The sequence below is a fragment of the Tiliqua scincoides genome, chromosome 3 (genome assembly GCF_035046505.1).
Source record: "Tiliqua scincoides isolate rTilSci1 chromosome 3, rTilSci1.hap2, whole genome shotgun sequence".
Classification (NCBI taxonomy): domain Eukaryota; kingdom Metazoa; phylum Chordata; class Lepidosauria; order Squamata; family Scincidae; genus Tiliqua; species Tiliqua scincoides.
The window spans coordinates 8,579,591-8,651,447 of record NC_089823.1 but is presented as its reverse complement, the minus strand read 5'-3'; the positions used below and the strand labels follow the sequence as shown (position 1 = coordinate 8,651,447).

The window sequence follows — 71,857 nt, the reverse complement described above, 5'->3', positions numbered from 1 at the left end:
CAAACTGGAACACATTCATGAACTTTCCTCCTCTGTCTTCAAAGGAGATACTTGATGCTTTTGGGAGGTCAGACACTCTCTGGAGAGAAATGGATGAAGAAGGAGTGAGAAAGCACTTGACCTCCTTAAGAATATGACCTCTTCTAACTCTTTGAATATGAAAATAAAAATCTGCATGCCATCAGGATGCATCCCAGCCTCATAAACACAGGTTAAGAGGCACCCTGTTTAAAAATTAAAATACATTTTCCATGCAAATCTTTTATTGTTCATATTTTAATAATAACCTGAATAATTGAACAGTGTGTGGGCTGGATAAAAAAAAATGAAACTGCAAAATCCCCTTTATGACTTGTACTCCTCCTTTACCCTCAGAGATGCTCTCTATGCACAAACGTCTCCGTGCATGAATCAGGGATGGGCCTACTGGGACTCGGCTGTGTATAATTCAAAGCACGCGGCGTGTTGCGTCTGAAGGACCAGAGGCAATGGCTTCCAGGCAGCTTTGCTGCACGACGGATATTCTGTGTGATTGTGCCAAGGGCAGTGGCACGAGGTTGAGGATGCGGGTCAGCCGCAGCAACCTTGCTGAGAGGCAAACGCATAACCTCCCATGAATGAGTGGGGCAGAAGGTGGTGTTACAATGAAGTGTTCCATTTCCTCCATAAACCGCTTATCAACCCTCTCTAGAAAGTTGTCTCATTGTGCCAGGTTTCGCACTTCATGGCACAGCTGTTTCATTCTGGGGCAAAACTCTTGTTGCCGTAGTGCCAGTGGCATAACTAAGGCATCCGGCAGCCAGGGGTACACAGAATTCCACCTCCCACACATCCACCCTCCCCTATTCCCCTCCTTCCCCCTCCCCTTCACACCTGCATGCCAGCTTACCTGCGCTTCCATGAGTAGCTGACTATGGCCAAAAACCACCAACACAATTTGTGGCAGGGGCACCAAAATAGCTACAATGGCATGCTGCACACACTGCTGTATGGCCATTCGCAACAACAGAGCTTCTGTTCCACTGTCGGGGACATTCATTAGGAGTAGACTGTAAGTAAATCACCTTCTGTGGTCATGCTGAAATGTCGCCAACCCCTTCCTTAACTTCTCTAGCAATGGATATACACTTTTGAAGTGGCAAAGCTGGCTCAGTTCCTTTCGGTGCTCCCAAAGGACAATGGGCCCAAAGGACTTTTCTTCTACATAAGAACAGCCCCACTGGATCAGACCATAGGCCCATCTAGTCCAGCTTCCTGCATCTCACAGCGGCCCACCAAAATGTCCCATGGAGCACACCAGATAACAAGAGACCTGCATCCTGGTGCCTTCCCTTGCACCTGGCATTCTGACATAGCCCATTTCTAAAATCAGGAGGTTGCGCATATACATCATGGCTTGTAACCCGTAATGGATTTTTCCTCCAGAAACTTGTCCAATCCCCTTTTAAAGGCATCCAGGCCAGAAGCCGTCATCACATCCTCCGGCAAGGAGTTCCACAGACCAACCACATGCTAAGTAAAGAAATATTTTCTTTGGTCTGTCCTAACCCTCCTAACACTCAATTTTAGTGGATGTCCCCTGGTTCTGGTGTTACGTGAGTGTAAAGAGCATCTCTCTATCCACTTTATCCTTCCCATGCATAATTTTGTATGTCTTAATCATGTCCCCCCTCAGGCGTCTCTTTCTAGGCTGAAGAGGCCCAAACACCGTAGCCTTTCCTCATAAGGAAGGTTCCTCAGCCCCGTAATAATCTTAGTCGCTTTCTTTTACATCTTTTCTTTTTCCACTATGTCCTTTTTGAGATGCGGCGACCAGAACTGGACACAATACTTCAAGTGTGGCCTTACTATCGTTTTGTACAACAGCATTATAATATTAGCCGTTTTGTTCTCAATACCTTTTCTAATGATCCCAAGCATAGAATTGACCTTCTTCACTGCTGCCACACACTGGGTCGACAGTTTCATCGACCTGTCCACCACTACCCCAAGATTTCTCTCCTGATCTGTCACAGACAGCTCAGAACCCATCAGCCTATATGTGAAATTTTGATTTTTTGCCCCAATGTGCATGACTTTACACTTACTGACACTGAAACACATCTGCCATTTTGCTGCCCATTCTGCCAGTTTGGAGAGATTCTTCCGGAGCGCCTCACAATCAAGTCCAGTTGCTCCCTGCCGCAGGGTGTGCCCCCATGCAAGCGTGGGGCCCAATCGGGCAAAATTGCCCAATAGCATTAAACCAGCCCTGAGCAAAAGACTACCTGATGCAATACAGAACATCCCCTATATTCACAGTGGCTGTTGCCAATGAGAAAGTCAGGGGGCATTTGGGCTCTATCAAGAAGAAAGGCAATAAAATTATTAAGTCAATATGAAATAAAAAAAATTGTTATAGTAGAGATGAAGCAAACAGTATTACTGTAAGCTTTAATCTCATTTACGTATTTATTTATTTACCTACCTACCTCTTGGGTTATACACAGGGCGTTGGATGAAATACTGCCTTCTGTATACATCCCTGAGAGTTATTAAAATTCCTTTGGTTAATCTTCTGATATTTTCTTATATTAAGTCTCCTGGGCTGAAGAAAACACAGGTCATGGTTCAGGATGTGGACTCACCTCCCTGCATTACAATCTCTGCACATGAACTGGAGGTTGTCCATGACTTTGTGTACCTTGGCTCAACGATCTCCGACACTCTTTCTCTAGATACCGAGCTAAACAAAGGCATCGGTAAAGCAGCTACCACATTTTCCAGACTCACAAAGAGTCTGGTCCAACAAGAAGCTGACGGAACATACCAAGATCCAGGTCTACAGAGCTTGCGTCCTGAATACACTTCTGTACTGCAGCGATCACAACAGGAGAGGAAACTCAACGCTTTCCACATGTGCTGCCTCTGACGCATTCTCGGCATCACCTGGCAGGACAAAGTTCCAAACAACACAGTCCTGGAACATGCTGGAATCCCTAGCATGTATGCACTGCTGAAACAGAGACGCCTGCGTTGGCTCGGTCATGTCGTGAGAATGGATGATGGCCGGATCCCAAAGGATCTCCTCTATGGAGAACTCGTGCAAGGAAAGTGCTCTACAGGTAGACCACAGCTGCGATACAAGGACATCTGCAAGAGGGATCTGAAGGCCTTAGGAGTGGACCTCAACAAGTGGGAAACCCTGGCATCTGAGCGGCCCGCTTGGAGGCAGGCTGTGCAGCATGGCCTTTCCCAGTTTGAAGAGACACTTGGCCAACAGTCTGAGGCAAAGAGGCAAAGAAGGAAGGCCCATAGCCAGGGAGACAGACCAGGGACAGACTGCACTTGCTCCCGCTGTGGAAGGGATTGTCACTCCCGGATTGGCCTTTTCAGCCACACTAGATGCTGTTCCAGAACCACCATTCAGAGCGCGATACCATAGTCTTTCGAGACTGAAGGTTGCCAACACCTAACAACACCTGATCATCAAAAAATGGCAGTGCAAGGTGAGAAGAACTTTTGTAAAGAGCAGGAAGCCAGTCTGGGCTTGGACAGAATAATTTTTTCTTTTTCTCACACAGCCTGTTGAGTGGTAAGAATGCAAGTGTTTGTGGTTCCCACAGATGGATTGGATCAGTTAAGACCATCCATGCTGCTCATGGCTCAGAGGCTGCTTGACTGTCCTCTAGTAACATAGCCAGAGGAGGGGCGATGCGGTAAGTACTGCATGTGCCGCAACCTGCCATGTAAGTGTCCCCTCCCACTAGCCATCAGAGCCATTCCAGGCAGCAAAGGCCCTGCGTGTTGCCATTGCCCCTGAAATGTCTCCAATGGTGAGTGGGAAGGGCTTCTTACATAGTGCATTGTGGTACCTCTAGTACTTACCGTACTGTCCCCCCTTTGGCTATGCTACTGCCCTCCTCCCCATTTTAGCTAACCCAGAGTCCAATCCTTTCTTCTAACTCTGCCGATGCAGCATCATCAAAAAGACGCACACTGCATCCAGAGCTGGGGAGGGGGTGACATGACCCAAGTGCTAATAGGAGGTAAGTTAATGTTATTTAGCAGCAACTGTTACGCTACACATGCCCGATCTCGTCTGATCTCGGAAGCTAAGCAGGGTCAGGCCTGGTTAGTACTTGGATGGGAGACCGCCTGGGAATACCGGGTGCTGTAGGCTTATACCATAGTCTTTCGAGACTGAAGGTTGCCAACCAAAAGTTATTTCTACTTACCCCTGAGTCAGCCCAGGGGACACGTATGGGTCTCCTATGACATATGCCACCACTTTTGGTGGAGTCTGCCTGAGTAGAGAAAAGGGATGAGGAGGTTTTGGAAAGAGGGATAGGATCTGGCATGAACCACTTTGGCTGGGTCCACCCACACCTACTGCCTCCTCACCTCCTGTTTCTCCCTCTCCCCACCCAGTTTCACCCCCCCGTTCCACCCTCCCCCAAACGTGAATGATGCTACTTTGCCCTGCCCCTCTGCTGCTTCAGTCATCAGTAAGATGCCGGCCTTGTCCCCTGCCTTGTGTGGGATGCAGACTAGGCAAAGAATGCCCTTGCCCACAGACAAGGGTTGTGCGGGAGCGACATCCCAGCAACATGCGCGCGCAATGAATTACTGACACATAAAATTACCATCTGTAGCAGCTGCAGACAAAATGCTTGCAAATTTATTTTGTACGTGGATGATTCTTCCACGCAGGAAATTCCACCCACGGAATTCTGATGCCCCCGCAGAGCCACAAAGCAGACCCCTGTATGCCTCAACCCTCTTCAATCCATTATAGAGAAGGAGTGGAACTGATGGAAGTAAATTCAATACACACATAACCTTCGGGCAATAACAGTGATTACATGAACAGAGAAGCATCTCCTGTGGCGATTATCATAGGGTACGGACCTTGCGCTTGGATCTGTCTGAGGACAGGTCTATTACAAACCTAATTTAAAAATTGTGCGCAGAGCAATACCAGGATTCTTTGTTTGTCTCTCCCCCCCCCCCCAGGCTTGTCAAAGTGACATCCATCTCTTATTATTTTGGCGCAGGCTCTTCAAAACAACACTCTAGGAGGGGTCCACCAAAGCAAATAATTCAGCAGCTTCTGGGTGGATAATGAACCAATCACCCAATTTGTTTCACAGAGAGTTCTGCTGCAACCTACAAAGCATCGCGAGGTGCTCCATCTGGCGCACGAGGCTGGAAAGGGCTCTTGCTGTGTGCACCGTCTTGATGGGGGGGGAAGCGATTTGCAGGAAGAAAACACAGCTCTGAAGATGCAAGCAGAAAAGTTTCACTCTGTGAGGACAGAGCTCCAGGGCCTGAGGCAAAACAAAGAGGACATTGCTTTAAGTTCAGCAGCTGAAACTCCTGACTGGCCTGTTTAATCTGTTTGGGGGGGGGGGTGTCAAACCTAAATAAGGGCAGGTCTGGCCTTGGGAGCTGCAGGGCCCGATGCGAGACCATTTTTCACAGGGGCTCCACACCCACGCCCCCCCTACTCACTGGGATGAGTGGCAAGTGCACTCGGGGCTGATGGCACCTGCTGCGAACGCGGCATATGGAAGTAGGTGGCGTTGACATGATGATGTCACCCAGTAGTATAGCTAGAGGTGGTGCAAAGCACTAAGTTTTGCTGGCGCCTGAATGCGCCATGCAAGGGCCCCTCTCCCTCCCCTTCAGAGCCATTCCCAGTGGTGACCGCTCTCGCCACCGGGAATGGCTCTGAAGGAGAGGGGGCCACTTGCGCAGTGCATTCAGGCACCTGCAAAACTTTACACCCCCCTTTAGCTATGCTACTGAAGTCACTGCCAACTGCTTACAGGGGGCCCATTTTGGGCCAAACAGACACAGGGGTAGGTGGGAGGGCCAACAAGCGGATGCACTCAACTCGCTGTGCCAGTCTTGCAAACATCAGCTGATGAGCAAGGTGCTGGCTGTGACAGTGGACGAACCGCTCACCACCCTTGTGCAGGCACCCGCATATGTGGGAGCCCAGGGCTGGTCCTGAATAAGGGCATTGTGTGTTTGGAGCTTTTGAAGTTTTTCAAAACTTCAGTCTGGATGGTGAGGGAGGGAAAGGGGAGATAAAAGGAGACTTAGAGATGGCAGAGAAATTAAATGAGTTCTTTGCATCTGTCTTCACGGCAAAAGACCTCGGGCAGATACCGCTGCCCGAACGGCCCCTCCTAACCGAGGAGTTAAGTCAGATAGAGGTTAAAAGAGAAGATGTTTCAGACCTCATTGATAGATAAATAAGTCACCGGGCCCTGATGGCATCCACCCAAGAGTTATTAAGGAATTGAAGAATGAAGTTGCAGATCTCTTGACTAAGGTATGCAACTTGTCCCTCAAAATGGCCACGGTGCCAGAAGATTGGAGGATAGCAAATGTCATGCCTATTTTTAAAAAGGGAAAGAGGGGGGACCCGGGAAACTATAGGCCGGTCAGCCTAACATCCATACCGGGTAAGATGGTGGAATGCCTCATCAAAGATAGGGTCTCAAAATACATAGACGAACAGGCCTTGCATCAGAATTAGCATGGCTTCTGTAAGGGTAAGTCTTGCCTCACGAACCTTATAGAATTCTTTGAAAAGGTCAACAGGCATGTGGATGTGGGAGAACCCATGGACATTATATATCTGGACTTTCAGAAGGCATTCGACACGGTCCCTCACCAAAGGCTACTGAAAAAACTCCACAGTCAGGGAATTAGAGGACAGGTCCTCTCATGGATTGAGAACTGGTTGGAGGCCAGGAAGCAGAGAGTGGGTGTCAATGGGCAATTTTCACAATGGAGAGTGGTGAAAAGCGGTGTGCCCCAAGGATCTGTCCTGGTACCGGTGCTTTTCAACCTCTTCATAAATGACCTGGAGACAGGGATGAGCAGTGAGGTTGCAAAGTTTGCGGACGAAACCAAACTTTTCTGAGTGGTGAAGACCAGAAGTGATTGTGAGGAGCTCCAGAAGGATCTCTCCAGACTGGCAGAATGGGCAGCAAAATGGCAGATGCGCTTCAATGTCAGTAAGTGTAAAGTCATGCACATTGGGGCAAAAAATCAAAACTTTAGATATAGGCTGATGGGTTCTGAGCTGTCTGTGACAGATCAGGATAGAGATCTTGGGGTGGTGGTGGATAGGTCGATGAAAGTGTCGACCCAATGTGCGGCGGCAGTGAAGAAGGCCAATTCTATGCTTGGGATCATTAGAAAAGGTACTGAGAACAAAACAACTAATATTATAATGCCGTTGTACAAATCTATGGTAAGGCCACACCTGGAGTATTGTGTCCAGTTCTGGTTGCCGCATCTCAAAAAAGACATAGTGGAAATGGAAAAGGTGCAAAAGAGAGCAACTAAGATGATTACGGGGCTGGGGCACCTTCCTTATGAGGAAAGGCTTTGGCATTTGGGCCTCTTCAGTCTAGAAAAGAGGCAGCTAAGGGGGGGACATGATTGAGACTTATAAAATTATGCATGGGAAGGATAGAGTGGATAGGGAGATGCTCTTTACACTCTCACATAACACCAGAACCAGGGAACATCCACTAAAATTGAGTGTTGGGAGAGTTAGAACAGACAAAAGAAAATATTTCTTTACTCAGCGTGTGGTCGGTCTGTGGAACTCTTTGCCACAGGATGTGGTGACGGCGTCTAGCCTAGACGCCTTTAAAAGGGAATTGGACAAGTTTCTAGAGGAAAAAATCCATTACGGGGTACAAGCCATGATGTGTATGTGCAACCTCCTGATTTTAGAAATGGGCTATGTCAGAATGCCAGATGCAAGGGAGGGCACCAGGATGAGGTCTCTTGTTATCTGGTGTGCTCCCTGGGGCGTTTGGTGGGCCGCTGTGAGATACAGGAAGCTGGACTAGATGGGCCTATGGCCTGATCCAGTGGGGCTGTTCTTATGTTCTTTCTCAAAAAGCAGCCACAGGGAGGGGGATGTGGATTCCGATTATGGCACAGGGAACATGCTGGCTGGCTACACATCTTGGCCATCTGGGTGTCCAGCACTTGTCTCCAAAGGCAATGTACAGGAGTGTCTTCAAGCAGTTTCAGACTCTGGATAGCTGGTGTGGCAGTGTGGGATGTGCAGCTAGCCAGCACCATTCTACTTACCTCCAGCATCCCTAACAGAATTAATGTGTGCGTACATGTAATGTCACGTGCGAGGCCCTGTGCACATGCTTCACTGGATCCATTATAGGTATCCACACACATTCACTGTGTACACTTTGAACACCCTGCATCTGGCCTGGATGCCTTTAAAAGGGGATTGGACAAGTTTCTGGAGGAAAAATCCATTACGGGTTACAAGTCATGATGTGAATGTGCAACCTCCTGATTTCAGAAATGGGCTATGTATCAGAATGCCAGATGCAAGGGAGGGCACCAGGATGAGGTCTCTTGTTATCTGGTGTGCTCCCTGGGGCATTTGGTGGGCCGCTGTGAGATGCAGGAAGCCGGACTAGATGGGCCTATGGCCTGAGCCAGTGGGGCTGTTCTTATGTTCTTATGATGTTCTGGACTCTGGGTTCCAATCCAGCCAGGTTTCTGGATTCTTCTCTGGAGTTTGGGTTGGTAATACATTCTGGGTCTAGCAAAAAAAAAAAAAAAAAAAAAAAAAAAAATTTCCCAGAGTCACTTCCAAAGGCTCCATGCGAGAGAGTCCTAAAGAGCTCAGCTTCCCGCCCCAGCCAGCCTTAATCACATGCAGCCATCTTGAAGTCGGCGGAATAAAACTTGCTTACAAAGTGGAGGTGCAATTCATCTGGTTGTAAAACATGCCCATGGCTCCAGAACGGTCCCTCATTATGCCACAGGCCCAGTTTAATCAGTGGTTGGAAGGAGCAGAATAAAAAGCAAACGCACGAACCTCCTGTATTAATACTTTGGGTGTGTACACTTAATTATGGCGAGATAAACACTAACAACTCCTGGTTGAGATCGCTCCTTAGGCACTGAGTTTCAGAGGAGCACATTCAAATGATTGACCCACTCTGATCTTTTTTTTTTTTTTTTAAAGGCACATTATTGCAAACCCTTCAAGGATAGAGAGCTATTAAGATGAAAATCAACCCTCCTGGAGACACTCATCCAACAGGGCTCCTCCTCTAGCACTAGAATATCTTGTTTTCACCATCGCTGAGCAACCCCCTTGTCTCCTGTTGGCTGCAGAGCTGTTTGTTAAGCAAGACGGCTCTGTTTTTCTCTGTATATGATAATGAAAGAAGATTTGCAGAGAGGGGAAAAAAGAATATATTACACATACAGAAGAGGCGGGAAGTTTTTTTCAAGCTTGTGAGTTGGGTGAAAAAGCAAAGGCAGGAGGAGGAACTGTTTGGGAAAGGTCTTTCTGAAACAGCTTCTTTTGAGTCTTGCTTCAGTTGTCTGACAGCCAAGTTGAAGCACAGAGGACTGCAACTCATCGCTGGCTCTTGTGCCTGGCCAAAAACGGTCTCTTCGTCATTGGATCAGAGTGGCTCCTCTTGCATTATCAAATGATACTAGGCCTGCACAATTTATGACACTCAGAGGGGAATATAATCCCCTGGACAGGTGTTATGGCCTGTCAGGACATCCCATAATATCTTTGGGATCTCAGACAGGTGACAAAATGTGTGGTTGGCTGAGCCCATGCAGGGTTATCACACGGTTGGGGAACAGTACTTGGCCTAGTAGTTCACGTGCAGGGCCTAGGAGAGGGGGGGGTAAAGGGGGTAATTTGTACCCAGGCCCAGGGTCAGAAAGGGGGCCCAGGAGACAAAGGAGGGGGACCAGAAAGTTCCTGGGAACTTACATTTTTCTATCTCACCTGAACTCGCTGCCTGCACATGATGTTGGGGGCTAAACTGTGGGCATGCAGTGGTAACTGCTGCTGCAAGCTATGCACACTGGGCTCAGGAATGCAGCTCAGGGACACAGCTGCAGGGCTGCAGCTGCTGCAGAAGTTTGTTCTGGTGCACATAGTCCATTATGGTGTGACTAACTGAAATTCTGCTAATTTTCTGTAATGATTTGCTATACTCCAGAGATTTTAGAGAGACTTTAGTGTTTGGTTTTTTTGTTTGGTTTTCCATTTTACTTTATCTAGCTGCCAATCCCGCATGGCTGGGTAGACCTGGGCTCTGCATCAAGAAGTCGGGTAGACCTGGGGTTCAAAGACTATTATGGCTGTCAACACCCTCACCCTGCCTTATTTTCTCCCATTCTGTCTGCTCCCATTGCCCTCCTCCCCCTTTGGAAAGGGGCCCAAAAGAAACTTTGTACCCCCTGATAAAATTCCTCTCAGAAGCCCTGTTCATGTGCATAGGTCTGATTGAAGAGTACGTGTGATGATACATCTGCATGTCTGTTCTGAACAGAGAAGGACTGAAGGCACGCCAAAACTCCAGTTGTACACGTTCCCAGTCCTCACTATGAACAGGAGCAATTGTGGGGTCAAATGGGATGAGTAGCAGCTATATAGCCTGCTTCACCGTGGACTACTGAAACCACAAAAGAAGGTCCCTGTTTTTCCAAGGAAATGTGCCTTGGGTTTGACCTTTGTAGCCAAATCATCACATCCTTCTTAGCCCCAACTGTTTGGGAGAATTATCAGCCAGTAAATTATGGCAAGATAATACACACAAAATACACAATTTCGCAACAAGGTGCTGGAACTCAATTCCAGGTACTTCTGCATGATACTGTCGATCTGGAACCCTTTCAATCTGGCTTCCAATCCAGTTTGAAGACTAAGGAAGCTTTGGTTGCCCTACTGATTAAGCTAGTTGGTTGCTCTAGGACTAGATAGGGATAGTGTGTCATTCTTGGTTCTGTTGGACTCCTCAGTAGCTTTCAGTATTGTTCTTTTGGACTCCCTGTTTGGGGTTGAATTGGGGGGACATATAAGGCACTTACAGCAATGGTTCCCAAACTGGTGGATCATGACCCATCATGGGACCCATACACAGGGTACTACAGCAACCATGAAAGAGATCAGAGGGTGCTGTGAGCCTCTAGGATCCTGCAGGAGGCCAGTGTTGCCCCCCAAATAAGTAAAAAAAGTCCCTTGGAAGTGACAGCAGCACAATCCCTATGGCACCATTGCTGCTCCCCTCCCCACCCATGTAAACACTTAACTGGTTCCCAACTCCCCTGTAGGAGTTTGGGAACCATTGACTGAGAGAGAATGATGCGCCTAAAGCCACAAGCAGCCCAATGCTGTCTGGGGCTTAAGCTAACAGATTGTGTGATCTGTCAGGATAAGTCGTGGACAGATGGTGGGAAAGCTGCTCCACTGTTTGGAGCCGTGGCTACCAGACCAAACAGCTGGAGGCCACATACGGACAACAGGGGCCCACTGAGCATTCTCTGTCCCATGGCATTGCTGGTAAATTGGTGGCAGGGCAGTTTGGGGAAGGATTGTGGGCAGATAGGGGTGGAGAGCAGGCTGGGGGCATTTGGGGGGCAGGATGGTGTCTCAGGGGTAGCATTGCACACCAAAATTCTATCTCCCTCTACTAGCCTGGCACTCCTTGAATTGGCTGGGTTAGGTCTGAAGAGACCCACTGTAGAGCCATTGGCAGCGTACAGGAAGATAAGTAAAAATGATTTTTATTTACCTTTCCTGGACCATCCGGTCACTCTTTCCATAGCATGCAGTTCAAAATCCAATATGGAATACATGGGAGGAAGGGGAAAGACAGTAAGTATAGCAGCTGCAATTATTTCCTGAGACCATTTCCTGAGATCCCTGGACTACTGACACAAGGTTTGTTTTCCCCATGAACTTCATCAGGCCATCACTTGATCATTGACTCATAGTTCCATTCTGAAAGACGTCCTTTCTTCCATCGTGCCCTTCTGAAAGAGCAGCCAGTTGTGTTTGTAATTGTGGAATTTTATTATCATTGTGCACGGTTGCTGTGATGGGTGAGGAGGTTCCTAGTATAGAAAATGGGAGAGGAGTACTATATTCATTAAGATGACATTTGGACAACTGTTGAGTGTCCCTCTTTGTGGTTGTAAATTGTCATTTGAATGTCACCTCCCTTGTGCCGTCTTCACTTTGTGGCCATGTCTGTAATGGTCCGCCTTTGTTTTACAGCACTTAATATGTCACAAAAATTGTTGAACAGCATCATAAAATTGATGAAAATGGCTTTTGAGTATTAACGGGGATGAGTTTTCCCCCCTTTTGGGTTGCGTTTTTGTTTTCTGATGGTCTGAAATGCAGTGGCAGTTGCATCTATTGAAAAGATAGTTTGTCAAGCCCTATTCACAAGGCATTTGAGACACTAATGTCACAAATGAATGGTTTGAAAGTGGATACAACAGTCTACTGCGGACATGGGAATACTCTGGCTTTTAACAAGATGATGATAATGATTATAATTATTAAGAATATATATATATTTTCTTAATAATAATAATAATAATAATAATAATAATAATAATAATAATAATAATAATAATTTATTATTAAACATTTTTTGAACAAAAAAGTTCATCAAGCAGTTTACATAGAAGAATGAATGAATGAATGAATGAATGAATGCTTTCCTGTTCCAAAAGCCACTAGAAAAGACGGCATGCTCCCCTGCTAAACATAAGTAGAGCACCACTTTAAAAAGTGCAACATTTAAAGCTCCTGTGGTTCATGCTTAGAAGAGACTGTGAAGACATTCAGAAAGGTGTTAAGCACAACAGTTAATATGATAGAAAGACAGGCCCAGCTGGGCAGGAGGCAGAAACAAGGAATCCTTATAATCAGATAGTCAGATAATGAGGAGGAATCAATCACCTCCAGGCACTTGAGCTAAACTTCAGGTCTGGTTCTGTTCTTCAAGCTGAGCAACAGGTTGGTTTGGAAAGTCACTTGCCTGTCCTCAATTCTTGCCAGACGCAGCTCCCTGTCATCTATCCATTCACTTGCTTCTTCCCAGATGAAAACTCTTGGTTGATATCCTCAACTCTGCCTTGCAGAGACCATAACACTGAACACTGGAGGCATGGGATTCTGAGGACACAAATGGGGTGAGATCTGGATTGAGTTGCCAAATGGGAACCAAGAGAAAGAGACTGAGAAGTCCAGGGTCAAAAAGAGGATATAGTGGATCTGGAAAAGGCGTGGAAGAGAACCACCAAAATGATTAGTGGGCTGGGGCACTTCCCTTAACAGGAAAGGCTACAGCATTTGGGGCGTTCAGTCTAATAAGGTGCACGAGGGGGGACGTGATTAAGACTCACACAATTATGCATAGGATGGATAGAGGGGTTAAAGGAATGTTCTTTTCCCTCCACACAACACCAGAACCAGGGGACATCCATTAAAATTGTGTGTTGGAAGAGTTAGAACTGACAAAAGACATTATTTCTTTTCCCAGCAGGTAATTAATCTGCGGAACTCCTTGCCACAGGATGTGGTGATGGCGCCTGGCCTAGATGCCTTAAGAGGGCATTGGGCGGATTTCTGGAGGAAATGTCCAGCACAGGTTACCAGCCAAGATAGGTATGCACAACCTCTGGGTTTTAGAAGTAGCCTACCTCAGAATGGCAGGTGCAAGGGAGTGGCACCAGGATGCAGTTATCTTATTGTCTTGTGAGCTCCTTGAGGCATCTGGTGGGCCACTGTGAGATACAGGAAGTCGGAGGAAATGGGCCTTTGGCCTGATCCAGCGGGTCTCTGATGATCTGCAGAATGTCTATGTGTCCTGCATTGTTCTTATCTCTTCAAGAAATCTGCAATAGTTATTACCACTGCACATTCTTCATTGCGTTGCTTGTTACTTGTCTGTATAGGGGGACCCATCTCATTTCCCATCGCATTTTCCCATCATCTATCACTGCAGGCACATACAGCTGTACAAAACTAATAATTAAACTACAGGAAAAAAACAAAACAAAACATGCTCAGTAAACAGACACCACTCAAAGGAACTCACTGGTGTGTGGAGAAACCAAAGCAAAGCTGAGCTGGGAAGATGAAAAATACCATGGAAAAATGAAAGCTCTTTTTGTTTTCTATGCAGTTGGGCTAATGGAGCATTCATGAGATCAAACTCTAGTGGTGTGAATTAATTACACTGGAGCCTATGCAGCCTCCCTCAGCCTATTTACACAATCACTAACATGGATAAATCATGCCACACTTTACAGCTGCTGAATTAAGGTGGCAATTCCTAAGATCACGCGTGCAGATTCTAGCATGGGTGTGAGGAGACAAGCAAGAAACTGAGGTGGGTGCATCGGACTTTGTCTAGGTGGGGGAAAAAAAAGCCCAGAACAGTTGCACAGAACCAGTCCCTGTCCATTTCAAGATGAGTCTTTCTCGAAGGATGTTGCCCTAAACATTTCAGCAACACAGCTGAATCTGCGACTCTCTCCATGGTATTTTTGAGGTGGGGCTGAGTACCCCAACTGCTTTAACTTAGACACAGTGGCAGAGGAAGAATCTTATAAAGTGACATTATAATTGTTATAGTTGTATAATTTATAATCATGATACTGCTATATACACAAGTTTGCCTGTGTAAGTGCAGGCCTTGAAAACAATCAGTAAGTACAGGAAGCTGGACTAGATGGGCTTTTGGCCTGATCCAGCAGGGCTCTTCTCATGTTCTTATGTCATCTTGACTAGGCCAATGTTGCTTAAACTGTGGTCGGGACTTACCAGGTGGTCATGAGCCAATTTCAGGTGGGTCCCCATTCATTTCAATATTTTATTTTAAATATATTAGACTTGATGATTCCATGGAATGTGACTGTTACAGATCTGTCCTTTTAACAGACTACTCTGTATATGCTTTTAATAATGATAGTAAATGGGACTCCTGGGTAAGTGAGGGTAGGATTGGAGCCTAGGATTATTAAAATTTTCTGCTTGATGATGTCACTTTTGATCATGACATCACATCTGGTGGGTAATGACAGATTCTCATTCTAAAAAGTGGGTCCTGGTGCTAAACGTTTGAGAATCACAGATCAAGCCTATGCCACCACTTTCATGCATCCATTTTGCATCCATTCACAGTAGCCAAAAGAAGTCAGAGAGGCCTCAAGCAATTCTCATGATTTTTGTTGTTCTTAACAAGTGGCTTAACAAGTCTCCATGTGTTTGCAGTGGTTCTCGAGGGCTTAACAAGTGCTAACTAAGAGCCCAATCCTGAGCTCCCGTGGGTGCAGTGGCACAAAAAATGGCTGCTGCTGTATCCTGCGCTCCCACGGCAGCCACGGGCCACTTTCGTCCCCATCCCCCGGGTAAAGGGAGGAGCCCTGTAACGATGCTACTCGATTCACTTCCGACCAAAAGGTCGGGGGTGAAGTAAGAGCCGTCATGTTAGGCGCCAAGCCTTACCAGAAGGCTCGGATCTGATGGAGCGATGTTTCACCAGTCCCACCTCCCTCCCTCCCCCTGTCACACCTCCCCCGCCTCCCCGTCACGCCTCTCCTATCCTCTCCCTGCCCTCCACCTGCCTCCCAAGAAAACCTTCTCCCCGCCTCCGCTTTCCTCTCCGCAGCTTGGTGGTCCATGCGACGGCCGAGCAGCGGAGGCCGGGTGCCTGCCCTGTGCTAGTCCAGTTCTTGCCAGCGCTGGGCTTGCACGGGCGTTTGCCCGGCGTCAAAGCTCGGGCTGGGGCACCTTCCCTATTAGGAAAGGCTATAATGTTTGGCTATAATGTCACCTCCCTGCATTACAATCTCTGAGCATGAACTGGAGGTTGTCCATGACTTTGTGTACCTTGGCTCAACGATCTCCGACACTCTTTCTCTCGATACTGAGCTAAACAAACGCATCGGTAAAGCAGCTACCACGTTTTCCAGACTCACAAAGAGAGTCTGGTCCAACAAGAAGCTGACGGAACATACCAAGATCCAGGTCTACAGAGCTTGCGTCCTTAGTACACTTCTGTACTGCAGCGAGTCATGGACTCTTCGCTCACAACAGGAGAGGAAACTGAGCGCTTTCCACATGCGCTGCCTCCGATGCATCCTCGGCATCACCTGGCAGGACAAAGTTCCAAACAACACAGTCCTGGAACATGCTGGAATCCCTAGCATGTATGCACTGCTGAAACAGAGACACCTGCGTTGGCTCGGTCATGTTGTGAGAATGGATGATGGCCGGATCCCAAAGGATCTCCTCTATGGCGAACTCGTGCAAGGAGAGCGCCCTACAGGTAGACCACAGCTGCGATACAAGGACATCTGCAAGAGGGATCTGAAGGCCTTAGGAGTGGACCTCAACAAGTGGGAAACCCTGGCCTCTGAGCGGCCCGCTTGGAGGCAGGCTGTGCAGCATGGCCTTTCCCAGTTTGAAGAGACACTTTGCCAACAGTCTGAGGCTAAGAGGCAAAGAAGGAAGGCCCATAGCCAGGGAGACAGACCAGGGACAGACTGCACTTGCTCCCAGTGTGGAAGGGATTGTCACTCCCGAATTGGCCTTTTCAGCCACACTAGACGCTGTGCCAGAACCACCTTTCAGAGCGCGATACCATAGTCTTTCGAGACTGAAGGTTGCCAATACACTCTAATGTTTGGAACACTTCAGCCTAGAAAAGAGGTGTCTGAGGGGGGACATGATTGAGACATACAAAATTATACAGGGACTGGATAGAGACGCTCTTTTCCCTCTCACATAACACCAGAACCAGGGGACATCCACAAAAGTTGAGTGTTGGGAGAGTTAGGACAGACGGAAGAAAAAAATTTATTTACCCAGCATGTAGTCTGTGGAACTCCTTGCCACAGGAAGTAGTTATGGCATCTTGCCTAGATGCAGCAACTGTTACCCTGCACATGCCCGATCTCATCTGATCTCGGAAGCTAAGCAGGGTCAGGCCTGGTTAGTACTTGGATGGGAGACTGCCTGGAAATACCAGGTGCTGTAGGCTTATACCATGATCTCAGAAGCTAAGCAGGGTCAGGCCTGGTTAGTACTTGGATGGGAGACCGCCTGGGAATACCAGCTGCTGTAGGCTTATACCATAGTCTTTCGAGACTGAAGGTTGCCAACCATCTCCCTATACTGAACACTATCTCCTGATCTTGTCTGATCTTGGAAGCTAAGCAGGGTCAGGCCTGGTTAGTACTTGGATGGGAGACTGCCTGGGAATATCAGGTGCTGTAGGCTTATACCATAGTCTTTCGAGGCTGAAGGTTGCCAACCATTGTTGTAGATGCCTTTAAGAGGGGATTGGACAGATTTCTGGAAGAAACGTCCATCATGGGTTACAAATCATGGTAGGTATGTGCAAGGCAGAGGTAGGCTGCCTCTGATTGCCAGATACATGGGAGGGCACCAGGACACAGGTTGTGTCTGTTGTCTAGTGCGTTCCCTGAAGCAGTGGTTCTCACACATTTAGCACCGTGACCCACCGGGACAGAATGAGAATCTGTTGGGACCCACCAGAAGTTATGCAATAACCGGAAGTGACATCATCAAGCAGGAAATTTTTTGACAATCCTAGGCTGCAATCCTACACAAGATTAAGTCTCATTGACTATCATTGTTAAAAGAATAGACATAGTAGCCTGTTCAAAGTACAGGTCTGTAACATTTCCCCAAAGGCAGTCACGTACCATGTAGCATCAAGTCTAATATATTAAAAAAATATATTGAAATGAATGGCGACCCACCTGAAACTGGCTTGCGACCCACCTACTGGGTCCTGACCCACGGTTTGAGAAACACTGCCCTGAAGCATTTGCTAGGCCACTGTGAGATACCGGAAGCTGGACTAGATGGGCCTATGGCCTGTTCCAGCAGGGCTCTTCTTATGTTCTGAAACTACAATTCCCAGGAGGCCTTGCAGGTCTTCTTGTTGCCTGTTGTGCTCCCTGGGGCATTTGGTGGGCTGCTGTGAGATACCGGAAGCTGGACTAGATGGACCTATGGCCTGATCCAGTGGGGCTGTTCTTAACTACAATTCCCAGGAAGCCTTGCAGGTCTCTTGTTGTCTGGTGTGCTCCCTGGGGCATTTGGTGGGCCGCTGTGAGATACAGGAAGCTGGACTAGATGGGCCTATGGCCTGCACTAATTCTCCCATGGTTGCTGTGGTTTTGGACACCCCACTTTTGGAGAAAAAGGGATACCAAGGAGCAGCCAGAAACACCAGGAACAGGGCAAAGGGTCCCCAACAGTGAGATCAGCAGCTGACTTGGGCTTGCAGGATTCACTGGTGTCAGTTGATGCGGACTAAACTTGATCCACATCTTCCTCACTCATCCATACATCTTTTTGAACAGGCAACTATCCAAATCAGCAACTTTTTGGGGCAAAAAATCAAAACTTCACATATAGGCTGATGCGTTCTGAGCTGTCTGTGACAGATCAGGAGAGAGAACTTGGGGTGGTGGTGGACAGCTCGTTGAAAGTGTCAACCCAAAGTGCGGCGGCAGTAAAGAAGGCCAATTCTATGCTTGGGATCATTAGAAAAGGTACTGAGAACAAAACAACTAATATTATAATGCCGTTGTACAAATCGATGGTAAGGCCACACCTGGAGTATTGTGTCCAGTTCTGATCGCCACATCTCAAAAAAGACATTGTGGAAATGGAAAAGGTGCAAAAGAGAGTGACTAAGATGATTACTGGGCTGGGGCACCTTCCTTATGAAGAAAGCCTTTGGCATTTGGGCCTCTTCAGTCTAGAAAAGAGGCAGCTAAGGGGGGGACATGATTGAGACTTATAAAATTATGCATGGGAAGGATAGAGAGATGCTCTTTTCCCTCTCACATAACACCAGAACTAGGGGACATCCACTAAAATTGAGTGTTGGGAGAGTTAGGACAGATAAAAGAAAATATTTCTTTACTCAGCGTGTGGTTGTTCTGTGGAACTCCTTGCCGCAGGATGTGGTGACGGCATCTGGCCTGGATGCCTTTAAAAGGGGATTGGACAAGTTTCTGGAGGAAAAATCCATTATGGGTTACAAGCAGTGATGTGTATGTGCAATCTCCTGATTTTCGAAATGGGTTATGTCAGAATGCCAGATGCAAGGGAGGGCACCAGGATGCAGGTCTCTTGTTGTCTTGTGTGTTCCACGGGGCATTTGGTGGACCACTGTGAGATACAGGAAGCTGGACTAGATGGGCTTATGGCCTGATCCAGCAGGGCTCTTATGTTCTTATTACTCAACTTCCTACAGAGTTTGGCGTTATTTTGATTGTGAAAACAAAGCAAAATGGTAGGCAAGCAATTATTAGGGAAGTATTAGGATGGTATAAGTTTTCCTGATAAGGGGTAGTAGAGTGAACCCTCAATTTAATGAAATAATAGGAAGGGGTTCCGTTAATGCTGAAAGTCCTTTTAAATCCAAATGCACTGGAGACAATGGAAAAGCACATCTGCAAAATTCATACAACTAATTTAAGATTCAGTGGAGCAAGAAGTGTCCATTTCTGAAGTCTGCAATAAAGGGCTGTTAAAAGGATGGTTCACTGCATCAGAGGGATTGCTGCTGGAACCCAACCAGGACAATGACCAGTCCACAGACTCTAAATAAATAACAACATTCTGACAACCTTTATTTTTTTTTGAAAAACAAGAAGAAACATATATCATTACATTTCGAGCACTACAGAAAGAGCAGGATTTTTTTTAAACACTATTATTCGATGCAAACAAGGAACTCAGCTTTTGTTGCCTAACTGAGCAGAAAACCAATTTTAGCACTGCTGAGTTGTATAAGGTTTCCCCCTGGAGTGGGTTCCCTGGTGGTGAATAAGACTACCACTCTGACTGAAGGTCTTTCCACACTCCTGGCACATATAGGGTTTTTCACCAGTGTGGGTTCTCTGGTGGCACTTAAGATGCCCACTCACACAGAAAGTCTTTCCACACTCCTGGCACATATAGGGTTTCTCCCCTGTGTGGGTTCTCTGGTGGCGCTTAAGTGTCCCACACTCACTGAAGCTCTTTCCACACTCCTGACACTTATAGGGTTTCTCCCCTGTGTGGATTCTATGATGGATTAAAAGATGACCACTCCGACTGAAGGTCTTTCCACACTCCTGGCACTTAAAGGGTTTCTCCCCTTTGTGGGTTCTATGATGGATTATAAAATGACCACTCTGACTGAAGGTCTTTCCACATTCCTGGCACTTAAAGGGTTTCTCCCCTGTGTGGGTTCTATGATGGATTAAAAGAGAACCACTCCGACTGAAGGTCTTTCCACACTCCTGGCACATATAGGGTTTCTCCCCAGTGTGGGTTCTCTGGTGGACCTTAAGTGTCCCACTATCACTGAAGCTCTTTCCACACTGCTGACACTTATAGGGTTTCTCCCCTGTGTGGGTTATCCGGTGGTACTGAAGTACACTATGGAAACTGAAGGTCTTGCCACGGAAACTGAAGGTCTTGCCGCACTCCTGGCCCTTATAGGGATTCTCCCCTCTGTGGGTTCTTTGGTGCCGTTTAAGTGTCCAACTCCTATTGAAGGTCATTCCACACTCCTGGCACTTATAGGGTTTCTCCCCTGTGTGAGTTCTCTGGTGGCATTTAAGTGTCCCACTCACACTGAAGGTCTTTCCACACTCCTGGCACTTATGGGGCTTCTCCCCTCTGTGGGTTCTTTGCTGTGAAGACAGAGTCTGCTCCTTCTTTCTTCCAATCTGGTCCCAAACTGATGCTGTTGAAAGAAGAAATGTCATAAGAGACCAAAGTAAGAAACTGCAGCTAATTAGGGACATGTGATGTCCATGACTCCTGATGACCCTGAGTCAGGGGGAGGGGGGTGTCCAACAGGGATCTGTGAAATGTGGCCACACCCTCCCAAGGTCCCCCTCATCACTGGGATATGGATTCAGATCAGACAGCAGATGCTGAAAGGCAGTTTAATTTTGTTAGTAATTTTACATTCATTAGGATGGCCAGGTGCCTGTTATGTCCCTGAGTCCACCACAGGTCTTAACAGGAATTGCTTCGCTTTCTTTCCCCAGGTTCAAGTGACCCCTGGCAGCATGGGCCAGTAGGGATACTGGTATTGGTCCTGGATTGAGAGGTGCTGCAGAGGATCTGACTGAGCCAGGCTGAGGTTAGCCATGAGACACTCTGGTTTGGGGCCAGACTGGGTTACTGGGTTCTACCCTACAGCTACTAAGTCGGCAGGTGTTAAGGTTGGAAGGAACCTTGGGTGTGTCCCAGAGTAGAGCAGGGTGCACAAACACCAGCAGACACAGCAGTGTGACTCAGCTGCCTGCAACTTTCCATGAACCAACTAGTTAGCTTTGTCTCTGGCTCAGCATGGGCAGAGAGCTAACAGCAGGGTGGTCCTTTGGAGGGCCTGCCTGGCGGCTGGGGTGGCCAGTCTTCCAGCCTCACCATCATGACATAGGCTGCCCCATCTTCTTGAAGAAATCAGGAGTTTAACTTACCTTGGTAAGTCTTGTTCCTTGTGGAGACAGGGGGCATTCCTCACATATGGGATTGTCCCAAAGGATTTCCTCTATGGAGAACTTGTGCAAGGAAAGCGTCCTACAGGTAGACCACAGCTGCGATACAAGGATATCTGCAAGAGGGATCTGAAGGCCTTAGGAGTGGACCTCAACAGGTGGGAAACCCTGGCCTCTGAGCGGTCCACTTGAACATAAGAACATAAGAACAGCCCCACTGGATCAGGCCATAGGCCCATCTAGTCCAGCTTCCTGTATCTCACAGTGGCCCACCAAATGCCCCAGGGAGCACACCAGATAACAAGAGACCTCATCCTGGTGCTCTCCCCTACATCTGGCATTCTGACTTAACCCATTCCTAAAATCAGAAGGTTGCGCATACACATCATGGCTTGTACCCCATAATGGATTTTTCCTCCAGAAACTCGTCCAATCCCCTTTTAAAGGCGTCTAGGCTAGACGCCAGCACCACATCCTGTGGCAAGGAGTTCCACAGACCGACCACGCGCTGAGTAAAGAAATATTTTCTTTTGTCTGTCCTAACCCGCCCAACACTCAATTTTAGTGGATGTCCCCTGGTTCTGGTATTATGTGAGAGTGTAAAGAGCATCTCCCTATCCACTCTGTCCATCCCCTGCATAATTTTGTATGTCTCCATCATGTCCCCCCTCAAGCGTCTCTTTTCTAGGCTGAAGAGGCCCAAACGCCGTAGCCTTTCCTCATAAGGAAGGTGCCCCAGCCCCGTAATCATCTTAGTCGCTCTCTTTTGCACCTTTTCCATTTCCACTATGTCTTTTTTGAGATGCGGCGACCAGAACTGGACACAATACTCCAGGTGTGGCCTTACCATCGATTTGTACAACGGCATTATAATACTAACCGTTTTGTTCTCAATACCCTTCCTAATGATCCCAAGCATAGAATTGGCCTTCTTCACTGCCACCGCACATTGGGTCGACACTTTCATCGACCTGTCCACCACCACCCCAAGATCTCTCTCCTGATCTGTCACAGACAGCTCAGAACCCATCAGCCTATATCTAAAGTTTTGATTTTTTGCCCCAATGTGCATGACTTTACACTTACTGACATTGAAGCGCATCTGCCATTTTGCTGCCCATTCTGCCAGTCTGGAGAGATCCTTCTGGAGCTCCTCACAATCACTTCTGGTCTTTACCACTCGGAAAAGTTTGGTGTCGTCTGCAAACGTAGCCACTTCACTGCTCAACCCTGTCTCCAAGTCATTTATGAAGAGGTTGAAAAGCACCGGTCCCAGGACAGATCCTTGGGGCACACCGCTTTTCACCTCTCTCCATTGTGAAAATTGCCCATTGACACCCATTGCCCATTGACACCCATTGACACTTGGAGGCAGGCTGTGCAGCATGGCCTTTCCCAGTTTGAAGAGACACTTTGCCAACAGTCTGAGGCTAAGAGGCAAAGAAGGAAGGCCCATAGCCAGGGAGACAGACCAGGGACAGACTGCACTTGCTCCCGGTGTGGAAGGGAAGGGATTGTCACTCCCGAATCGGCCTTTTCAGCCACACTAGACGCTGTTCCAGAACCACCATTCAGAGCACGATACCAGAGTCTTTCGAGACTGAAGGTTGCCAACTAACTAACTCCTGGTAGGCAAGTTCAGCCTGAAATAGTGGGGGTGGATTTCCCAGTAAGTCTTGTTCCTTGTGGAGACAGGGGGCATTCCTCACATATAGGATTGTCCCTCGTCACTCCTGGTAGGGAAGTCCAGCCTGAAATAGTGGGAGTGGATTTCCCAGTGCGCGAGAACCCGACCCAGGCTAATAGCTGTGCCTCCAATAAACAGCTTGAACAACTTGAGAACAAAAGCACTCAAAAGAAGGGTAATAGGAAAAACAGAAAAGGGCAGATGAGAGAAAAGAAAACCCTTCAGCTACCAATACATCCAAAATTCCCAAACTTTAAGGAGACCAGGAATGTGAAATCCAAGGAAAGCCACAAGGGAGGGCAGAATGCCCCGTCTCCACCAGGAACAGGACTTACTAAGGTAAGTTAAAACTCCTGATTTCCCTGGTGGAGACAGGGGTATTCCTCAGAGATGGAATCTCCCTGAGCTGTATCCCCAATGATGGGTGAGAATACAGGCAATACAGGTCAAACATTGAGCACCTTCTAAAGGACTTTCCTTCCAAAGGCGGCATCAGCAGAGGTTTGGGAATCTATCTATAGTGTTTTATGAATGTGTGCGGAGAAGACCAAGTAGCTACTCAACAGATCTCCAACAAGGATCTAATGCCATCAAAGGCTGCCGAAGTGGAGGCGCCCCTAAGAGAGTGTGCCTGTATTCCCTCTGGGGGTTGCAAATCCAAGGCTTCATGCACCATTGAGATATGGGATCTTAAACACCTGGCTAAAGTGAAAAGTGAGACCTTCCTTCCCACTGACCATCCCTAGTAAGCCACGAATGGACATTGGTTTTCCAGAATGGTTTGGTGCATTCTGTACAGAAACGAATAGCCCATCTCACATCCAGCATATGCCATGACCCTTCTTTGGGTCGCTTAGGGCTTGGACAGAAAGACAGTAAGATCAATTCCTGTTGACGATGGAAAATGGAATTATTTCAGGCATAAAGGTGGGGTCTGTCCTAAGCACCACACTATCCTTCTGGAAAACGCACAATTTAGGGTGAATGGACACGGTACTTAGTTCCAATACCCTGCGAGCCGATGTAAGGGTCAGCAGGAAGGCAGTTTTGACTGACAAGACTTTTAGAGGAACTGTTGCCATAGGCTCAAAAGAGGCTTTGTTAGGGCTGTAAGCATCATGTTCAGGTCCCAGTTAGGTATCCTGTGAATGGGTGGGGGATTAATCAAGGCCATCCCCTTTTTTTGATGTGGGGTGTTGGTCAACAGGAGGAGTGCCCCCCCCAGCACCCAGAGTCTCTTGGATCGCAGTGACTTGATGCCACAATGTGGAAGTCTTAAGGCGTTTGTCTAAACCATCCTGCAAAAAATCGAGGATAATGGATACTAGAGCAGAAGTGGAATCGTTGCTCTTTTTTCTACACCATACTCTAAATCTCTTCCAGGAGGTTCTGTACACCCTCCAAGTGGAGGGACGTCTGGAAGACAACATGGTATAGATTACTTTTACAGAGAAACCCAAATGTTGAAGTTCTATCCTTTCAACTTCCACACCATCAGATGGAATTTGTGTGATTGCGGGTGGAGAAGAGGGCCTTGGGACAGGAGGTCCTCTCTGAAAGGAAGCGGCCAAGATGGATGGATAACTGAACCAGACGAAAGCCTTCTTGGCCAATTTGGAGCAACCAAGATGACCAGGGCCTTGTACCATCGGACTAGTCTGAGAACTTGGGTAGAAGCAGAACGGAAGTGTACAGCAATTCCTTCGGCTAGGGGCTCGACAAACACCCACTACCTCTGCATTCCTGTACTCCATTTTGGAGAAGAACCTGTTTACTTGGGTGTTTTCAGCTGTGGCTAAAAGATCCACTACCGGAACTCTGAACCTGATTGTAATCTCTTAGGAAGATTGGAGGGCGAAGTTTCCACTCTGCTTCCAAGAGGTGTCTTTGACTTAACCAGTCCACCTCCACATCTGACTTTCCTGCTAGATGTTGGGTGCTTGTGGACAGAAGGTTTGCCTTGCCCAAAGCGTTAGTCAGGTTGCCTCTCTCATTAGCCCCTTTGACTTTGACTCTCCTTGGTGGTTTAGATAGGCTTTGTCTGAGACATTGTCCATTGTGACTAGGACGTATTTGTGGTGGAGATGGGGCTTGAATCAGATAAAAGCCAGCTAAATTGCTCTCAACTCTAGGAGACTGATGCTTAGAGAGGACTCTGCAGGAGACCACCTCCCTTAAATCAGCCACGCGTTCAGGTGAGCCCTCCACCCCAGGAGACTGGCATCAGTTGTGACTATAGACTTGGGATGGACTTGGAGATTCATTCCTGCAGTCAGCAGGTCCCTGTCCAGTCACAACCGAAGGTGTCTCTTCAAGGAGAGAGGAACCTGGAGTGAGAGGAATGCTTTCCTCTCTACTAGGCCTGAGAAAGGGAGAAGAAACTGTTGGAGCTTTCTGGTGTGAAAGTGAGCCTAACTGACTAGATCAGAGGTGTCCAAATTTTTTGGCAGGAGGGCCACATCATCTCTCTAACTCTGTATTGGGGGCCAGGGAAAAAGAGTTAATTTACATTTCAAATTTGAATAAATTTACATAAATGAATACATTAGAGATGGAACTTATAGAAATGAATGAAGGTCTGCAATAGCTCATGGCCTATAAAAGTCCTTGCACAAAGCAAGGTCTGCTTTTCCTTTGCTGCCACTGCTACATCAAAGACATGAAACAGCAAGCAGTGGAGGGGCCCTTGTCCCACAGCTCACACGAGAGGTCAAACAGTTGGCCTTCATGCTGAGAGCAGTTGCGTTGGGCCAGCATGGGCTCCAGCAAGTCTCTGGAGAGCCAGAGTCTCATTAGAGACTGGGGGCTCCCAGCGGGCCGCACTGGGAGTCCCTGAGGGCTGCAAATGGCCCCAGGGCTGGGGTTTGGGCACCCCTAGACTAGATGAAGACAAGAAATTAGCATTCCCAGCAGCCTGGCCAGAGTTATCAGGTCTGAATGAGCAGACCTGATCACCTGATGCAGTAACTTTTTGATTTTCTATTGTCTCTCTGACAACAGAAAAGCCCAAAACTCTGAGTGTCAAACAGGACACCCAGATGTTCTAAGAACTGTGAAGTCATCAGAATGCTTTTCTGCTGGTTGATAACGGAGTCATGCTGTTGCAGGTGATGATCTGTGCGTTTGATATGGGCCAGGGCAATTTCCCTAGATGGGGATTAAAATGTCATCCAGGTATGGAAAGAGGTGAAGGCCCTCCTTGCTGAGATGTGCCACCAACAACACTAGGACTTTGGGGAAAACTCTCAGGGAGGTGGCCAACCCAAAAGGGAGGTGATGGGAGAACAAGGATGGAATCCATAGGGGTGATGGGATCCATAGGGGAACCTCAGGTACCTCCTGTGCTCCCTGAGAACGGGAACACGAAGGTACACCTCTGAAAGATCTATTGAAGAGAGGAAATCTCCTTGCTGAAGAGCTGTGGTGACACTGCAGTCTCCATTTTGAATTTTCTTTTTAAGAACAGATTTAATCATTTTAGATCCAGGATCCCCTGCATATCTCTGTTTCGTTTTTGCACCAGGAAGAACACCAAGTAAACCCCAGTGTTCCTTTCCAGTGGAGGAATAACAACAACAACAACAACAACAGGTATTTATATACCACCTTTCTTGGTCTTTATTCAAGACTTTATTCAAGGTGGTTTACATAGGCAGGCTTATTTAAATCCCCATAGGGATTTTTACAATTGAAAGAAGGTTCTTTCTTTCAAGAACCACTACATTCAGGTGTTTCATTCCGATCTGGCTTCACATTCTGGCCTCCATCCTCCCACGCTCAGAGCAGATGGAATAGCTCGGCTTCAGCTTGTCAGCTGCTTCAAGGTCGCACGGTGCCGGTGGCCTCGAACTGGCGACCTTGTGGATGTTATCTTCAGGCAGACGGAGGCTCTACCCTCTAGACCAGACCTCCTGCCCTCTAGACCAGACCTCCTGCCCACTACTTCTGTAGTAGTGGAACCTCTTCCACTACTCCTATGAGAAGTAGGTGGTTTATAGTATTTAGCATAGCTGTGTGTTTTGCAGGGATGCTGGACTTTGGAACCTGCCAGAACCTGTCTCTTGGTTTTTGGTGGAACTGCAGAGAGTATCCCCTGCTGACGGTTTCCAAAACCCAGGTATCTGAGGTGAACTGATGCCAGAGGGGAGCAAAATGTAGAAGTCTGGCTCCCATTTGACGGGGGCTGGGTCTACATTGGCGTCATGTGGTCTTGTCCTTGTTGAGTCTGGTGATTGGGTCAGAGGATTGGGAAGACAGATACTTCCCCTGTTTGTGGGGGAATCTGGCCTTGTTCCATTTTGACTTGAGTCTGGGTTGCTCTTTAGCCTTCCCAGAGGAACGAAAGGAACAAAAAGGTTGCCTGGGCCTGAATTTGACTTGTTCTTTGGGGCAGAGGGGAGGACTTTTTTCTTGTCCTTGTTCTCCATTAAAACTGCATTCAGCGACTGCCCTAACAATTTACCTCTATAAAAGCCATACCTACTAGTCTGCTCTGGGATCCCAAATTGGTGTCCCAGGAACTAAGCCAGAGGTGTCTACTTGCTACGTCAGAAGCCATTGCTCTAGAACAGGAATGTCCAAATTTTTTGGCAGGAGAGCCACACCATCTTTCTGACACTGTTAGGGGCTGGTTAAAATAATCAATTTACATTCAATATTTGAATAAATTTACATAAATGTATATATTAGAGATGGGACATATGAATGAATGACGGTCTTGCGATAGCTCAAGGCCTTGTGCAAAGCAAGGCCAGCCTTTCTTTGCTGCCACTGCTGCTCCTTCAATGTGAAACAGCAACCAGGGGAGGGGGTTTTTGGCTCAACAGTTGGCCCTGGTGCTTAGAGTAGTCACGTTGGGACACTGCGGGCTCCAGCAAGTCTCTGGAGGGCCAGAGGCTCATTGGGGACTGGGGGCTCCTTGTGGGCCGGACTGGGGGTCCCTGAGGGCCGCAAATGGCCCCCAGGCCAGGGTTTGCCCACCCCTGCTCTAGAAGAAAATTGGAAGGCACCCAGAGAAAATCAACTGCAAAGGCTGCAGCCAACAAAATCTTTTTAAGAGAGCCCTTGACAGTGGCTCTGGCAAAAAGGGAATTAGCAGCTGAGGCCCTTAGGGCAAAGGAAGAAGGCTTGAAGGCACTTAAGTAGGTACTTCTACTTAAGTACCACCCCCTCAGAGGGTATGATACTGTTGGTAGATAAGGCTGCCACAGGGGTATCCACTAGGGGAGTTTTAATCTTCTCAAGCACCTCACTGGGAAGAGAGTAAAACTTACTAATGAGCCTGAAGTTCCTCTTCCCAAGCAGAGGGGAGGCCCACTCATTTTCCATGATTTTAAGGAAGGCATTGGGAAAGGGTGTTTTTTGCTGGCTTCCCTCTGGAGGGCCCTGAAGGAAGAGAGACTTGCCGGAAGCATTCGTCAGAGCCATCACAGCAGTGTGCTGATATAAGTCAGGGAAGATATCTCCCTCCTTCCCTGCTTTGTACGCCAACCTCTCTCTGAAGGAAAGACATTTTTCCTTCATTCTAGATGAGTAAGTTCCAAACTACCCATAGAAACCTGTCCCCTGCTGTTCTCCCATCTGAGTTCTCATTATTTATGCAGGAATGCTGTTTCTCTCTCAGGCATGCCCTGCACACAAAAGGAGAGCCTAAACACAGGGGGGACATGTCCACTTTCTCCAAAGGGAAGCCAAGAGACTTCCAGCTAATTTATGGCACAGTGTCCCCCAGGTTGAGACTACCCTCTTCATTAAGAGACCCAGATCTGGGCTGGCCAGAAAGGGAGGGTGTGGTGCCATCCGCTTAATATGTTTTTATTGGTTTTAAATTATGTTTTTAATCTGTTTTAACCTGTTGTAAGCCGCCTTGAGTCCCTTCGGGGAGAAAGGCGGGGTAAAAATAAAGTTGTTGTTGTTGTTGTTTAACAGGAGCCATGCCTAGGTCAAGCAGCCTGGCCAACAGTTCCCCTTAGTAACATGCATTGGAGCAGAGGTTCCTACTGGGGGGGGGGGTCTATCAATTAGGGGCCAAAGGATCCTCCTTACCTACAAAGATCACATTTTCATGATTGTCCATCATGACTTCTTCATAGACTCGCCTCTGGTTTGGATCCAGCAGAATCCACTCTTCACTGCTGAAATATAGAGCAACCTGTGCGAATGAAATCAGGCTCTGAAAGGAAAAGCAGAAATGTCCTATTAGCATCTCAGCCTGGGCTAGGACTGCAGTTCAAAGGGAGAATTGTGTTCTAGTTTCCTGAATGGACGAAAAATTTCTAAATTTGACAATACATTCTCACACACATTCCCTCTCCACTTTGCATTTCCACTTCGATGTTTTGGGCTTCCTGCTCCAATGAAGAACTTCAAGTTTCCTGAAAGGAGATTCAGAGGATCCGTTCCTTCCATCCCAGTCCCCAAATGGACTACACAATCCTACGCATGGAAGCCCAGAAGTGAGTCCCATTGCTTCCAATGGGGCATATTCCCAGGAAAGCATACCTAGGACTGAAAACCTTGCACATCGTATAGTTGCTTTCACTCATTATAATCCTCAACATGTTGAAAAATGTGACATCACTTCCTGCTGCTCTGGCTGCCGTGGTGGCTTGTCCAGGTTTGTATCTGCCCACTCGAGCCCCTGCACAATCATACCGAATTCCAAAATTTTAATATTAGAAGCCCATGATCTACAAATAGGCTGGCACGCATTCCTGTTTTATGATAAAGTTAAACAGCATGGATATTTTAGACAACATATTTTAAGAAGATCTTTAATTTGGATATGGGAACAGATAAAATACAAAATATATTCTGAATTACCCAGATGGATAAAACCGCTTGAAATAGCAACTAATCCAAACTGGATTTAAAAAGACCAAAATAGACCATACAGCGACTTGTTGAATATTAAAGGAGAGATCTTAAGTAAGTCTGAGTTAGAAAAGAAAGGAATAGTTTTGGATTGGTGGAACGAAATGCAAATAAGGACAAGATTACGAGAAGACCAAAAAATGGGTTTTTATGAAGAAGATACAAGTTTCGATAAAATATTTTTGATTGATGAAGAGAAATATATATAAAATGTACAATTTTCTCCTTGAGATAAGAATGGAAGATGAGACAGTTAAAGATGCAATGGTGTGCTGGGCAAAATTTTTTGGATATAATATACCGATTGACGACTGGAAACAAATTTGTAACATAAATATTAAGATAACTAAAGTGATGTCTTTTAAAGAGAATTTATACAAAATGTTTTATAGATGGTATTTAACTCCAGAGAAATGAGCAAAAATGTATTCTGGGTCATCAAACAAGTGTTGCAAATGTAAAGAGGTTGAGGGAACTTTTTATCATATGTGGTGGACATGCAAAAAAGCAAAGAAATACTGGAAATTGATACATAAATTGTTGCAAGACATACTGCAATGTGTATTACCATTCAAACCAGAAATATTCCTCCTAAATGTGACATCAGAAATTAAAGACCAATATAAGAAATACCTTATTGTACCTATCGCTACAGCGGCAAGAGTATTGTATGCGCAAAAGTGGAAATCTACAGACGTTCCAACTAGAGAAAATTTAATAGATAAAATTTATGAAATAGCAGAAATGGAGGTTTTAACAGAAAAAATGGAAGAGAGAGATTTAGGTAGAGTAAGAGGATATTGGAAGCCTTTTTATGACTGGATAATTTTAGTTAAACAATATTGATTGTTTAGATAAATCCAAATTTTTATACTGACAAATACGATAGCTTTTGTATTGATGAATATTTTTCTTTTTAGTTGTTTCAGATTTCTTTTTTGGAACAATGCATGTTGTAGTCTATGACCAATACCCCCGTGTGTAACCAGTGTAGTCCCAGCCCCAAGTCTAATCCATTTTCCTCACCTGTATCTGTAATAAATGAATAAAATTTCATTTCATCGGGCAGGAGGTCTGGTCTAGAGGGTAGAGCCTCTTTGCCTGAAGATAACATCCGCAGGTCGCCAGTTCAAGGCCACTGGCACCGTGAATGGTGAGACCTTGAAGCAGCTGACAAGCTGAGCCGAGTTATTCCACCTGCTCTTTGGTGTGAGCAAAGAAGCGTCTTGGCTGCCCTCCATGTGAGAAATGAAGGAGCTGCTTGTCAGCTTGCGTGGGAGGAAACTGGAGGCCAGAATGTGATACCAGATCAGAAAGATCCATCTGAAATGTTGTGGTTCTTGAAAGATAGAATCTTTCAATTGTAAAAATCCCTACGGGGATTTAGAACAGCCTGCCCATGTAAACTGCCTTGAATAAAGTCTGAGGAGAAATCTGACGACCAAGAAAGGCGGTATATAAATACCTGTATTATTATTAATAATTTTAAAAAATGAATTGATTCATGCACTAGTCTTGATGGGCGGCCTTCAGTGTGGCAGTGCAGAAAGCCCTGACTGGTGCAGAAAGCACTGATCGAACCCCAGCAACCACTTGTTCCTGAGAAAAACTCTCGAGCCACTTCTGGTTTTAAAACATGCATGTGTTGAGTCCGCAGGAGTCTTGGAAATGCATGTTTGGCAACTCAAGGCGAAGTCTTTCAGGTCAACTTACCCATCCTTGCTCTTCTGACACACTCACTCTGAAACTATACAGGATCCTACCACCAACATGCACACACACTGGAGCCCCAGAATGGAGCCAGAAGATGAAAAGGAGAAGAAACTCCTCTGATGGAAAAGCGCATAGAGAGGGAGAAAATCTTCCTTACCTGGACTGGATGAGTGGCATCCATTCTGTTCCTCCCCAGGGATTGGCTTGCTCTGATTCTCTATTACCTGTAAGAAAGAGAAAGGAGGCCTCCATGAGGTTTTTAAATCTTATACTGGCTTCATGTACATGCTTCAATTCCTTTCCACGATTTAAGGTGATGGCTGCAGAGGAGATTGAGCAGATTCATGGAGGAACGTCACGACTATTAGTCCTGATGGTAGAAGCCCACAATCTTTGAATGTAATAATAATAATAATAATAATAATAATAATAATAATAATAATAGTAGTAGTAGTAGTAGTAGTAGTAGTAGTAGTAGTAGTACAGCTATTTCTATACCGCCTTTCTTGGTCCTCAGATTTCTCCTTAGACTTTATTCAAGGCGGTTTACATAGGCAGGCTAATTTAAATCCCTGTAGGGATTTTTACAATTGAAAGAAGGTTCTATCTTTCAAGAAACCACAACATTCAGATGTTTCTTTCTTGATCTGCTCACACATTCTGGCCTCCATCCTCCCACGCTCAGAGCAGATGGAATAGCTCGGCTCAGCTTGTCAGCTGCTTCAAGGTCGCACAGTGCCGGTGGCCTCGAACTGGCGACCTTCGGATGTTATCTTCAGGCAAATGGAGGCTCAACCCTCTAGACCAGACCTCCTGCCCTGAATGTAGAGGCAGTCCTGGCCAGAGGAGCATTGAGAGAGGAGCTTGGCCTCTCTGCACCAACACTGGGGGGGGGGAGGGGTCCCAGCAATTACCCTGCATAAAGTTGATGTGAGCTCTCCAGTCAGTGGGGACTGAGGACTTGCCTGATGGCATCCCAATGGCATTCAGGCAAGTTTAAACTAATGGTAAATCTTTGGAGAAGAACAATAAATGTGGAATATACAGGAGGTAAGCATTAGCATAACAGAAGCTTGTGTCACCAATGATCAGTCTCCTAAGTGAGGTCACAGTCTGCAGTCACAGATGGCAGACTCTCCCCCAGATGGAAGAAACTCACTGAACTGCTCTGTTCATCACTCCCCCCCCCATTTATGAAAACTTATGTTTTTTTTTTCTTTGTTTAGGTAGAAAACAGGAGGAAGTGATGTTTCTAGCCTGCCAGTAGCATGGTTCCAGCGCAGCTCATTAAATAATGGCGTCCCGGCGTTGAAATCAATTGCACGGAGGTCACCATGTTCCTGATAGAGAAACAATATGCATGTAGGTGGCCATGTTTTCTAGCTCTGAGTGCACTTTTCAAAATTATGGTGTGGCTAGCATACTGAAAAACTAACACACCTTGAGCGTGCTGGAAGATTTAAAAAAATACATCTCTTAATTGTACAATATATCTCTCATTAATATCCAATTAACTCCGCATCCATGTATAAAACATTCTCCAGCTGTCTTTAACATATGTTCTCGGATTGTCCCGTAAACTGCCCATTTCTGCAATATCCAACAGTTTCTTAAACACTCCCCTTTTATTCCCACGCCTCTTCCCCTCTTTTCCTTTTTGTTTGCTTGTTTTGTTTTTCCTGTTTTTTCTTGACCTTCTTTTTTTTGCCCTTTACTATTTACCCCCTTATAATAATAATAATAATAATAATAATAATAATAATAATAATAATAATAATAATAATAATAATAATAAAGATTTTTTTAAAAAGTTCACTAGTGCTTCTGGTAAGCGCTGGAAGCTGAAAAATGAACACATTCGCCACTGATTTGCTTCCCCACCCACCATGGCTCTGAAGGGGAGGTGAGGGGCAACTTGCACACTGTGGTGATGTGCCCTCCAAAAGTCTCTGCTTTGCACCCCTTTTAGCTATGCCAATGTCCCAACAAGACCCTTCACCCCAGCACAAGGCCTGCTTCATGGGGGCAGGAGGAGAGTCTGGGCCTGGCCATCACTGGAGGGGCCTCGGAACAGGACCCCCAAAGGGGGCTGCATCAGGTCCCTCACCAGGCACAAGTAGGTGCCAGTCCAGCACAGGCCGCCCTTCACGGGTGCAGGAGGAGAGTCTGGACCTGGCCATCACTGGAGGGGCCTAGGAAGAGGAGGCCCCAAAGGGGCTGCATCAGGTCCCTCACCAGGCACAAGTAGGTGCTAGTCCAGCACAGGCCTGCCTAAACGGGTGCACGAGAGTCTGGGCCTGGCCATCACTGGAGGGGCCTTGGAACAGGACCCCCAAAGGGGGCGTCATCAGGTCCTTCACCAGGCGCCTGTGGCGCTCAGTCTAGCCATGCCACTCTTCCTGGGTGCAGGAGGAGAGTCCAGCAGCCCTTCTCCCGCCTGGCTCCCCAGTGCAGAGCAGAGTCTCTCTCCCCCCTCAGCCCCCCAGGACCTGCCAATCCCCTTCCTCACTGGGCCTTCTGCACACACCTGCTGCTCCCAGGCCCCCCCCCTTTCCTTCCCTCCCTGGCTGGGCTCAGGCCCTCCTGAGGATGCCCTCCTTGTGCCAGGCCTGCAGCAAGGCTTCCCCTTCCAGGCTCAGGGTCCAGGTCGCAGCAGGGCCTGCTGGGGAATGTAGTCCCTGGCCCTGCAGACCCACACTCACAAACCCCATGGACATTAAGCGCACTAACAAATCTCTCTCGCTCCTCTCCTTTCTCTGCGTTAGTTTTTCAGCTTCTTGCACGAGAAGCGCTTGCAAGTTCTCTTTTTCCCTTTCCAGTGCACTGGGGCATGTTCGTGTTTCACCTTTTCGCACACTCACCATGCCAGCTGCATCTCCTGCTAGCTTAGTACTGGAAAACATGGCCCCCTCCTTGTCATGATTCTGAATGGGGGACAGGATCAGGCCACTCCAGCCCATATACTTTGGAGTGCAATACCATTTGCTGTGTGGTTTTTGTGTAGGCTGTTTTTCATCCTGTCTCCAGTGTGCAAGAAACAAGAGGGGTCTGCAGTGAGGGTTGCACCACTTTATGGTCAGCAAGGGGGTGGTGGGAGCTGAGCCACACCTGCCTCCCAGTCTGGTGCACGTGAGGTGTGAACAACAGGGACTGGCTGCATCCTGAAATTAGTTGTTTATGGGGGACCCACCAGGACCTCAGAATGCAGTGAGTGAACTGCACAGCTGCAGCCTCTTGAAGGCAACAGAGCCCTTGGGGAGAAGATCACTTGGAATGCTGGTTGGGACCCCTTCCGGCAAGGATTGCAGAGGGACCCCCAGAGACTCTGCAGCTTGGGTTGCACCTGAATGTCATACCTTCTTTGACCCCTCCCCATATTTGTCACAGGGCACAGACAGCGAGAAGCTTGGAATTGTCCTTTGCTGAGCCTGTACAATGGACCAGCCCACTGAGAAGGAATCTTTAACTGGCTGCTGTCACTGCAGAATTTCCAGAGAGAGAGAGAGAGAGAGAGAGAGAGAGAGAGAGAGAGAGCACATTCGTTTCTTTCTCCTGAGGAGTCCCTGCTGGCCCAATGAGTAAAGGTGTTTGAAAATGGTGTTGTCTTTTTTAAATTTGTGGAATTAAAATGTGAAATGGCACGTTTTGTGTTTTTTCTTACAACTGAATACAAAATTCCAGGTGTTTGAAAAACACCTCTACCGTTGGGTCATCTTGGACCTGTGATGGGTCACGTGGAACTGGCAGACCCAGTGATACCACTGGGACATGTCCATGTGGACCCAGAAAGGAGGAGCAGGCCTGGGAAAGGATCAGAATTTCACGGGTAAGGCTGCTCCACAACCAGTCCCCTTCCTGGGACCAATCCACCCTCCTCCCTGCCTCCGTCAGCTCCCTGTTCCATCCATCCCGTTCCACTCCCTCCCCACCCCCTCCAGAATACACGTTCTGTCAGCACAATTCTTCGATAAGATTGGACCATGAGATTTACTGTAAATGAACAATCAAAAATAAGGTGCTTCACTAATGGATTGAGAAAGATATACTGAACATTATTTTAATTGGTGAGGTTCTGTGTGATTCTGGATTGTGGAGTGAGAATGTTTGTGCTTGTATTTGGTGCACCAATTAGAAAGGAAAAGGGAAGGATTTGGGGGGAAGGAACTTTAGGAGTGCTCAACCCTTTAGTCCCTTCTCGAGGCTACTGAAAAGGGAGGGGGGACTGACAGAGGAAGGGGTTCCATTAATGCCGAAAGCCCTTTAAATCCAAATGCACTGAATGGAGATTTGCACCTGCAAAATGCATACAACTAATCTGAGTTTTAAAGAAGAAAGTGTCCATTTCTGAAGTCCATAATCAAGGGCTGTTAAATGGATGGTTCACTGCATCAGAGGGATTGGTGCTGGAACCCAACCTGGACAATGACTGAGCCACACCCAGTCCACAGATTCTAGAAAATAATAACAGGGCAATTTTCACAAATTTTATTTTTGAACAACAGGTAGAAGCAGGGACATCATCTGCATTTCAAACGAACACTGCAGGAACAGCAGGAATTTTCCTAACATTATTGTTAGATGCAAGCAAGGAACTCAGCTTTTGTTGCCTGACTGAGCACAAAACCAATTTTAAAACTCCTAAGCTGTATAAGGTTTCTCTCTTGAGTGGGTTCTCTGGTGGCTAATAAGATGACCACTCCGACTGAAGGTCTTTCCACACTCCTGGCAATTATAGGGTTTCTCTCCTGTGTGGATTCTCCGGTGTTGCTTAAGTTTCCCATTATCACTCAAGTTCTTTCCACACTCCTGACACTTACAGAGTTTCTCCCCTGTTTGGGTTCTATGACGGATTATAAGGCCACCAGTCCAAGTGAAGGTCAATCTACACTCCTGACACTTATACGGTTTCTCCCCTGTGTGAGTTCTCTGATGACTCTGAGTCTCACTCTGAGTGAAGCTCTTTCCACACCCCTGGCACTTATGGGGCTTCTCCCCTCTGTGGGCTCTTTGCTGTGAAGACTCGGCCTGCTCCTTCTCACTTCCAGTCTGGTCCCAAACGGATGCTGTTGAAAGAAGAAAAGAAATGCCGTCACTGACCAAAGCAAGAAACTGCAGCTAATCAGAGAAGTGTGATGTCCAAGACTCCTGGCGACTCTGAGTCAGGGGGACGGGGGTGTCCAACAGGGATCTGTGAAATGTGGCCCCACCCTCCTGACGTCCCCTCATCACTTTGATATGGACCCAGACCAGGCAGCAGATGCTCAAAGGCATTCTAAGGGTACAATCCTAGGTGCGCCTTGGGCCAGCGCAGGATAGGATTGAGCCCTAATTTTGTTACTAATTTTACTTTCATCTGGATGGCCAGGTGTCTATTGCGTCACAGAGCCCACCATATTTCTGAACAGGAAGTGGTTTGTCTTCTTTCCCCAGATACAAGGGACGCCTCAGGGCAGTGTGATCCAGTTGGGCTACTGGTCCTGGATTCAGCGGTTCTGCAGAGCCGGGTTGGGGTTAACCATCACAGGCTCTGGTTTGGGGCTGCAGAGCTGCTGTCACTGGGCTTGACCCCACCACTACAAGATTGTTGGGGTATTTCTTTGGAGGGCTTGTCTAGAAACTGGGTGGTCAGTTCCACCCTTCCAGTCTCACCGTCACGACACAGGCTGCCCCGTCATTGTGAAGAACAGGGACGGCTCCTTCAGCAGACGCCAGCATTGGTGGCCTTGCTGTCTCCTCCTTCAGGTGCTTCTTGGCCTGCGGTGCCCCAGCTTGGCGCTTATCTGCTCTCGACAGCATCCAAGGATTATTCTGCTGCGTGTGGCGGTAGCCCTCTCAGAGTGCAGGCCCTCCTTATGGCACGGTTGCAACACTCCCCATCTGTACTGGGAGTCTAGCGCCAGTGCTAGGGCAGCTTATGATCAGGCTGGAAGCTCCCCTTTGTTAGTTCCAGACCTAGCCCATTACTGTCTCTTCCAAGCACCAGTGTAGATGGTTACCAGGTGTGCTTTTCAGACACACATGAACATGCGTGCACTGGGGAAATTCCCTTTGCATCCTGGGACCCAGTGCAGTGGCCAGTGGCACAGCTCAGTGGTTCAGAAGGAAGAGAGGAGGGAGGGAGGGAGGTGAGGGTGAAACTGCAGCAAACAAACTTTGACTGTGACGAGAATGTGACAGAAGCAGAGAAGGGGAATCCACATCAAAAAGCAGTTCCACGTTTCTTAGCAGTTTGTAAACTCAAGTGGTTACTATCTACAGCAGGGGTGTCCAAACATTTTGATATAGGAGGGCCACATAATCTCTCTGACACTGTATCGGGGGCTGGGGAAAAAAAAGAATTAATTTACATTTTAAATTTGAATAAATTTACATAAATGAATTTATTAGAGATGGAACTTACATGAATGAATGAAGGTCTTGCAGTAGCTCAAGGCCTATAAAAGGCCTTGCACAAAGAAAGGGCAGCCTTTCCTTCTCTACCACTGCTGCATGACAGATGTGAAACAGCAAGCAGTGGAGGGAGCCCTCATCGCACAGCTCAGGTGAGAGATCATCGGGCCAGCATGGGCTCCAACAAGTCTCTGGAGGGCCAGAGGCTCATTGGAGACTGGGGGCTCCCTGAGGGCCTGATTGGGAGCCCCTGAGGGCCACAAGTTGCCCCCGGGCCAGGGTTTGGGCACCCCTGATCTACAGCATCAATTTTCAACCAGTGTGCCATGGCACACTGGTGTGCCGCAAATAGTGTGCAGGTGTGCCGTGGGAATTTGGGGAGGATCATTTATTATTAGGGCCATTGGGGGATGTTAGCCCCCCACTAGCAGCATAGTGTACCTTCTCAATTTTCAAAAAGATGAAAGGTATGCCTTGACAATTTTAGCACCTTGTCAGTGTGCCCTGAGATGAAAAAGGTTGAAAATCACTGATCTACAGGAAGGAGAGAGAGGAAATCCAGGAAAGGAGGGAAAAGGAGTATACTGGTGCCAGCATGGTGGCCGAAATGAAGGGAGAGGGAAGGAGGTCGGAAAATTCATGTTTGTAGACCTCTTTGAGGTCTATGATAGGCTCCCCCCCCCGCAATGTAGCTCCTAAAGCCTTACAATAGGCGACACCCACTCCCAAGAGGGGGAAATGATCCGCCTTCCTAAATTCATTTCTCCTCATTTCTTGAAGCTCGTTGGAATCTTTGAAGACCCAGAACTCTGCTACAGTTGGCAACCCTGGAAGCAAACCCCTGGATTGGGGGAAATTTCAGCCTTTAGACTAAGAGGGGACTGGAGGTTGGCAAGACCTCCCTTTGCTCCTGTCTCTTTCAACGACTATGAGCCCACTGCGTGCTATGCGGGGCAAACCGAGGTGCAGAACAATAGGGAAGAAGTGCCTTGTCTTGAAGCACAAGTGACCGTTTTCCTGGGCTCAGAGAACTCCACCCTCCACTGCAGACAGCAGCAGGTACCTGAAACTTTCCTCCAGAGAAAGGAAACCTCCTGCACCCTCGGGGTCAGGTAACTTCTGCTTTCCACCACCGTATCTTTCTTCAATATTTGCATCTGCCTCCCAGCAGCCCCCGCCCCGCCATCTGCCAACATGTATCTTCGGATGTAGCTGACTAAGGGATGGATGAATTACCAGACCCTTGGCCTTCTGTTCTTTTCCCCTTTCCTCATTTTTCTGCCTTGTTTCATTTGACCCACTGGCACCCTATGAAGCACCCCCATTCCAGGGCCTAGGAAAGGGGGGTAAAGGGGCCCAGGGTCAAAAGGGGGGCCCAGGAGCCAAACTTGTTGCCCATACGGGATGCTGGGAACACTACCATGACTGGAGATACTACTGATGCCACATGGGTGGGTAGACCTGGGCTCCAAAGACTTTTCCAACTGTCTCTACCCTCCTCTCACCCTGCGCCACACCTTCCTGCCCCTATTCTTTTTGCCCATCACCCCGCTGTTTCACCCCCCACCTTTGCAAATACACCTTTTGCCCCCTGATAAAATTCCTCTCAGAGGCCCTGCCCCATTCCAGCCGCTGCCAAAGGGCCAGTGTGTTTCTCTCATGGAGCAAAACCAATACCAGCGGTCTGGACAGTTCTCCTTTGCGGAGCGCTTCACAGTGCTCCTTTCCCCCAGGAAAAAGCTCCATCTCTCTGGTCCTGCTTCCCTCCTAGAACCACTACAACCCATTCTACCTTGTTGCATCTTGCTGCCCAGCAGGAGGGTTGCTGCTCTTGGCAGTCCAGCCTGAAGAGCCTAAACTGAACTGGGTACCTTGGTTTTTGGTGCAGCTTTCTCTTGTGCACACTCAAAGTGACAATACACTCAGTGCAGTGGACCCACCTTAATCAACGGCAGAAGCTGCGGATGCAAGGGTCCCCTTTAGAAAACAGTTCATAAAGTAGACATGAAAAATAAAATAGCTTTCCCATCGTCCCGCTGCAAATTCGTTCCCCTTGCAGGGCTGCAGAGCAGCTGTCTGAGCTCCTGAAAGTCACTTCCAGGTGGCGCTTTGCATTCTGGGGCAAGACAAGACCTGGAAGTGGCATACAGGAGGTTAGAAGACTGCTCTGCAGGCCTGCAAACGGCACAATTTTCTTACTCATTTTGTAAAATAGTTTCCAAAGAAACTCCCGTGTCCACGGATAACTGTACCCGCCGGAAGGGGGTGGCACCGAACACCTGCAGATACCGAGGGACTCCTGTACTTTGACCTCTTCTTCCTTTATGTGGCGAAAAGGAGTTCAGGTCCAACCTTGTTATACACTGACTTTTTACGCACAGATTTGTCTCAATGCAAATGGCCCCTGCAAATGAGAAGGAATGTGCTGATCCCTGGAGAAAGGGAAAATGCACCCCTTTAAAATCACAGTTTAAAAATCCGCTTTTCTTACTGTTGTAGAGAGAGACAGTCATGCAAGTGATTACAGGTATAACCTAATTATTCACAGATTTTTCTCTCTTCAGGCACCTTCAACCCAAGACCACTCCCTTCCCCCTGAGCAAGTGAAAGAATGATACTTTGCATTGGTGAAGGAAGGGGTGGGAGTGAAGCCTTTCTTAGCATCTTGAGAGAGACTGATTGTTGGATTGTCATCTTAATGACTCTACCTTGGTTTGATCTTGGAAGCTAAACAGGGTCAGGCCTGGTTAGTACTTGGATGGGAGACCACCAGGGAATACCAGGTGCTGTAGGCTTATACCATAGTCTTTTGAGACTGAAGGTTGCCAACCAACATCACAAAGGCCAGCAAAGCTGTTTTTAAATTGCTTGTGCAAAGAAACTTTGTTTTTTAAATTGATTTGCTATAGTGCTTATTTTGCCATCCATGTGAGTTCTGAGAGCGGAACCCACGCAAATAATGAGACTCAACCTGTATTATTTTCATTCTATTTTAAAAAATTGTTTGAGGGGAGACCCATGTATACCCCAGACCTCCTTCTGGGCAGATTCCCTGTGTGGGTTCTCTGGTGGTGCTTTTTGATTGAATTTAGCCATAAAGTTGGTGAGGCCACCTATGGTTTTCAAATGTTCTTATGCCTCTAGTCCAAGTCAGGAAGCTCCCAAGACGTGGCTTTTGTTCACTGGGTCAAAGGTGCTGTGTGAGCAAGACAGGGGCATGCATGAAATGTGTTTCTGCCAAATGTTTAGCCTGATTGATAGAGTAGGGACGCGTGGTAGGTGGGCGATTGCTCTGACAATTAAAAGAATGGCCTTCCTCCACAATCCTCTGGGATCTGAGGCTTCCTACCATCTGCCCAGTTTCAAGTCAAGCTACTGACCCGAGTTTCATCAGACAACAAGGGACCTGGAGAATCAGTCACCATCTCTTGAAGATACTGCTCATACCCAAACTACAATTCCCAGGATCCTATAAGGAGAGCTACCACAGCAGTGTGATCTAAGACAAGAGTGAAGATATTTTTCTCCTTCTCTGCTTTGTACTCCCACCTCTCCCTCAAGGAAAGACATTTTTCATCCCTGTACATTCCACAAGAAAAAGTTCCAAATTACCCAGAGACATCTGTCCTCTGCTGCTCTCCCATCTGAGCGCTCAAGGCCATTTCAGTATTTGGGCTGGAATACACAGGCTGTTGCTCTCTCAGGCATGTCCTGCATATGGGAGAGCCCAAACATAGAGGGTCGTGCCCTCCAAGGTATGTCCACCTCCTCCAAAGGGCAGCAAGGGACTTCCAGCTAATTTATGGCATGATGTCCCCAAGTTGGGGCTACTTTCTTCAAGAGACCGAGATCTGGAATGGCTGGAAGGGGAGGGTGTGTCTGTATCAGGCATATCAGGAGCCATGTCCAAGTCAAGCAGCCTGGCCAACAGCTCCCCTTGGCAACACGCATTAGAGCAGAGGTTCCTACCTGGGTCATCAATCAATTAAGGGTCAAAGGATTCTCCTTACCTACAAAGATCACATTTTCATGATTGTCCATCATGACTTCTTCATAGAGTTGCCTCTGGCTTGGATCCAGCAGAGCCCACTCATCACTGCTGAAATACAGGGCTACCTCTGCGAATGAAATTGGGCTCTGAAAGGAAAAGTGGAAATGTCCTATTAGCATGTCGGCCAGGGCTGCGATCCAAAGGGAGAGTTTAATTCCAGTTCCCTGAAAGGTCCAAACGTTTCTGAGTCTGAGAGCACATTCTCACACACATCCCCTCTCCGCTCTGCATTTCTATTTCTACCTCGTGGGCTTCCAGCTCCAATGAAGATCCCCAAGTTTCCTGAAAGGAGGCCCAGAGGATCCTTTCCTTCCATTCCAGTCCCCAAATTGACACCATAATGCTATGAATGGAAGCCCAGAAGTGAGCCCCCTGCTTTCAATGGGGCTTATTGCCAGGAAATTGTAGCCAGGACTCAGAACCTTGTGCATTGTATAGCTGCTTTCACACATTATAATCCCCATCACAACCAAAATATCACTTCCTGCTGCTCTGGCTGCCGTGGAGGCTTGTCCAGGATTGTATGCACCCACTTGAGCCCCTGCACTATGTTACCGGCAGTGCTTTTCAAAAACATGTGGAACTCACTCACATAATGGTGTGTGGGGATCCCATGTTGAAGATAATGGCAGGGATCTGGTGCTGAAGACCTTTTGCCAAGAACTGTGGTGCACCAAAGTTTACTGAGTGTGCTTTAGAACCAAAATGGGGTTTCAACTCAGACTCACTATCTGCAGGGATCCACGGCAGCGAGATTCCAGTTGAGTTCCGAGTCCCCACCTCGTTTGACTCGACTCATGCACGAGACTTGATGGGTGGGCTTCGGGACTCGGCCATAGGCTTTCTGGGACTCTGTTTCACTAGAGTCAGACTCTTCAATAAACGAGTCAGGCGCAACTGCACAGAAAAAATGGAGCTGCTGGTGGTGTGTGTGTGACTGAGTTCTCATTGAACACTCCCCTGCTGTCCCCATCCCACCTGTAAACAAAAGCTCTGCTGTTCCTTGAGTGATTGTGGCAGTGCAGAAAGCACTGATCAAATCCCAGCAACTGCTTGTTCCTGAGAAAAAACTCACAAGTCACTTGAGTTGTACAACACATGTGTCTCGAATCCGCAGGAGTCCTGGAAATGTGAGCTTGGCAATTTGAGGCCAAGTCTTATGAGTTGACTTGCCCATCCCTGCTATTCTGACACGCTCACTCTGAAACTATACAGGGGGACTCCTGCCACGAACATGCACACACAATGGAGCCCCAAGGAAAGCAACTTGGAGGTGAAAAAGGAGACGGGAGGAGAAAGTCCTATGACAGAAAAGGGCAGAGACAGGGAGAAAACACCTGGTCTGGATGAGAGGCAGCCGTTTCTGTTCCTTCACAAGGGTTGGTTTGCTCGGATTCTCTACTGTCTGCCAGGAGAAGAAAGGAGATATTTCTGAGTTGTTTTAACCTGGAATACCTGCTCCATGTACATGCTTGCTTCCTTTCCACCATTTGCAGTGATGGCTGCAGAGGAGATTAGGCAGATTCATGGGGGAACGTCACGACTATACGTCCTGAAGGGTAGAGCCCACGATCTTTGAATGTAGACACAGTCTTGGCCAGAGGAGCATTGGGAGAGGAGCTTAGCCTCTCTGCACCAACACTGGGGGGTTCCAGCAATCACCCTGGTACCTGGTGAACCAGAAGAGATGATTTAATAGGGAAGGGAAGGCCTGGAGAACCTGCAGTCACTGGCAAGGCATAGGAACAGGATTCCCAAAGCGGGCTGCATAATCTCTGGTGAATTCCCCACAGTCAGTGTCAAAGGGACTGAGGACTCTGCCTGATGGGAACTCAACAATACCCAGAAACCAAGCCGGGTAAGTTTAAACCAATGGAAAATCTATTGGAACAATTTAGAGAAGAACAATAAATTGGCAATATATGGAGGAAAGTATTAGCGTAACAGAAGCACAATCCTGACCAAGATCAGTCTCCTAAGTGAGGCCTGCAGTCACAGATGGGAGACACTCCTTCAGATGGAGGTAAGTAAATGAGGCCCAGATCTTCACCAACTTTCCAGCACTGGCCTGGCTGTGCCAATGGGGCATGTGCTGCATCCTGCAGTTGGGTGGTTCTCACAGAGACCTCCTCAAAGTAAGCTACCCCAGACGTAAGCTACCCCTGGTTTTTTCCCTTTCTAGTGCACTAGGGGCATGTTCGTGTTTCACCTTTGCACGCACTCACCAGACTACCCACTTTTTCCTGCTAACTTAGTAGTATAAAACCTGGCTCCCTGCATGCTTACGATTGTCCCCCTCAACGGGGGACAGGATCGTGCCACTCCAACCCCTGCACGTCTAGATTACCCCCCCATATACTTTGGAGTGCAACACCATTTTCCGTGCAGTTTTTGTGTAGTCTCTTTTTCCATTGCATCTCCAGCGTGTGAGAAGCAAGTGAACACTGAAAGACTGAAGTTCATGGAGACGGCCATCTCCTCTAGCTCCAAACTTGTTTTGCAAAATCTTAGCATGCCTAGCAAGCTACTAACTGAAAAAAAAATGACTTGGAAGCTTAAAACAAACAAAAAACCCAGCGCACTAGTGCTTCTGGCCTGTGCTTCATGCAGCCGGCCTTCAGAAGGAAGTCTTCTCACTGGAATGGCATCAGGCAGAAGACCTGCCTGCCTGAGTTCCCAGAAAGGTCCGCACTTCGCACAACAGGCCACAGTGCTTAACAAAACCTTTTCCCAACAAGGTCCCTAACCAGGCACAAGTGGGTGCCAGGCCAGCACAGGCTGCCCTTCACAGGTGCAGGAGGAGAGTCTGGGCCTGGCTATCACTGGAGGGGCCTAGGAAGAGGACGCCCAAAGGGGGCTGCATCAGGTCCCTAACCAGGCACAAGTGGATGCCAGTCCAGCACAGGCCGCCCTTCATGGGTGCAGGAGGGGAGTCCAGCAGCCCTTCTCCCTCCTGGACCTCCCCAGTGCAGAGCCACAGCCCTGTCTCTCCTTCTCCCCCCCACCCCAGGATCTGCCAGTCTTCTGCACACACCTGCAGCTCCCAGGCCACCCCCTTTCCCCTCCCTCCCTGGCTAGGTTCAGGCCCCCCAGAGGATGCCCTCCTTGTGCCAGGCCTGCAGCAAGGCTCCTCCTCCCCCTTCAGGCTCAGAGTCCTGGTCACAACAGGGCCTGCTGGGGAATGTAGTCCCTTGAGCCAGCACATCCCCAAACCTCATTCACAAACTCCCACCCACCCTCTGTCCTGCACAAGCTGCCACTCCCCTTGCTCAGCCCATATGATCCAAAGCACCTTCTCCCCCCCAAGGGAGTTTGCAGCGAGGCTTAGGATCCTTTTCTAGTTAGGTCTCTCTTTACAGGGGATTTTTCACGAGGGGCTGCAGAGATCTCTTTCCCCCAGGGGCGTGGTGTGGGTGGAGAAGCTGTGCGCATGAGTATGGGTGCTCTGGTGCTTCACACAGCAATGGCGCTTTTTGTAGAACTCCAGTGGGGAGGCTCTGCCTCACTTGCCTCCCCCGTCTCCCCACCCACTGCATGGCCCTGGCACAGACCCTAAAGGAAACCCTGCTGGTGGATAGGTAATAGAGAGGAATTTCATCAGGGGGTATAAAGTTTGGGCCCCTTTCAGGGTACTAAGTTTTTTTTTGGGGGGGGGGGTGTTCCTCCCGTTCTCCATGGAATCATAATTTAATACAATCAGTAGATCTTACTTTCGACAAACTACAATATATAAAACTATGTTTGCTAACACAAAATGTGAATGCTAGACTTCACACAATATATGGTTGCATATACACACAATATATGCAACCATTTTCCGAGATCCCACAAAATTTCAGGCTTTGGATTCTGGGCCCCCTTTTTGACTCCAGGCGGAGGTACGATGTCCCCCATGCGCCCTCTCTAATGGGTCCTGGCACACTATACTGCTTCTGCATGTATATACATCAGATATATACATCTGATACTCTGATATATACATCAGAGGCCAGACTAGGTGATTCCTAGATATACCACCCACATCAAACCTATTGTGTTGCATGGTTCTGTCACCCTGAAATGAATGGGTTACAGCTCTAAGGACAATGAATCTGGACTAATCCCATCCGCAGGTACAATACCCACAATGCACAATGCTGCTATAACATTTTGCAAGTCACATCCGTATCCTTCAGATGGATAAAGCCCTGGACGTTGGTTATGAACAAGGACACTCTAGTAACCACACAGTGTGCATGTCTGTGTGTGTGTTTCCTGGGTGATAGGCTCAAAAATGCTACTACTTCAGTATTTCTTCTGAAAGGACATCTGAGAATTTAGTTGTCTTCTGGGCATTCTGGGTGAAGGGTTAGGTAAGTGAATTCTCAGCCAGAGGAAAATGGAAGCAGATAAATAACAAAAGAGTTAATCTCCATCCCCCCCTTTCCCCATTTTTTATTGGAAATACTTTATTTGAACAGACAAGAAATGCAAAGGAGTACAATGAAGAAGTCATAAGTGGTGTCTCAAATACAAGCTTGATATGGTCTGGAACGTATCCTGTGCATCTGAAATCCAGCAGTTAAAAAAAAAAAAATCACTGTCTTTTTTCCTACAAAGTCAGAGGCACTTTGCCTTCATGGTCCCTCCCACCATCATAATACCAACATTGAAAGTGATTTTTAGTATACCTTTAAAGACATCAACATTTTATTTCATTTTTTTCTGTTTTAACCCATTTCTTTACCCAAAAGGCTTAAGCCATTTCTGCCCAAAGTCACATATACACAACAGGGATCAAATGTGTCAGCAAAATTTAATAGATTTTCATGGGCTCTAAAAGTTTCTTTTTTCTGATGTAAGAACAAAATTAAAACATTTTCATCAACCCTAAAAGTTATTTTTTCTTCTTCTAATTTTAAAAGAAATTAAACTATTTTCATGGGCCCCTAAAGGTATTGTGGCTCTAGGCCATGTGCCCACTGGATAAGTTGGCCCTGAGAGTACTTTGCTTCCTGCACCATGCACATTTATCTCCCTTGGAAAGTGATTATTGGAATGCAACTGTGTGAGAGAGAAGCTAAGCATGCTTCCCCACCTTCTTCCTCTGAAGACAGCGATTTTCAACCAGTGTGCCACAAAGAGGTCCACTGGTGTGCCACGGAATTTTGGACCACAGCATTGAAAATCACTGAATAACTCTTCCGGGTTCTATGGCTCTAAACAGGTGAAGGAAGAGGGACAGAGAATTTGTTATAACAGGCAGTTGCCCTAGAAATAGACCCACAGAACATGAATCAGTCTCCCAGAAGCCAGAAGTGATGTCACAAGAGGCAAAGACCATAGAGGGGACCATAGAGGTCAGTGTGCTGGAGTAAGAAAAAAATTGAAAACCATGATCCTAAGAAGAATCAATGTGTGGGCTGTTGGTGGTTAGAGAGACCCACAAGTGGGTGACCAGCTTGCTTCACAACCTATCGCATGGAGCTGGTAGCAGCTGCATGGCAGTGGCATAGTGTACATCTGGTTTTTGAGATAATTTAAGGTTCAGCTGAAGGACAGGTTCACAGAGCTGAAGGTGATCCTCCTCAGAAGTATCCATACAGCTCAATCTTATGCAAGTCTATGGGAATGTAAGCCCCACTAATGTCCAACAGGGCTTCTTCCCAGGTATGTCTGCACGAGATCATAGTGTACAGGTCATCCCTCGTCATCTGCTGCGGTTCCGTTGCAGAATCCCTAGTGGATTAAAAAAATCCGTGGATAAAAAAGTGGAAAAAATAGATTTAAAGACTATTTAAAGACCAAGTTTCTTGTTCCTCCATTGGTCCTAATGGAATAAGGTCGTGCCTCAACATCTGCAGGGGTTTGATTCTGGGAGAGGGACCGAGGAAGCAAGGGGGAGAAGGGGGGCAGGATCCTGAGACAGACCTTATACCAGGGAGGGAGGAAGGGGCAGGTTCAGAGGGGGCTGTCAAACCCTTTATAAGTCAGGGGCAGGCCAGGGGTGAAGATCAGTGGTGGCAAAGAGGCTGGCTAGTGAGGAAGCAGGCTGGACTGTGAGCCTACAAGGAGCTACAAGTGGAGAGAAGGATAAGGGTGAAGCAACTCCCTTCCTCTGTAGCCTATCTGAGCCAAGCACTCTGGGCCTGCAGAGGGGGAGTTACTCTATTTGCCTAACAGCCATGATTTGTTGTGGACCCCATCAAACCTGAAATCCCTGGGGTGGCAGGTACCCCACCTGGGGCTGGACACCCTGATTTTGGGCCATCACTGCTATCTGTACAGCTGTCAGATACCTGAGGCAGGGCTTTTATGGTGGTGGCTCTGTAGTTGCAAAATACCTGGCAGGCTCCCTCTCTTCCTGTGTTTAGGCAGACTATTATGACATTTGTATTTCATCAAGCATATGGAATTAAATTGTTTTGTCTTTACTATTCTCCTGCTGCCCTTTGCTTTCCACTGATTATTGCTTCATTAATTTTGTTCTAATTGCGTGTTTAATTGATCGTCAGCTACTTTGGTTACACCCTTTTGTGGGAAATTGATTTATAAATATGATGAAATAGAGAAAAAGAAAAATGTTAACTATTTTATTTTATTATTGCTTTAAAATAATAATTCCCACTGGAGTCCTGGGCAGAGACCCTTAAGCGCAAACAGTGGATACCAGGAATGAATTGGATGCCAACCAGCTTCTGCAGCCTCCCATGAGCTCCCACAGAGCATCAAACTGCCAATCTCCCTCTCTTATTTTCTCAGAATACACGTTCTCAATGGACATGCTAGAGAGGAACTCACTGTTGGATTCGGCAGTCACCTACAGTCACTGTTTCAGCAGGAGGGAGGGTCGCACTGTGGCAAGCATGACTTGCGGCTTTGCTCCTTCCTGGGACCTTTGGTGCGCCAAGCTCAGGAAGGCAGCACCAGCTGAGGCTGCCTGTCTCTCTTTTTTCACTTCTACCCTGAAAGTCTTTCAAGATTCTATTTCTTTTGTTAGGAAGGCTCATTAAGGCAAAACTTTGACAGCCCCCTCCTATCCTCCTTCAAATAAATCTATAAGGCAAGATTTATATCTGAGCATGAAAATCCCTCTTTACCATTAAGGAACCTCACACTACTCTGACAAGACATTTTCAAATTTGGAATAATCAGATGAATGGAAGGATAATATCTGCTGATTACAAATGGCCTCTTTAAACCAATCTGTAACCAGGCAAAGCGGTGATGGCAGTTCTGTTTCCCCCACCCCACCCATGAATTAATGATCAGGATCAGTTTGTTTACTGGTGGGTTTTTTGTCTTCCCAAATGGTTGGCAGCCTTCAGTCGCGAAAGACTATGGTATAAGCCTACAGCACCCAGTATTCCCAGGCGGTCTCCCATCCAAGTACTAAACCAGGTCAGACCCAGCGTAGCTTCCAAGATCAGACGAGATCAGGCATGTGCAGGGTAACAGCTGCTGCTCACAACTGCTGGTAACAGTTTGTCTTCCCATTCACAGATAAATGTGATATGGCTTTGATCGAAAAGTGTGTCAAAAGAGGAAAATGATCACAAGTAAAATGGCTGAGCCTGATGTGTTAATAAACCTGGTTAAATTGGAAGCTCGTTGGTTGTGGAGTTATTTTAGAGGCAAGGTGGGACGACTTGTGGCTTCCAACCTTCAAAGGTGCTCCAGGTATTAGACTGAGATCTTTGGTGTGCAAACCCTGCTACAAGATGCAAGGTTGAATTGAAAGGAAAGGGGAACTGGTCAGGATGGATAATTCCATTTATAGTACTGAGCTCAAAGCACACACCCCCCTTTCACCAGTTCATTCTCAGATGGCGAAGCTGGCAGAGAAGGCACTCGTTTCAGGCTAGAACCTTGCATCATTCAATGAAATCAAGTAGCAGGAGATGCAGAATAGACAAAAGGAAGTACTGTGGGCCCTCTCAGTGGTGGACCTAGAACTGGGCAAAAGTGCTGGGCAAATGCCCTGGGCACTGAGCTTGCGAGACTCTAGGACCACGTGGGAAGCCTTACTGATGGCCCAATCCTATCCAATTTTCCAGTGCGGGTGCTGCTGTGCCAGGGGGGCATGTATTACATTCTGTGGTGGGGAGGCAATCACAGATGTCACCTTGAGGTATGGGAACATTTGTCCCCTTTCCTCGGGGCTGCATTAGGGTTGCACCAGTGCTGGAGAGCTGGATAGGATTGGGCCCTGAGTCTCCCAAAGTGATTGGAAACTGTACTTCTGGCTTCCCGGAAGTTTAAGACAGCGGGGAAGCCTCAGAACGTTTAGTCAGTTGATCCCAGAGTTGTGTAAGGCTCCGTTTCACCGGTAAGCATGGGGGTGGTAGCATGGTATGGGGGCGCGGCATCACGGACCTTTGCCCTAGGGCACCTCGAGGGCAGGTCTGTTACTGGGCCCTTCTGAGCTGCAGGTTCAGAACCCACAGATTTGAGTTACTGCAGATTCCAAACCAGTGACTGGAGGGTCTCACTGAACTGCCCAGATGTGTCCAGAAGTGCCTTCTAATCAAGTTCAGGTGGTGTTCTGAGAAACATGGAGATCTCATGCGGCCTCTGTGGTTGCACACCTCAGATAGCATCCCAGAGGCTTCTGAGATGTACTTTGGTTTTACAAAAAACAGAAAATGCTTCTCAGAAGCCTCTGGGAGGCGTTTTGAGGCTTGTAGCCTGCCTGCACCTCAGAACGCCTCTGGACACAAATGGAAGGGACTTTTGGTTGTATCTAGAAGTCTTCCAAGGAACCCTCCCCCCCACCATGGATCATGTTATCCATGGGTTTGCTATTCACGGGGCGGAGGGGGGGGAACAGAACCTCCTCCTGGATATCATGGTCCCACCTATACTTCTTCAAACAGCATGTTGTTAATGGATGGAGTTTTCTGTTACAAGAGGAAGCCTATCAGTTGCTACTGGCTCTTTGCAACTTCCAGTACGTCTCTGAATACCAGTTCCTGGGAAGTAACAATGAGAGAGGACAATCTGCCTACATCTCCTGTTTCTGGGCTTTCCAAGGCAAGAGATGTGTAGGAAGATAATGAGACCCCTGCTGGATTCGATCCATAGTCCTGTGACCTGTTTTCCATAGCGGTCGACCAGATGCCCCTTGGCAAGCCCACAAGCAATAGCGCTTTCCTGCTGCTGTCCTCTCTTCCAGCAACTGTGATTCAGCCACATCCTTCTCAGCCTAGAGGTGCATCTAGCCATTATGCACCAGTAGCTGTTGATGGACTTGTCTTATATTAATTTGCCTGATCCCCTAAACTAGTGGTCATTGCCACATCTTTGTGGCAGCAGATTTGATACATTCATTGTACATCACATTTTGCACTTATGCTCACACATGCACCCCCCCCCCCCCCACACACACACCTCCACAAGGCCAATGTGGAAGGGGCATAGGGCTATGTAGCTTGTTTTGCAATCAGGTCAAATATTATTAAAGCCCTGCTTCTTGCTACATAGCTCTCACTTTATGTAAACCCAGAATCCAAAGCGGGATTAATGATGCTGGTGTAGGGGATGAACTCTCAGAGGAATGCGGGCCCCAGGTTGCGAATAACTGTTTCAGTGCGGGCCCTGGTCCGTGCTTCCAAGGAACTGCATGGATCTCTAAAACTTTGATGAAAGTTGTTGCAAATAAGTTACCTAGAATCATAAAGTAGTCCCCCCTCCCCCAAGGCACCCACCTCATCCCATAGGAGAAGCTCCATGCCAAAAGAGTTGGGAGATGCTCATGGGATTGGTCAGGGTCGTTTTGCTGGCCTGGATGTACAGACAGGGGGGCTTGCCAGAGGCATGCTTCTAACAGACTCCATAGATTCCAATAAAATCAGAAACTCAGTGTTCCCATGCTGTGGTGTAGGTGCATCCTCCCAGATGATCACTTCTCACTGGATGGGCCAGGGTAGTCCTCCTCCAGCATGAGCTACATGGAATATCTGCATGTATCGGTGTTAATATACCAATAGGTGAAGTAACACACCATGGGGGCATTCTTGTATTGGTTAATATATCAAGACCCCTGTGGGGGTAGAATCACAGCCCCTCAGCCTGCCAGGAACTGGTTCAGAAAGTGCCTTCCTATGTTCCCCAATAGGGATGAACCCCAACAGAGGTGGGTGGTCCTTGACAGAGGGGTCCTGGGCTCTTGGCCAATGTTTCCCATTACAGAGGGGTGGGATCCCAGGTGGGCTAAGGATGGGAAAGCTGTGTCTCTGACCTCCTGGACCTTCCTCCTGACCTGGTTGTCTAGCTCTTTCTAGCTAAGCTTACTTGATCTCAATGTAACTCAGTTGGTGCCCTGCTGTATTGGCTCTATTCCTTGACCCACCCTGCTGGCCTCCCAGGGTTAATGAATGGGGTGGGGCCAAGTAAACTTGTACCTGGACTGGGGGGAGCTGGGATGGACTACCTAGAGCTTGGGTGGTTGTGGGGTCTGTGCCAGCAACATCCCTAACCCCTCACAGTCAATAATGGCATTTTCTGGCTTTTAAAATGTATGACATGGAATGAAAGAGAGCAAAAGAGTTGGAGACATAAGAACATAAGAACATAAGAACAGCCCCACTGGATCAGGCCATAGGCCCATCTAGTCCAGCTTCCTGTATCTCACAGCGGCCCACCAAATGTCCCAGGGAGCACACCAGATAACAAGAGACCTCATCCTGGTGCTCTCCCCTACATCTGGCATTCTGACTTAACCCATTCCTAAAAACAGGAGGTTGCGCATACACATCATGGCTTGTACCCCATAATGGATTTTTCCTCCAGAAACTCGTCCAATCCCCTTTTAAAGGCGTCTAGGCTAGACGCCAGCACCACATCCTGTGGCAAGGAGTTCCACAGACCGACCACGCGCTGAGTAAAGAAATATTTTCTTTTGTCTGTCCTAACCCGCCCAACACTCAATTTTAGTGGATGTCCCCTGGTTCTGGTATTATGTGAGAGTGTAAAGAGCATCTCCCTATCCACTCTGGCCATCCCCTGCATAATTTTGTACCAAACGAAGACCAAAACGAAGGATGAGTGCATGGTGTGTTTGAAGTGGTGGAGGAACATACTGAGCGAAGCGCAGGGGGTAGAAGGATGTGTTGGCATTGATTCTTGCCTGCAGTCTGTTGGACATCTGCCTCCTCACTGGTGTTTTGGTGAGGTCACTTATGAGCAATCATCATTTTTTTGTATACACGGAGGACTTTTCGTCTCGAGGAGGTAAAGGTTCCCTTCCTTATGTTCCAGCCTCTTTCCTTAATTACTCTTAATGGTGTTCTTTCTCAGCCCACCGCACAGCGGAACAGCTGTCACGGGAGCATGGAACCTTCTCCTCTCAAAGTTTAATGACACATCAATTAGCGCCGAAGGAAGCACCGGCAATAGCAAGGCGCACTGCTCTTAATGAGTATGGATTGGGCTCTGTGACTCCTTTTTTGACTTCTGTCATCCTCATGAAAATAGAACAAATGGTGGGGAATGAAAGCGAGGGAAGGGGGGAATGGGGGCAGGTGGAGAGAGCCCTCCAACTTGGAAGAAGTTACACTGTAAGTATGTTGCGATGCTGGAAATCAGTCTTAGGAAAGCAGGAAGCTGCCTTACATTGATTGATTTAAATGATTTATGGCAGGGAAAAGAGAGAGTCCTTTTCCCCAGGTTGACTGAAGGGAGTTGCACCTAGTGGTTAGCGCACATGCAACTGTTCTTGCTTTTCGATTTCCCTTTATTGGACCAGCAGCTGGCTGTGACAAAAACCTTGGTAGTTTGTATCTGCTACCACTATCCCAGGCTACAAAGCAGAGGATGGCCATTGGGGAAGGGGGGAGGGCTCCCAGTAGAATGTTGGAAACTTAGGGGTTCTTACTAGAATCAAATCCATAGTAGCACCAGCCAGGTGAAGAGTTGCGACAACCCACTTAACTACCTGTGAACATGGACAGGGCTGTGTGGCAGAGCATTTTTTCCATGCTAGCCATGCTCCCTCTCCCAGGCACACAATCGGGATCATGTGTAGCTCTGCTTTAAAACAAATGAGAAAAATAGCCCAAGGGCAGTTGGGCATTTTTGGTGACAGTTTGTCTTTTCTTATACTGCCATCATTCTAGGTTAGCGATGTTCAGCGTTTTTCATCTCACAGCACACTGACAAGGGTGCTATAATTGTCAAGGCACACCACCAGTTTTTGGACAATTGTCGAGGCACATCACACTGTGGCTGGGGGCTCACATCCCCTAAGGCCGTTCTAATAAATGACCACCAAACTCCTGTGGCATACTTGCAGACTACTTGCCTCACTCCAATGTGCTGTGGCACATTGGTTGAACATCAGCTCTGCTCAAGATGCCGCCATTGCATTTTTTCTTCGATTTGCTTCTCTTGGAAACGTAGGTGATCTCTCCAACTTGTCATTCGGCAAGCCTTTCAAAATGGAAGATAGCAGCGTTTTTATGTGTCCTGCTTGCATGGCAGGGGATATCTGTCTTGCTAAGCACTTGCTATCAACCCAGTTAATCATGCATTACATCATTATCGCTCATTAAAGTGAACCACCTCTTGCTGATTTCAAAAATTAGCAAACAACCAAAGTCCTGAATTTGTTCCGACCTTCATAAATAAAATGTTTTTGAGCCCAATACGGAGCTTTGCTCGCTGGCTTACCGCTGGCGTGCACTGCTGCAAATGTGCCATAAGGCAGGCTTGTGAGTCTTAGTGCTGGCCCAGCACTGGTGCTGATCCAGCGCAAGCTTGAACTGGGCTAGCGCTGGTGGAAAGCTAGTGCTGCTCCGCAGTAGCCTGAACCACGGCAGAGAGGTAGGTGGGGGTGTGGGGGGAGGCAGGGAGGAGAAGTGCTGAGGGAGGGAGTGGGGTGGGAGAAGGGCAGGACTTGTGGAGCTTAGCTCCACCGAATACTAAGCTTTGTGTCAGGGCACGGGGCCAGACACAGAACTCTTTGATTCTGTGGCAGCTCCAGAGCTGCCGCAGAATCGAATAGCCCAACTGCAGGACGACTTCCTTTACCTGGGGGAAGGGGATGAATGTCCCATTCCTCTGAGGAGCCGCTGGAGGTTGCCTGGTTGTGCTCAGGATGCCACGGCAGCCTTGCACTCTGGGCAGCTCAAGAATGGGCTGCCCATGTAAGTAATGTAACAGGATCCACTAAGTTTGACTTTGGCAAGTTGCAACCTACTTACCTGAACATTTCCAGCCATGGATTGTGTCCTCTTAGATATTTGCTAGATACCTGCTGGATACCATTTCTTCAATCTGTACAGGCTTATCAACTTTTAATTTTAAAAATAACACCTGTCCACAGGTAGATCTAGGTCATGGTCAGAGATAGATCTGGATGGAACCTAGAGAGCTATGGTGGACACAGAACATAACTGAAACAGGGGATAGTATCTGGCATGTTCCATTGCCACCAGATCCACCCCTCCTGCTGTCTCCCCTGCTGCCTCCCTGCTCCCTGTTCTGCTCTCCCTCTACCACCATCCCTGCCTCATTTTAAAATGAGGATTAAACAAACTCATACAGGATAAGTCAACCAATAGCTATTACTCATGAACGCTAAATGAAATGTGCACAATCAGGAGCAATACTACTTTGATAACTCTTTGCATTGATAACTTCTCTGGTTGGCCACTGTTGGGAGACAGGGCACTGGAGCATATGGATCTGTGCACTGATCCAGCAGTGGTGTCACTAGTGGGGTGTGGGGGTACAGGCTGCACTGGGTTAGGCACACTAGCCAAAATTTTTTGCATCTTGGCATTTTCAAATAATACTTGTTGGCATCCTTCAGTCTCGGAAGACTATGGTATCGCGCTCTGAATGGTGGTTAGTGTCCTCTCCAGTGCACGAAGCCTGGGTAAAGTAGATATGGAGGATAGGCTGTTACCCATGCAGCAAATCCCCCCTCTCCACGTCGCTGAAATGGTCCAATGGAAAGGCAGAAGCCAATACGGTTGGTTCCAGCGGCGTCGCAGGAGTTGCCAGAATGTGACTGTGTTCAGCCATGAACTGCCTCAGGGACTCCGGCTCCTGATTTTGCCTAGAGGTTGACTCCTGAAGCCTTTTCCATAACTGGATGTAGCCACAAGGCAGTGGAGGTTTGGGATCAGAGTTTTCCTTCTCTTGAACGAGCTGCCTCATTCAGGCTGATGAGTCCCACCTACCCGGTGGCTGTTTAGTCACCTCTTACGACAAATACAGCCAAACAGAGGGCCTATTCTTATCCCTCAGCCCCCAGGGGGTTTTCAAATAATACCATCATGTTATATACCAATCAATGTGTAATTTCATGCAAAATTTCATCAAAAGTTATAGCCAAAAAACCAGTGGGGGTGGGGCAATGGTGCATCACTTTGCCCATTGCTCAGGGCGTTGCCCCGTCTACTGCATGGGAGGAGGTCCGTCTTGAGGCTGATGTGCTGGCCTCCTGCCCTGGGTGATGAAAACCCTAGCGATGCCACTGGATTCATTGTAACAAAACCGTATATTCTTTGAGAAATTTGCATTGAGCCAAAATGGAAAGTCATAATCATGATAGCATATTGTGGGACATACACAGCCCATCCCGCACCAGGGAATTCCAACTCTGGTGGCGTCTCCATAACCCAAACTGGTTGTTTTGTTTGGCCCAGACTGTGGCCACCAAGCGGGGGGAGACGGGAAAGAGATTATCAGCACGCGAAAGTTTCTCCGGCACATGACATTCACGAGTCCTTTCTTTCCAGATTGCTTCCTCCATTAGCAAACCACAGCCACTGATTGAAGATGTTTGCCAGGTCCATCAATCCCAAGTTTTTCCAAAATGCAGGTTCTCCTCTGCTTGAAAATGTGCTGGTTGCCATTTGTTATGGGAACATTCCCAGTGGTACCTCCTGGTAAAGCGGGAGAGGGGGAAAAAAAATGACTTTGTTTTATGCCCATTGGTTTTTCTTGCCCTTGATAGCACAACGTACAAATGAACAGTGATTGTGTAATTCATTTCTGCAATGTTCATTTTTATTTATAATCCAGAAGCAATTAAATTCTCTTTTATGCCACATTATCCGGGTGACAGATGCGTGCTGGCTGGTTGATGGCTGACATAAATCATCACGCGATCAAAGTGCCTGTTGACTCGAGAGCCTGTACTTTGCAGCAGATGCCTCCCCAGACGTGGTGACCGCAAAATTCTTCACGTTGGGTCTCATTTCTGCTAACCTCCTTGCTTCGCCCTGACTTTGGAAGCTGACAGCTTGGTTATTTTTATGACAGCTGGGATTCTTCAAACGGATATTTACAAAAGCCTACTGAGTGTGTCACTTTCATCACTTAAACCGAATAATACCTTTGATAACCTACCAGTCTATTAAAAGGTACCAGAGTAGTGCCATGCATAGGAAACGGGCAGCCCAATCCTGAGCTGCCCAATGCTCAGGGCTGCAGCAGCGCCAAAAATGGCTGCCACTGCATCCTGAGCTCAACCTGGGCAGTGCCCGCAGCAATGGGGTCGCTGTAGAATCAAGAGCCTCCGTGTCGGGCTGGCAGCCTCCTCCCTCCCACCCCACTCCCTCCTCCCGGCACACCTACTCCCCACCCTCTACCTGCTTCCCCTGCCCTGCAACGCCTCCTCCCCACATCCCCCCAAGCCCCCGCCTACCACATTGCTGCCCAGCGGTCCACATGACTGCGGAGCGGCGGCAGTCTACTGGCAGTAGCCCAGCGCTGGCCTGCACTGACCTAGCACCAGTGCTGGACAGGTGTTTAGGGCTGCAGACCTACCTTACAGCATGTTTGCAACAATGCACGCCGGTGGTATGCCAACGCGCACTAAGAACATAAGAACAGCCCCACTGGATCAGGCCATAGGCCCATCTAGTCCAGCTTCCTGTATCTCACAGCGGCCCACCAAATGCCCCTGGGAGCACACCAGACAACAAGAGACCTCATCCTGGTGCCCTCCCTTGCATCTGGCATTCTGACATAGCCCATTTCTAAAATCAGGAGGTTGCGCATACACATCATGGCTTGTAACCCATAATGGATTTTTCCTCCAGAAACTTGTCCAATCCCCTTTTAAAGGCATCCAGGCTAAACGCCATCACCACATCCTGTGGCAAGGAGTTCCACAGGCCAACCACACGCTGAGTAAAGAAATATTTTCTTTTGTCTGTTCTAACTCTCCCAACACTCAATTTTAGTGGATGTCCCCTGGTTCTGTTTAGGATTGGGCCCTGATACTGCAATCCTATATACTCTTACTTGGGAGCAACCCCCATTGATTTCAGTAGGGCTTACATCTGAGTAGACATGCCTAGAATTGTGCTGTGAGAACATCAGGGGGATGGTCTTAGGAAAACAGGTAATAGAACACTATTTTAATAGGTTAAACAAAAGCGACTCTGAGGGCCCGATCCTATTGGCACCTTCCACTGCTAGCCCTCTTCATTGGCACTGCAGATGAAGCATGCAACAGAGCTGCTGCCAGCACGAATGGCTGGTGACCTCACCCATGTGCAAGCCCCTGGAGCAACCAGGCATTTCTAGAGGAGGTATGTTGGTGGAGATGAGCAGTAGGCGGGGAGGGGTGTTTGGGGGGAGGAACCGATGGGTGTGTCAGGGGAGGGAGGGGGTGAATTCCATGGCAGTCAGGCATGCCAGATCCTATCCTTCATTTTTTGACTTGTCCTGCCCTACCCCCTGGTGCTCCTCCAACATATGCCAGCTATTTTGCTGGCATAGGTCCAAAGATGGCCCCTACTGAGGCTTCCAGATCACATCCCCCCACAGCATGAAGCACTTGCCTCCAGGGATTATCTATAGTGTGGCAGGAGATAAGATTGGGCACAGAGATGGCCATGGAGCAGAGACTGGGAAAGGAATGCTAAGGAAGCTTGGAGGAAACAGGAAGAAGGCATCAGCTGAAGAGGAAGTGGGAAATGGATGCTGGCTGGGTGGCAGGAGTTTAAAAGTTATAGGCAGCTACGCCAGGGAGGATTCTCTTGGGACTCCATTAGCTGTATGGGAACTATCCCGAAGAGCAGGTGCTGATGCTGTGGCAGATTCGTTATGTTTGATTTTAAAAAAAGAAACATAGCCCTCCAAAATGTGCCCTCCAAAATATAAAGAGCGTTTCTGAAGAGTGGGGCAGGGAGGGAAGGAATGAGGTTGTTCCCAGAGAGTGTGGAGGGCAGGGAAGGAGGTGGATTGAAGGGTGAGATTGATGGCACTTGTGTGCACTGGTTTTGTAACACTGTGCATCTCCCTGTCCGCCGCCATTACATTCCTTGGACTTATGGCTGCTAAATAGTAGGCTTATCTCTGAGGATTCCCATGGCAGTGATAGAAGTTCTGCCTTCCCGCTTGTGCTATTGAAGCATATTAGTGGAAATAGAAATGGAAATGGTGGAATACTATAGTGGAATACTTTTAGAATAGTGGAATACTTTTCCATAGTGAAAATGGAAAAGGTGCAAAAGAGAGCGACTAAGATGATTACTGGGCTGGGCACCTTCCTTATGAGGAAAGGCTACGGCGTTTGGGCCTCTTCAGCCTAGAAAAGAGATGCCTGAGGGGGGACATGATTGAGGCATACAAAATTATGCATGGGAAGGATAAAATGGATAGAGAGATGCTCTTTACACTCTCACATAACACGAGAACCAGGGGACATCCACTAAAATTGAGTGTTGGGAGGGTTAGGACAGGCAAAAAAAAATATTTCTTTACTCAGCGTGTGGTTGGTCTGTGGAACTCCTTGCCGCAGGATGTGGTGACGGTATCTGGCCTGGATGCCTTTAAAAGGGGATTGGACAAGTTTCTGGAGGAAAAATCCATTATGGGTTACAAGCCATGATGTGTATGCGCAACCTCCTGATTTTAGAAATGGGCTATGTCAGAATGCCAGATGCAAGGGAGGGCACCAGGATGAGGTCTCTTGTTATCAGGTGTGCTCCCTGGGGCGTTTGGTGGGCCGCTGTGAGATACAGGAAGCTGGACTAGATGGGCCTATGGCCTGATCCAGTGGGGCTGTTCTTATGTTCTTTCTCAAAAAGCAGCCACAGGGAGGGGGATGTGGATTCCGATTATGGCACAGGGAACATGCTGGCTGGCTACACATCTTGGCCATCTGGGTGTCCAGCACTTGTCTCCAAAGGCAATGTACAGGAGTGTCTTCAAGCAGTTTCAGACTCTGGATAGCTGGTGCGGCAGTGCGGGATGTGCAGCTAGCCAGTTTGGTGGATGCTGTGAAATACAGGAAGCTGGATTAGATGGACCTATGGCCTGATGCAGTGGGGCTGTTCTTATGTTCTTTCTCAAAAAGCAGCCACAGGGAGGGGGATGTGGATTCCGATTATGGCACAGGGAACATGCTGGCTGGCTACACATCTTGGCCATCTGGGTAGCATCTGGGTAGCATCTGGTATCAGATGGTACCAGATGGTACCAGATGGTAGCATCTGGGTGGTACAGGAGTGTCTTCAAGCAGTTTCAAACAGGAGTGTCTTCAAGCAGTTTCAGACTCTGGATAGCAGGTGCGGCAGTGCGGGATGTGCAGCTAGCCAGTTTGGTGGATGCTGTGAAATACAGGAAGCTGGATTAGATGGACCTATGGCCTGATGCAGTGGGGCTGTTCTTATGTTCTTATGTTATTATTAACACCGTTGCAATTGCTTTATGGCATGTTTGTGACAGTCTCCACCCATGCAGAGACACAATAGGATTGTGTCATTATTACAGCACAATTCTATCTTGCGCTGGAACAGGTAGGCCAGGAGACCTGTGCTGTATCCAGCGCAAGATTGGGACCAGAAGTGGCTCAGTTGGAGGCAAGGGGAAACACTTCCCCTTACTCTTGGGTAAGCCACCATGGCCCCAATTGGTCTCCTCTGACTTGTGCCACCTCTGGAGGTAGAAGCCCTAGGAAAACACAGCTGCTTGAAGCTGTTCTGCAGTGCTCGTGGGTTGGGATCCATCATAACAATCTGTTCCAGCCCCACCTCCCGCTCCCCACCGGTTTACCCCCTCCTCCCCACCTCCTCTCTGCCCTCCCCAGACCCCTGTGTCGGCCGAGCTCAGCTAACGCAGCTCTCCCTCCCCAATTTCGTGTGGACACTGAATACAGCCTCCGCGGGCCAGCACGCGTTCCCACCTCCTCCCCGCCTCCCCAGACCCCTGCATTGGCCAAGCTTGGCTGATGCAACCCTCCCTCCCTAAGTCAGTGTGGAGGCTGTATACAGCCTCCCCGGGCCGGTGCACGTCCCTGCACTGGCCACCACTCCTGAGGTGGTGGAAACATGCTTTATGGCATGTTTGTGACCCTCCTGGACTGGCACCAGCCTAACCAAAGGTTAGGATTACGCCCTTAGTTAGTAAGACTGCAATCTTATCCACACTTACCTGGGAGTAAGTCTCATTGACTGTAATGGGATTTACTTTTGAATAGGTATGGATAGGATTGGGCTTTTAGTATGTGTGTGTGTGGATGTGTAAAGGCCAATGGGGTTGTGTTTCTGGGACCAGTATCCTGCAGAGCCCCAATGGCAATTCATCTAAGGCTCAGATTGAAAAAGAGTATAGAGTTTTGATGAGCAGTACGAAAGAGAAGTGAACCTTTCCCTTCTTATCTAATTATATTTATATTATAAGATCAAATAAAAATTTTATATCCTGCATTGCAGAAGTAGGCCTCAGTAGATGATCTTAAATTATCTGCTCTTTCAATGAGTTCATTTTACTGAGGGCGTTTCAACAGGGCTTTAATTAAGATCGAACAGTACGTCTTAAAAAACACACAATTTGATGGCAACCTCTTCCAGCTACACTGATCTAAGCTGACAGAAATGAGAATCCAATCTGAAAAATTTTCCACATCAAGGTTTGGGCCTCGGAGTGTGGAGCGGAAGGGTCAGGAGTCAAGGAATCATTATTAAATGATGCCCTTTTCATTTTTCCCCCCTTCATCTCAGAGAGATTTTCCAGCTCTAGGCTGGTTAATGATCTGCAGACTATTCTGATGAGTGGGAAAAAGTGCTGTCTTCAGGTTTATCAGCCTAATCCAGCAATCACTTTGCATATGTAGTAGGGGGTTAAGTGCATGTGAATCAGCCACTCCCCAAGCCTCTGCTGGTCCACCCATGAGAACCAAGTGGCTTTTTCCAGTAGCAGGCTACAGAAGGTGCTGGGGTACACTATACCCCCGGACCTGCCCATGACCTCTCCTGACCCACCACCCAACCAACCACATCACCTTGCACTCTGATCCTCTTCTTGCTCACTCAGAACAAGTGAGCAGAGGATCAAAGCTACAGTGATCCACCTCTCTGGGAGGTGCTGGAGACAGAGGCTGTGGGGGGACTAGTTACGATTGCCCCTTCATCCAAGCAATCAAAAAGAGCATCAGTCCACTTCTGCCACCTCCTTCTTGGCCACCTGGCCACTTCTTCAAGCAAATTGACTAGGTGGTGCATGCTAGTCCAGAATCCTCTACCCAACGGAATTGTTTGAAGAGGAAGCTGGACAGGCGAGAAGGAGGTGGCAGTGGCAGAGAGACCCTTCCCCTCTATCTTATTTGCCATCTCCACTGCCTCCTGCCAGTCCACTTCTTCAAGCAAATAGGCTGGGCAGAACATGCTGGAAGCAGCAGAGGGGACAAGGAGGTGGTGAAGGCAGAGACAAAGGTGTCATAAGAACAACAGCCCCACTGGATCAGGCCATAGGCCCATCTAGTCCAGCTTCCTGTATCTCACAGCGGCCCACCAAATGCCCCAGGGAACACACCTGATAACAAGAGACCTCATCCTGGTGCCCTCCCTTGCACCTGACATTCTGACATAGCCCATTTCTAAAATCAGGAGGTTGCACATACACTTCATGGCTTGTAACCCGTAATGGATTTTTATGGCAGAATGGGCAGCAAAATGGCAGATGCGCTTCAATGTCAGTAAGTGTAAAGTCATGCACATTGGAACAAAAAATCAAAACTTCACATAGAGGCTGATGGGTTCTGAGCTGTCTGTGACAGATCAGGAGAGAGATCTTGGGGTAGTGGTGGACAGGTCGATGAAAGTGTCGACCCAATGTGCGGCGGCAGTGAAGAAGGCCAATTCTATGCTTGGGATCATTAGGAAGGGTATTGAGAACAAAACGGCTAGTATTATAATGCCGTTGTACAAATCTATGATAAGGTCACACCTGGAGTATTGTGTCCAGTTCTGGTCGCCGCGTCTCAAAAAAGACATAGTGGAAATGGAAAAGGTGCAAAAGAGAGCGACTAAGATGATTACGGGGCTGGGGCATCTTCCTCACAAGGAAAGGCTACGGCGTTTGGGCCTCTTCAGCCTAGAAAAGAGACGCTTGAGGGGGGACATGATTGGGACATACAAAATTATGCAGGGAATGGACAGAGTGGATAGGGAGATGCTCTTTACACTCTCACATAATACCAGAACCAGGGGACATCCACTAAAATTGAGTGTTGGGCGGGTTAGAACAGACAGAAGAAAATACTTCTTTACTCAGCGTGTGGTCGGTCTGTGGAACTCCTTGCCACAGGATGTGGTGCTGGCGTCTAGCCTAGACGCCTTTAAAAAGGGATTGGACAAGTTTCTGGAGGAAAAATCCATTATGGGGTACAAGCCATGATGTGTATGCGGAACCTCCTGATTTTAGAAATGGGTTATGTCAGAATGCCAGATGCAGGGGAGGTCACCAGGATGAGGTCTCTTGTTATCTGGTGTGCTCCCTGGGGCATTTGGTGGGCCGCTGTGAGATACAGGAAGCTGGACTAGATGGGCCTGTGGCCTGATCCAGTGGGGCTGTTCTTATGTTCTTATGCCAGAAACTTGTCCAATCCCTTTTAAAGGCAACCAGGCCAGATCCCATCACCACATCTTGCAGCAAAGAGTTCCACAGACCAACCACATGCAGAGTAAAGAAATATTTTCTTTTGTCTGTCCTAACTCTCCCAACACTCAATTTTAGTGAATGCCCCCTGGTTCTGGTGTTATGTGAGAGTGTAAAGAGCATCTCTCTATCCACTTTATCCTTCCCATGCATAATCCTTCCCATCCTCCCCTCAAGCGTCTCTTTTCTAGACTGAAGAGCCATAGCCTTTCCTCATAAGGAAGGTGCCCCAGCCCAGTAAGCAACTTAGTCGCTCTCTTTTGCACCTTTTCCATTTCCACAATATCCTTTTTGAGATGTGGCGACCAGAACTGGACACAATACTCCAGATTTGTTCAAAGACACTATAATATTAGCCATTTTGTTCTCAATACCTTTTCTAATGATCCCAAGCATAGAATTGGCCTTCTTTACTGCTGCCGCACATTGGGTCGACACTTTCATCGACCTGTCCACCACCGCCCCAAGATCTCTCTTCTGATCTGTCACAGACAGCTCAGAACCCATCAGCCTCTATGTGAAGTTTTGATTTTTTGTTCCAATGTGCATGACTTTACACTTACTGACATTGAAGCGCATCTTCCATTTTGTTGCCCATTCTGCCAGTTTGGAGAGATCCTTCTGGAGCTCCTCACAATCACTTCTGGTCTTCACCACTCGGAAAAGTTTGGTGTCGTCTGCAAACTTAACCACCTCACTGCTCAACCCTGTCTCCAGGTCATTTATGAAGAGGTTGAAGAGCACCAGTCCCAGGACAGATCCTTGGGGCACACCGCTTTTCACCTCTCTCCATTGTGAAAATTGCCCATTGACACCCACTCTTTATTTCCTGGTCTTCAACCAGTTCTCAATCCAGGAGAGGACCTGCCCTCTAATTCCCTGACTGTGGAGTTTTTTCAGTAGCCTTTGATGAGGGACCGTGTTGCCTTCTGAAAGTCTAGATATATAATGTCCACGGGTTCTCCTGCATCCACATGCCTGTTGACCTTTTCAAAGAATTCTATAAGGTTCGTGAGGCAAGACTTACCCTTACAGAAGCCATGCTGATTCTCCCTCAGCAAGGCCTGTTCGTCTATGTGTTTTGAGATTCTATCTTTGATGAGGCATTCCACCATCTTACTTGGTATAGATGTTAGGCTGACCGGCCTATAGTTTCCCGGGTCCCCCCTCTTTCCCTTTTTAAAGATCGGTGTGACATTTGCTATCCTCCAATCCTCTGGCATCGTGGCTGTTTTGAGGCACGTTGCATATTTTAGTCAAGAGATCAGCAACTTCATTCTTCAATTCTTTAATAACTCTTGGGTGGATGCCATCAGGGCCTGGTGACTTATAGATCTTTAATTTATCAATAAGGTCTGAAACATCTTCTCTTTTAACCTCTGGATGGGCTGCTTATTAGCTCCTTTGTCCCTGCATCCTCTCACTGTGCCAAAACGTCTATCACATCCTATCATGCTACCATTCCCAATTTCTTCTCCTACTCTGTCTTTACCTTGTTGTTCTCTAACCTCCCCATCCTCGTCACATAGGAATGAGGAGTCCCGAACCGGATGCCCCTCGGCTTCTGTCGGCCTTCCCCCAGGGATCAGTTTAAAAGCTGCTCTGCCACCTTTTTAATGTTATGTGCCAGCAGTCTGGTTCCATTCTGGTCCAAGTGTTCTGGTTCTGGTTCAAGTCTGGTTCAAGTGTCGCTGTTCTGTCGCTGCCCATGGACAAGAAAGGCAGATCCAAAGGGAAAACCTGCCATCTCATGCATTATTTGGCACCAGTGGTGCAGCTAGAGTGGTTTGCAAAGCACTACATTTGCAAGGAGCGTCACTGCAGCATACAAGGGGCCCCTCCCCCTCTTCCTTGAAGCCCGGCATATGTCTCCATTTTGCTCGCCCTGCCCGGAATGGCTCTGAAAGGGAGGGGAGAGGTCGCTTGCATGCCATGGTGAGGCTCCCTGCAAAACTTATTTCTGGAGTCTCTCATCTGAGAACGTGAGCATGCTCTTTGCTGCTCTGTTCAGTCACTGACCAAGCTTCCTAAGAACATAAGAACATAAGAACAGCCCCACTGGATCAGGCCATAGGCCCATCTAGTCCAGCTTCCTGTATCTCACAGCGGCCCACCAAATGCCCAGGGAGCACACCAGATAACAAGAGACCTGCAAGGCTTCCTGGGAATTGTAGTTAAGAACATAAGAACAGCCCCACTGGTTCAGGCCATAGGCCCATCTAATCCAGCTTCCTGCATCTCACAGCGGCTCACCAAATGCCCCAGGGAGCACGCCAGATAACAAGAGACCTGCAAGGCTTCCTGGGAATTGTAGTTAAGAACATAAGAACAGCCCCACTGGTTCAGGCCATAGGCCCATCCAGTCCAGCTTCCTGTATCTCACAGCGGCCCACCAAATGCCCCAGGGAGCACGCCAGATAACAAGAGACCTGCAAGGCTTCCTGGGAATTGTAGTTAAGAACATAAGAACAGCCCCACTGGTTCAGGCCATAGGCCCATCTAGTCCAGCTTCCTGCATCTCACAGCGGCCCACCAAATGCCCCAGGGAGCACACCAGATAACAAGAGACCTCATCCTGGTGCTCTCCCTTGCATCTGGCATTCTGACATAGCCCATTTCTAAAATCAGGAGGTTGCGCATACACATCATGGCTTGTACCCCGTAATGAATTTTTCCTCCAGAAACTTGTCCAATCCCCTTTTAAAGGCGTCCAGGCCAGTCGCCATCACCACACTCAGTGCTGATTCTCCGCCAGCAAGGCCTGTTCATCTATGTGTTTTGAGATTCTATCTTTGATGAGGCATTCCACCATCTTACCCGGTATATGCTGCAAAAGTCCTCACAACTGACCCATTCACCGCCATTTTTATTTGCTGTTTTTCCGGATTCCACCTCTCGCCTCCCCTCCCAGTGAAAAGTACCAACAGGCAAGCCTGGATAGTGGTGTGAATCAATATGGAGCCCCACTGGTGCAGAAAATTCAGATCAAGTTGCTGATAAAAAATAGTCACTCAATTATAGATCATAGAATTGCTTTTCCATACTTTCGGCATCCCTGCTTTCTGTTTAGTGTGATATAATATTCACACTATGCTCTCTAATCCATCACTCATTTGCCTCTTGGGAGGAACCACTCTTGTTAAATCAAATCAATGTAATCTGGGAGAAGCTATGCTCTTTTCTTTTTCTTTTTTTCCACAGAAACTGTGGTGAAAGTGTCAAATCATTCACTGCCTAGTGTTTTCTTTTTTCTTTTCGATATATTTTCTTATCTATATATTTTATTTGCATTTTTACTATCTGGGCTGGAAACATTTTTAAAGTGGCTTTCTTTCAAATAGCACTTAAAGCGGCCTGCACTCAATCAGGATTTATGGCCAAGAAATGTGCATTAATTATGACTTAACCTAAGTACGTGGACATTAAAGAATCACGTATTCTTGCCTCATTTTCCCCCCCATCTCAAGGGGGCCATGTAAGGCTTGGGCCAGGAGCATTTGATCTCAGTGGCTGCTACTATCAAGATGCTCCCCTTCCCACCCCTGGACTGCCTGCTACTCACCCTGCAAGGTGGGGTGTGACCCCAATCAAAGTTTACCTGATTGTGGTGGGCTGGTATGCTCACCTTAAATATGCTCAAGCAGGGTACCCTCATGTCTTGCATCCTTGCTTCATCCTTAAACCCAATGTGATACACAGTAACTAACTGGGTCTGCCCTGTCCATGGGGAACAGATGGGCAGGAGCGTGATTCAATGGCATAGCTAGTGGGGGGCGGGGGTGGTCCATTCTGGGTACCACCCTTGGGGGGGTGTAACACCACAAATGCCCCAACATCGCTAACATCGTGGAGGTTATGAGTAACCCCATCAAGTTATATACTGTTGGATGCGGAATGTCCAGTGGAATGCAGTGCAAAAAACTGGTTATGGCCAAAAAAACCAGAAACCAAAAAATGCATTGAACCCTATGGAAAATGAAACTGAGCCATATTGTGCGGTTACCCGCAAGTAGGCGAACTTGCAATAGTTTGTCGGAAAGGGCAGGCTGAGAGGAATCCAGTGATACCAGAATGGTTCCTGTCTAATGAAAGCAGCCCCGAAAAAACACCCAAGAAGGAAGTCCCTCCCTCCAAGCAGACGAATGTATTGAGCCCTATGGAAAGTGAAAGTAAGCCACACGGTCGCGTTTACTCGCGAGTAAGCAAATGTGCCTTGGCTCCTGGTCAAGTCAGGCAAAGAGGAATGCAAGGCTAGCTGCGTGCTCCCCATCTAATGAAAGCGGAGCTCAGCAAATGCTCCAGAAGACAGCCCCCCCCCCCAAAGAATAAACCAGAGGCTTGAGCTGGTAAGGTGGGCACTGGGGAGGGCTGAAAATCTCACTGCTTTATCTGTGTGTGTGTGTGTGTGTGTAAGGGGTGTTATTGCAGGCAGGCTACAGAGAAAATGCACTTGGTGAAACAGGGCTGGCTTCCCCTTATTTATCCGGTTTTCTTTACTTTAATTATTTATAATAATTTTATTTTGCTTGATGATGTCACTTCCAGCCATGACATCACTTCTGGTGGGTCCTGGACAGATTGTCTTTCTAAAAAATGGGTTTCAGTGTTAAAAGTTTGAGAACCACTGCCTTAATTCAGAACAGGCCAATGAGACATGGGAGGGGGGGGGAGGCAGCTGACACCCTAGTGACCAAAATTCTGGAAATTGCGGCTTTTAGCAATAATACCATCATGTTACATACCATCTGCTGCAGAATTCCATCCATTGCTTGTGGGGAAATATTCACTGCATTTATTTTTCTGGCCGTTATTGTTATTAATTCCATGTCATGACTATTACACTCTCTGTCTCACCTGCCTCACAGGGTTGTTGTGAGGACAAAATAAGGGGAGGAACCATGTACACCACCCTGAGCTGCTCAGAGGAAGGGTGGTATAAAAATAATAATTAATAATTGATTGATTGATTGATTGATTGATTGATTGATTAAGTCATATCGGGTGACAAAAATTTATGGGCCCCGGGTGTCAAATGACCTAGCTATGCCTCTGACGTGATTCAAAATAGCAGACCAGGTCTATCTTTTAAACAAAGAATTAATTAGAAAGAGCTTGGCAGAGGCCACCAGGTCTAAATGGAAAACAGATTTTGCAGCTCTGCAAAGCAGCTATCCTAGTTGGTCTGTGCTTTCAATGGGAAACTAACTAGCAGTAACTTTGCACCATACAAAATAGCTGGACACACACTGAATGGGGGACAATGCACAAGAGTGAAAATCAGACAAAAGAACATTAGAAGAGCCCTGCTGGATCAGACCAAAGGCCCTTCTAGTCCAGCTTCCTGTATCTCACAGTGGCCCACCAGATGCCTGTGAGCACCCAAGACAACAAGATATGCACCAGGATGAGGTCTCTTGTTATCTGGTGTGCTCCCTGGGGCATTTGGTGGGCCGCTGTGAGATACAGGAAGCTGGACTAGATGGGCATGTGGCCTGATCCAGTGGGGCTGTTCTTATGTTCTTATATTTACATCCTGTTGCCACTCCCTTGCATCTGGCATTCTAAGGTAGCCTATTTTGAAAATCAGGAAGTTGCACACACTTGTCATGGTTTGTAAACCTGTGATGGACTTTTCCTCGATTGCATCCACAAACTACCCAGAACATGGGATGCCAATGTTTGGAAAAAGGGAGTGCTATCAAAAAAGGGGGAAAGTTCACACCTTCCAAAATGAACACAGTCTACACACCGTCTGTTGCAAAGATATCTAGCAGATTGTTTATTGTACAGGCCATTGGACCATATGACAATCAAAGAGAAATACCAAAAAAAGAACACTTTTTGCAAATACAGAGCAAGAAAAAAAAATCAGACTAATTACAGCATCAATAAGAATCCAACACATGACAGCCAAGGAGTTATCATCAATACAAATCATCCCCCATCGAGTGCACCAGATTCTCCTGCACCATTTTCCCTGCGTTCCAGCTGTGAGGTATGCAAATTCTGCCATTCTACTGGTTATAAATGTGCCTGTCCCATTTAACAGCTACTCAGTCTTGTGCAAGACAGGTTGCTGATGGATATTTTCTGAAAGAAATGCCAAATCCCTTGCTCTCAGGGAATTCTATAAAGGCCACGGCAGAAGGTATGGAGTCAAACCCTCAACTGCTATGCCTGCAGTAATGTGAAGCTTGTCACAGACAGGATCTGTCTTTAAAATGGCTGTTCTGAGCGATGGAGACGTCAGCTAATCTCGGTTCTTTGTTGTATACTGCCTTTTTAAGTTGCTAACCCCAAAGACCCAAGAAGCTAAAACGAGAGAACTAGGGGAGCAGTATCACTTTTGTGGGGAAAGGCTATTTGAGTGGTTGAACCTAGTCTCAGTCCAGTGGGGCTGAAAATTTGTGTTACTGGATGTGCTTTGAAGCGTGCATTAATCTGCGCACACAGGAGAAAACGATCTCTTGTGCTGGGATCCTGTGTGGTGGCCAATGGCACAGCTCAGTGGTTCAGCAGGGAATGAGGAGGGAGAAGAGGGTGAAAGGTGCAACAAAATGGAGATAAGTTGGCAATAATAGGGTAGGGGCGTTCACACAAAGCCTAAACATTCACACACACCAAAAGTACTCACGCAAAGAAAGATAAAGGACACAATCCTAGCAGCACTGACCTAGCCGCAATGCAGCCCCAAGGTAAGGTAAGAAACATGCCCTACCTTGAGGGGTCCCCCTTGACTGCCTCCCCACTGCAGGATGCAGTGCACACCACATTGGCACAGCTATGTCAGTGCTGGAAAGTTGGTTAGGATTGCGCCCAAAATAGATACAGTGGCAATCCTTTATCCATGGACTCGGTTTCTGTGGTTTCAGTTATCTGTGGTTCACAAATTCCCCTGTCATGCTTATGAATCATCTGTCTTTGCTTGTAGCCATCTTCTCTGTCTCCTGTGCTGTCTGCTTCCTCTTGTTGTCCATCTTTGTTTGCAGCCCTCCAACCTGCTACCTGTTAGCATTTGCCCTCCAACCTGTTTCTGGACCCCCTTTTGGTTGCAACCTGAAGTGCCTTGTGGCAACACAGTAAGTATAGGGCTTTCTACGATCTTCCTGGTTTGGGTAGCAGTAGGAATGTACTCCTAGTGGATATGACAGGGCTACTGTATACTTCACCACATGAGTCAAGCAAGGAAATATAGAGGGGATTTTGTGGATCAGTGATGAGGCTGCACCAAGGACCAAGATTACCAGTCCATGCCTGCTGGATGGGGTGCAATGTGTTGCAGGAGTCACAGGGCGAGACAGCCAAGACTGGCAATTCTGTTTGAAAGCAGGGTTTGGAAGGCAGAAAGAGGTCTGTGGAGCAAACCCAGGAATTAGCAGTAGCCTTTGTTGGCTTGAGGGAGCGAAGCAGGGTAAGGGAGCCAGAGATACTTTCCCAGGAAAGGGGGTGTGTTGCTAGATGATTCAGAATGTCCAGACTGTGCTGGTACAGCAGCAATGGAGAGAGAATTGGAGGCTGCAATCCTAACCAACTTTCCAGCACTGACATAAGGGCAATGCAAGAACTAAGTGAGTGGTCTGCTGTGTGTGTCTGGCATTGATTGATTAATTGACTGCCTGATTAAGCTTTTGCCGGAGGGAAGAAGAAGGAGGGGCAAGTTTTCCCTCTCTGGGAAGAGGAAGGGGGGGAGGCTTTCTCCGCTCATTTGTTTGCTTGTGTGAGAAGAAGCTTTGGAGGAGATTTGCCCAGCTTGTTATGGAAGTATGAGAGCATAACTCTAGCTTTACAAATCTAAAACTCGTTGGATTACAAATTAATCGTTTTGGAATATAATCTTTGCTTTGAAATGCTCAGCTTCGTTTTCCTGTGGAGATCTTGGAGTGCCTGTGGAG

The 71,857-nt window shown here is 47.6% G+C and overlaps 1 protein-coding gene and 2 pseudogenes across 1 annotated transcript; 2 read left to right on the top strand and 1 right to left on the bottom strand.

The window, feature by feature from the left end:
• The first annotated feature begins 4,042 nt into the window (after nt 1-4,042).
• On the top strand, nt 4,043-4,162 carry LOC136646171 (5S ribosomal RNA; annotated as a pseudogene).
• Nucleotides 4,163-16,748: 12,586 nt separating this feature from the next.
• Nucleotides 16,749-16,868, top strand: LOC136647253 (5S ribosomal RNA; annotated as a pseudogene).
• Nucleotides 16,869-19,644: 2,776 nt separating this feature from the next.
• Nucleotides 19,645-37,438, bottom strand: LOC136644015 (zinc finger protein 135-like). The gene is made up of 3 exons (XM_066619471.1): nt 37,292-37,438; nt 36,287-36,688; nt 19,645-20,520 (listed from the first exon to the last, which is right to left on the bottom strand). The coding sequence occupies exons 1-3, from the start codon at nt 37,436-37,438 to the stop codon at nt 19,645-19,647; spliced, it is 1,425 nt and encodes a 474-aa protein (XP_066475568.1).
• Nucleotides 37,439-71,857: the final 34,419 nt, after the last annotated feature.

Coding starts and splice junctions, on each gene's coding strand:
- LOC136644015 (XM_066619471.1), bottom strand. CDS start 37,438: ATGCTGTCGAGAGCAGATAAGCGCCAAGCTGGGGCACCGCAGGCCAAG. Junction 36,689..37,291: donor GGGCAGCCTGTGTCGTGACG/GTGAGACTGGAA, acceptor GTTTGGGACCAG/ACTGGAAGTGAGAAGGAGCA. Junction 20,521..36,286: donor CAAGAGAGAAACCTTATACA/GCTTAGGAGTTT, acceptor AAGCCCCATAAG/TGCCAGGAGTGTGGAAAGAC.